Consider the following 72,089-nt stretch of genomic DNA (forward strand, 5'->3'; position numbering starts at 1 on the left):
CAAACCGTTGTACTTTTTATATATATGTTGCTTTGTTTTCTCAATGTGCTCCTAACTGCTAATACACAGACTGGTAAATAGGGGTGCTAAATCATGTTGATTTAATTAATAAATGAAAAAAATCGTAAAGAACATTGTATGCAATTCTTCCATAATCAAGAATATTCTGACACATTCATTATTTCAGGCTTCATTTGGACTTTTATGTATTTCCTGGGTAATAGATTAGAACATGGTTCTTAGAAACATTACTGCATTATTATTGTGAAGTTCTGAAATTTACACAATATATAGAGTTTTAAAAAATTTTCAGTTAATTTAACAGTTCCTAGTAAACAGCTTTATGAATTAAACACCTTTGTGGAATATCTAGCTCTATCTCTCTGAACAATGTGTCAATGCTTTTTGTTTCAGATATTACTTTTATTATTTCTGTATACAACGAGTTTCAGAACTCAACATATTTCAAAAAGTATATATATTTTAATAAATATTTATATAAATATATATTTCAATACATATATATTGAGGTTTTTGTTTTTTCACACATATTTTGAATATTCAAGGCACTTGATCATATCAACGCAAAAATACTTACAACTTAACAGAAAAGTTCTCACCTTATTCTCTCTCCAACAGATTTGTGTGTCTGACTATTAAAAGGCTGCTTTAGATTTGTTTTGTGTTGTGAATTATTAGCATCTTGATGTTCTTTAAAATAATTAGCAGGGAAAATGTATTTAGATATATATTTACATAGAAAAATTATGTTAAAGACTACATATGTATATGCGCAGTGTGTGTGTGTATATATATATGCCACATATATATATGCCATAACAAAGTACCAGATACTTACTTATTCTGTGGCTTAAAACAACAATAATTTATTCTTTCAAAATTCTGGAGGCTAGCAGTCTGAAATCAGGATGTTGGTAGGGCCATGCACTCTTGGATGGCGCTAGAGGAGAACCCTCCTGGCTTCCTTCAGCTCCTCCTGGTGGCAAGCTTTCCTTGTAATGAGAAGGAATTGCAGCCAACAGGAGGAGCTGAAATATAAGATAGGCTGAAACACAAGATAGGCTCCTTGCCTTGCTGATGCACCACTCCAGTCATATGACCATCTTCTCCCGAAGTGTCTTCATGTCATGTCATTTTTACCTTTGTACATGTCTGTTTCTTTGTCTGAGTTTCCCCTTTTTAAAAGGACACTAATCATATTAAATTGGGGCTCACACTAATGGCCTCATTTTTACTTGATTTTCTCTGTGAAGACCCTATTTCCAAACAAGATTCTATTTTGAGATAGTGGGGTTTAGGACTTCACTATGTCATTTGGTGCCACACAATTCAAGCCCTAACAATACATTTATTTTAAAAATGAACCTTTGAGCAACTATGTCTTTCTCTCTTGTATAAGTGAAATTACTAATCAAGATCAAGATAATTTTCATCTTCTAACTATCTGTGATGATTAAAGAAATTTTCAGATGGGCCTAAATTTTTGAAAACATAGCTTCATTCACATTTCTTTTAAATATTAGTCATAGTTTTACTCTCTCATCAGGTTTTCCTTTAAAATAAGAACTGAACATAAGATTCACTTTCACACTGGATATTTGATAATTGGCTTATCAGATCAAATTATGTATACTTTGTAAGGAAGGGACATTTTTATGCTTAAATTTTCATTGCATATGGAGGATAGTCCATGCCTAGGTGACACTGGCCTTATGTTAATGTATTCAACTATAAACTTCTCAGATTAGGGTGTTCAAAGGACAACATCTGCTTGTCTAGTGGTCTTCCTCCCAGGGGAGGAATGGTTCCAGCAAGGGACACAGTATGGCATTGTTTCCATTAAAATGAATGGTCTTCCTCGCAGAAGCCCATAAGCTCACTCTAATCACAAGAAAAACATTAAATACATACTGAGGGACATTCTACAAAATTCCTAAACACTATTCTTAAAAACTGTCAAGGCCATCCAAGCAAAGAAAGTCTGAGAAATTGTCATAGCCAAGAGGAGGCTAAGGAGATATGACAGCTAGTGAAATGTGGCTTCCTGGATGGAGTCCTAAAACAGGGAAAGGACATTAGGTGAAAATTAAAGGCATTGGAATGAAATATGGACTTTGTTAATCCCATCAATATTGGTTTATTAGTTGTGACAAATGTACCATATTAATATAAGCTGTTGACAATAGAAGAAACAATAATATACTGGAATTCTCCATATTAGCTGTATGACTCTTCTATAAATCTAAAAGTATTCTAAGATTGGAAGTTTATTTTTTCAAAAAAAGAAAGGTGAAACTGACATTTGGCCATATTGGGCTCCTCATTTAATGAAAGCGTTATTATATTGGCTGCAGTAATTGACACTAATTATCAAAGAAAAATTATGTTGCTACTACACAAATGGGGATAAGAAAACATGTCTGAAATATAAGATAGGCTCTGAGGTAACTCTTTGTACTCCCATGTCCTGAATAACAATCAAAGGAAAACTACAGAAACACAAAATAATCAGCACTGAACTGCTAATGGCTTAGAGCCATCAGAAGTGGAGGATGATTTGGGTCATTCCAGCACACAGAAAGCCACAATCAGTCAAGGTGCTTGAAGACAAGAAAGAAAATAAAGCATGAAGAGTGGAAGAAAAAAGTTTGGACCAATTACATAAATGAATATTGTAATAGTTATGAGTATTTTTCCTTGTTTGGGTATGAGTGTATTCATATATAATTCAACAGTTTTGTCCTTTCTATACACCTATCATATCAGATAAGTGTGACTAGTAGCTAATCTTATCTTAGTATTCAGCCTAAGGCATATTAAAGGGATATATGACTCAGCTAGAAGCCAACCAAACCTCAACCAAAGGTAGATAATGTGACCATGTATCCTCTTTGGGGAGCAGTTAGAGTGCTCTCATTTATATGAGGAATGGTTGAAACATTGCAGATGGAAGCATGATTTTATTTACTTGAAGATTACATATGATAAAAAAGAGGTGTGCACAAATGCCAAGTTGACAAGAGGTGGACTGTTGTGCCATTGTACTGTGTCAACTTAGCTAGGTTTCCCAACATTCCCTCAAAGTATATACTAGGTTAGAGACAGTCATGAAAAATTTAAAGGCAAAACTGAAGTAACGGTTATCATATGAACACTACTTTGGACTGCTAGAGGAGCTGTAGCTCACATACACCCTCACCGACTGACTAGCTCGCAGATTCCATAGCTTAGGGCAGGTGCTATGCAACTTTGCAAGGTTGACATTCTCTTCTGCAGATCATTTTCACTGTCAATGTTGGAGGCAGTCAGAGACAGACACAAGTTTCCCTTTGTTCTTGTGGGTTCTGATCTGTTCTCATAGGTTTGAATTTTTCTATGCTCTTTCCTGATGCACATCCAGCTTTTTTTACTGGACCCATGACACTGCCTACCCCAGGCTCACCAATACACCAAGACTTCTTCATCAGTTTCCATAATGTGTAAGGATTAACCTCTATAATAAATGCCTTATTTCACATTATTCATAGTAGTCTGCTTCTCCAATCAATTATTTATATATGTGGTTACAAAATACACAAAGAAATGTTGAGGAGGTAGGAGAAATTCTCGGTTGCTACAATTTTACAGTTGATGAGTGCACCAGAATAGGAAGCCAGATGCTATGTTCTGAAGGTTTGTGTCCCCTCTCCCAAATTTGTACATTGAAATCCTAACCTTCAAGGTGATAGTATTAGAAAGTGGGGGCTTTGGAAGGGGATTAGACCATGGGGCTGGAGCCCTCATGAATGGCATTATTACCCTTAGAAGAGAGGCTAAAGAAAGACTCCTTGCAGAGTTTGAAGACGAACAAATGGTGCTGTCTATGGTCTGGGAAGTGGGTCCTCACCAGACACTACATCTGCTGGTGCTTTGATCTCAGACTTCAGAACAGTGGTAAATTTCTATTGCTTATAATCCATCCAATGTATGAGATTTTATTATAGAAGTCCAAACAGACTAGGACTTCAGAGAACAAACATTAAGGCCACTAATTGGAAAGAGAATTTGGAGACTAGCCTGGTTTCTTCTTGTCTACACCCCAACACTGAAGAAGCAGAGGTGAACAGGTGTAACAAATAAAGCTGCTAGCAGTGGCTGGAGATTCAAGGGAGTGTTCCAGGAAGATAGTAGCCCCTTGAAGAGACAATGCGCACTAAGAAGTGGAGGTCAAGGTGCCAACATAGACCCCAACAGGAAGCATGGTCTTCCCAAATCTGCAGAATGGTAAGAAATAAGATCCTGTAATCAATCACATCTCTACCCACAGACAAATGGCCATGGATTATAAAATTAAAAGAAAACTACAACAATCAAATCTTACTAATTACTTGAACAAATGCAGCATCCTGGTAGAAACATCAGCTTTTACTAATAGTTACCTAACACAGGACTAGTCAAGAACAATTCCAAAGCATTTAAAAAATTTAAGAAAATGTTTTTAGACACATTGGGCAGATTTTACTTCTTAGAAAGAAAAGTGTTATAAAATGGAAACAAACATGTTGAAACTGTAAACATTAATGGCAACAAGTTAAGAATGAGAGCAACATACTCTAGAGGATGCAGAATGCAGAATGGAGATACCTAGTCTATGTACAAGGGAAGTTGACTGAATTATCCATGAAAAGTTCATTCAGTACTTCAAATGTGGGAGGATAAAGTGATATCTTAAGTATTCTGAGGAAAATTTAATTGGGAACCCAACCTTCTGTCCAGACACAGTAGAATTTGTAGAAAAACACAAATAAAATATTTTTGAATATTTAAAGTCAGAAATACTTGCCAACTAGAGGATCTCTCTTGAAAAATTATTTATGGGTAAATAGTTTTAAGAAAATTTTAGGCTAAATAAATAGTACTACTTACAATGGCAGTAAAACTTAAGTATATGTTGAAGTAAACGTTGCCATAATTTAAAAAATATAAATATAAAATATCAGGAAATCTCCTAATGGGATATGGTGGGAATAGAAAATGCAGAGAAGGTGAAAATATGTTAAGGTCATTTTCTTATTCAGAAAAAAGATATAGATATTGTTTAACTCCAGAATTTACTTGAAAAAATACTTTTAAATAAAAGATGAAATGAAACAAGGAAAATTTGTTCAAATCAACAAAAGAAAACAAATGAGAATAAATAAAATAGAAAGTATATCTGGAAAACCTGAACTAAGATGACAGAGGAATAAGATCAGGTGAACATATGTAATGATAATTATGAATTGTAGATAATCTCAATAGTTGACACAAACAAGCAAACAAACAACCTGAACAATAGACTATTCACAAGGGATGATTTTTAGAGCGAAAGAATTAGGAAGTTTCAGAATATTGAAATAGAAATACCTGGTTGTACGAAGAAAAATAAAACATGTAACATTGATGTCCGATGAAATTCAAAACAAAAACTTTTCCAAGGTGGAGAGATTACATCTGATCAAAATGGCAAAGTCTGTGATAACTGAAGGAGGATGTTCATGAGGTCAGTAAATAAGGGTGATGCCATCGGGAGAAAGCTGAATAGACTTATGGAAAGAGGTGTCGAAGATACTGTTCTTATTACGGGAGTGACTGAAAACAAGATGAACCCTGTCCTTCCTTTCTGCATAGTGAAAAGCAAGCAACTTTCAACTTACAATTCTTGGAGAGCAGTGCCTTTTGAAGATAGTCCAATCTCAGGTAAGGCATAGAATGGTTCAAATATACCAAAAACATCGTTTAATGGAAGTGAGTTTGCAGGTTATCTTAGAAGGGATGATTTTGGATGAAACCACTCAATAACGTAGGAAAAAAAGTTGGGTATAGAAGTACAGAGTAGAATGGGGCACCAGTCCTAGAAAGGTTTGCTCTTGGATGTGGGCCATGCTGGCCTTAGAGAAATCATATTTAAGGGTGAGGATTTCCCAGAGTTATAGTTATAATAAGGCCTTTCCTGTCTCTCCAAGTGACCAGGCAGCAGCCCCTGAGATGGAGGTGAACAGAATGCCTTTGTGGAAAGGCTGTGATGACAAAGTGGTGCCTCCTTGGGGAACTGGGTTGGCAATCTGCGTCCTTTGGTGACTGGCACTCTCAAAATGACAGCAAGAGTGGGTTATTGCTCAAACAATGATCTTCACTCGCTAACTCTGCTTTAACAAATATTCTTGATATGTGCCAGTTTGTAGCAGTATCCTTTCTCTGTAGAGCTGCAAGGAAATGTAAGTGAGAAAAACTATGAGATTCCTCTTGTAAACATCAGCCTTTGGTGAAATAAACATAAAAAGGGAGAAATTAGTGCAAAAAGTTAAGGGTGACTTGTTCCTTGTGCACATAGGAGGGGATGTGGTTAAATACATACACCCACATGCACTGAAACATGTTGTTAAACTTTAAAAAATATGCTCACCACATCCTTTGAGAGTGCAGAGGTGGTTAAAAGCAAACATGGTTACATATATGGAGGTGGAAACAGGTGTCTGAGAGATGAGAAATTTCCCCTTAGGCAGCATCGTTATGGTTTCTCATCTAGTATAATAGTTATTAGCACAAGACCTGGATACAGACTGCAGGGTGAGAATCCTGGCCCTAACATGTATTAGATTTGGGATACTTGTATGCAAAATTAGCATACTGATGGTATCTAATTCATACGATGTTTGTGAGAATTAGCTCAGGCAATCTAAGGAATGTGCTTCATTGAGCTCAATGAATGAACAATCACCATTATGATGATTAGTCTTTTTTCCCCACTACTTGCTTATTTGCCAGAAGAGAAGAGAATACACAAATATATACCCAAACTATAAAATCTTGAAAAACAGTGAAATTTTAATAGGAACTCCAATAAAACAAATAACAGGTATGTAGGAGAGCTAATAGGAAGACAGGTAGATATAGATGATATACATACAGACATGTCTGTTAGGCATAGGGGCATTTGTAGTCTCATAGAAAGTTTGTCACCAGAGCACATTTATTTATAAATCCACTTCTTGTCATAGATTAAGTATATATGGATTAGCTTAATATACCCTCTTGTGTGACTGCCTAACAAACAATAATAATAGAGCTTTAAAAACAAATCCTTCTTGAGAATTTTACATTTATTCTGAAAAATTCAACCTTTAAAAAGTCTAGTTTTTTAAAAAAGTGTTTTAAATATTTTGCTTAAAGGTGTACTGAATATTTGGATTCTTTTCTTTACCTCTTCTGGAGGTAAATATAATATGGTTATGTTTCTACCAGAGGTTGTTTTTCTACCAGGCATTAGCATATTTACTTATTTTCTGGGATGACAAATACCAGGTATTTTTCCTTTCTCTCTGTCACTGTCTCTCTCTTGCCTCATTCTTCTTGCTCTGTTTATCCTTCCTCTTGCTCTGTTTATCCTTCTTCTCTGTTTATATATATAGAAATGTCTTAAAGATTATTGCATGTTTTTTCAACGAGAGGAAGGGATAAGTATCTTGACACTTAAAAGTGTAAAGTACAGATAATGTATTTTGACAGCAACAGCAGAGCCCACTTTCATTATTTTTTAAACTTTATTTCAAGTGTAACAAGCATAGAGAAAAGAGAAAAATCCTAACCAAACAGCTCAATGGATTGCTACAAACTGAACCTACTTATAGCCAAGACCAGGTCATTAAGTAGAACATTTTAGCATTCAGAACTCTCTTGTGTCTCCTCCCCATCACTAACATTTCACTCCCCTAAAATAAAATAACTATTATTAATTCTTAAAAGATAATTTTATCTGTTTATGAATTGATATAAATTGAATCATAAAATTGGAATTATTTTGTTACTGGCAACTTTTATAAAATATTTTGAGATTATTTAATTTGTTTTATGTAGTGATCATTTGTTCTTGCAAATACCATTAGTAAGTATTCCATTGCATTGTTGACTAACATTTGGATTGTTTCTCATGTTTGACTATTAAGAATAATTCAGCTATGATCATTTTTGTACCTATGTCTTGGTACACATATGCATACATATCTTTTCTGTTGAAAGTATATCTAGGAGTGGAATTGCTAGGGCACATCATATGTTTATGTTGAACTTGAACTTTATGATTGACTGACACACTCACCAATGTACACAGCCAGGAGAAGTGTAGAAGTTCCTTGTTCCGAAGCTTACCTTGCTCTAGGCATGGTGAATAACCTTTGCCTTTAATCATTCTGGAGCATGGGTAATCATAATCCTGCAGAATGCATTGATCAACTTTCTACTTAATTATTGCAGGGCATTTAGGTAATAATCTTTGGTGCACTGTCTGATTATGTTTCTTGCCTTTATTTCTGTTGGGTTGCCTGTCTTTTATTTATTCTCTGGCAGTATTTGATTATTCTGGATATGAGTCCTTTTTCAGTTATGTGTGCTGCAAATTTATTCTCCTGCTCTGTTGCTTACCTTTCAATCTGTTAAAGGTATTTTGGATGTAGGGCATTCTTATTTTACATAGTTAAATTATCAGTATTTTTATTTGTCATGTTAGTGTTCTTTGTTTCTTAAGAAATCATTCTCAGAAGTCCTAGCTAGAGCATCCAAATTGGAAAAGAAGATGTCAAATTATCCTTAATCTTACATTTGGAAGAACCTAAATACTCTACCAAAAAACTATTAGAACCGATAAACAAATTCAGCAATGTTACAGGATACAAAGTCAGCATGTGAAATTGGTAACATTTCTATATGCCAACAGTAAAAAGTCTAAAAAATGAATCATGAAAGTAATCCCATTTACAGTAGCCATAAATAAAATAAGCACTTAGGAATTAACTGAAGAAGTAAAAGGTCTCTACAGTGAAAACTATAAAACATTGATGAAGAAATGAAGAGGACACTCAAAAATGAACGGACATTTCATGCTCGTGAATTGAAAGAATCAATACTGTTAAAATGTTCATAGTACCCAAAGCAATCTACAGATTCAATGCAATCTCAATCAAAATACAAATGACATTCTTCACAGAAATAGAAAAAATAATCCTAAAACGTATATTGAAGTGCAAAAGACCCAGAGTAGCCAAAGCTATCCTGAGCAAAAAGAATACAACTGGAGGAATCACATTATATGTCTTCATATCATACTACACAGCTATAGTAACCAAAAAAGCATGGAGCTGACATTAAAACAGACACGAAGACCAATGGAACAGAATAGAGAACCCAGAAACAAATCCACACCCCTACAGTGAACTCTTTTTCAACAAAGGTGCCAAGAACATACGTTGTGGAAAGAACAGTCTCTTCAAAAAAGGTGCTGGGAAAACTGAATATCCATATGCAGAAGAATGAAACTAGATCCCTATCTCTTACCATATACAAAAATCAAATCAAAATAGATTATAAATTTAAATCTATGACCTCAAACTATGAAATTATTACAAGTAAATATTGGGGAAACTCCCCAGGAAATTGGACTGAGCAATGACTTCTTGATTAATACTTCGCAAACACAGGCAACCAAAGCAAAATGGACAAATGGGATTGCATCAAGTTAAAAAGCTTCTGTATAGCAAAGAAAACAATCAACTAAGTTCCCAGAATGAGAGAAGATATTTTCAAACCATCCATCTGAAAGGGATTAGTAATCAGAATATATAAGAAGCTGAAGCAACTCAATTGAAACAAATGAAATAATCTGATTTTAAAATGGGCAAAAGATCTGAATAGATATTTCTCAGAAGAAGACATATGAATGGCAAATATGTTATGAAAAGGTGCTCAACATCATTGGTCATCAGGGAAATGCAAATCAAAGCTACAATCAGATATCATCTTACTCCAGTTAAAATGGCTTTTTTTCCAAAAGACAGGCAATAACAAATGCTGGTAAGAATATGGAGAAAATGGAACCCTCATACACTGTTGGTAGCAAAGTAAATTATCACAACCACTATGGAGAACAGTTTGGAGGGTCCTCAAAAAGCTAAAATTGGTACTAACACATGATCCAGCAATCCCACTTCTAGGTATATACCCAAAATCAGTATATCAAAGAGAGATCTTCACTCCTATGTTTGTTGCAGCACTATTCACAATAGCCACGATTCAGAAACAACTTAAGTGTCCATCAACAGATGAATTGGATAAAAATAATGTATAACATGTACACAACAGAGTACAAATCAGCCATAAAAATAATAAGATCCTGTCATTTGCAACAACATGGATGGAACTGGAGGTGATTATGTTAAGTGAAATAAACCAGGCACAGAAAGAAAAACTTTGCATGTTCTCACTTATTTGTGGGAGCTAAAAATTAAAATAATTGAACTCTTGGAGATAGAGAATAGATGTATGGTTTCCAGAGCTGGGAAGGGTAGTTGGGGGTAATGGGCGAGGGAAGTGAGGATGAGTATTTTTTTTAATAGGTACAAAAATACAGTTAGATAGAATGAATAAGATCTAGTATTTTATATCACAACATGGTGACTACAGTCAACAGTAATTTATTGTACGTTTAAAAATAACTGTAATAGTATGATTGAGTTGTTTCTAACACAAAGTAATGATACATATTTGAGATGATGGATAGCCCATTTATCTTGTGATTGTATCAAAATATCTAATGTAGTATATAAATATATAATCCTACTATAATTAAATTTTTATGTCTCCACAAAAATTAAAAATTAAAAGAAGTCATTCTTTTTGTCAAGAACTCAAGTCCTAATATGTTATTTAAAAGCATGTTGTGTGTGTGTGTGTGTTTGTACAAATATTCTTTTCATTATAATGCCTTTGTCAGGGTTTTGTATCAAGTGTATGCTGAGAATAAACAATATTTGCAGAGTGTCTACTTTTTTTCTTATTTCTTGAAGAGATGTCTAAGATTCAAATGATTTATTTCTTAAATGTTTGGTCAGATCACTTACAAAGCCATATGGACCTTGAATTTCTTTGTGAGAAGATATTTAATAATATATTTTCTCTATTATACAATATTCAAATTTTTTTGTAAAGTTTTGTAAGTTTTCTTTAATGTCAATTTTACTTCAGTTTTCAAATATATTAGTATATATTTGTTAATAAAATCTTTTTCTCTTAATTTAATGTCCGTAGAATCTGTAATAAAGTCACTAATTCATTCCTGATATAGATTCTCTATACTCTACTTTTCTCTCAATTGGTCTTGACTCACTTTTGCCTGAGGATTCAATTTTTTTAATTTTTGCAATCAGACCTTGATGATGACCTTGAGCAGTAAGATAATTCCAATAATGGAATATTAGGCATAAATTAACAAGTATTTGGCTAGTTTATTACTCTTTTAAAGAATCAATATTTGTTTTTGTTGATGTCTTTTATCTATTTTATGCTTTGCTTTTTTATTTCTTCTGTTATTCTTATTTTCTTCTTTTTATATTATGTACATTCATTTGTTATTCATTTTCTCTCATAGAAGTATATTTAGCTCACTTTTCAGCCTTTTTGCTTCTTTAGTGTTTACATGAAAATATTATAAGACTATAAAATTTTTTAAGTATAGCTTTGCTGCCTTCTACAAATTTCCATAGCTTTATCTCAATTATAATTTAGTTCAAGGCATATTTCCAGTCCTCATTGTGATTCATCCTTGGAACAATAGAGTCTTTTGAATTCTATTTCTTAACTTTTAAATTTATGAATTTTTTTCTAGTCACTTACGCTCAGTTGAATTGCGTGGCAATTAGATACCTTGTTTAATATGATTTTAGTATTTTAAAATTGGTGATATTTAGTTGATAATATTATTCTATTTAACTTTTTTATTGCTCTGACTAGAAATTTGAATACAAGTTGAATTGAGTTTATTCTTTTGTCAAAGATTATCTACCTGTGTTTTTGTGAGTCTCTCTCTGCATACGTTTTGATTAGAATACGTTGAATGTATACATCAAGTTGGATAGATTGGAATCTTAATAATATTGAGTCTTCCTATCCATGAACATGAAATATCTTTCCATTTATTTAGATCTTTGATTTATTTCATAAGAGTTTTGTAATTTCTTGCATGTAGATCTGATATCTATGCTGTCAGACATCTACTTAAATGTTTCATTTTTGGGTGCTAATGCAAATGATAATGTGCTTTTAGTTTCAAATTCCAATCGTTCATTGCTTTTTCCCATGAAACTGCAATTAACTTTTGTATATTAATCTTGCATACTGTGACCTTGTGATAATTGCTTAATAATTTCGGTATTTTTGTCAATTGTTTGGTATTTTCTACACAGATAAATATCTTATGCCTGAAATAAGACAGTTTAATTTCTTTTTTCTCTTTCTGTTTAGCTTTTATTTGTTTTCTGTCTCGTTGGATTAGGTAGGACTTGCAGGAAGAGGTTAAATAAAAGTGGTAAGGGGGACATTCTAGTCTTGTACTCAGGAGCATGGGGTAAGCATCTTGTTCTGCACAATTAATTATGTTAACTTGAAGTTTTTTATATAAGTTATTTGTAAGTTGGAAAAGTTACTCTCTATTCTTAGTTTGCTGGAAGTGTATTTTTTCATTATTAATGGATTTGAGACTTTGTCAAATTCTTTTTCTGTATGCTCACATAAATTTATTTTTCAGCCTGGTAATGTGATGGATTGCACTAACTGATTTTTAAATGGTGAACTAGATTTGAATACCAGGAATAAATCCTACTGGGTGGTGGGTATAATTATTTTTGTAAATTCTTGGATTTAAATTGCTAATATTTTGTTGAGGAATTTGGCATCTATGTTCATAAGAGATATAGGGCTGTAGTTTTAATGTATTTATCTGGTATTACAGTAATACTAGTTTCATAAATAAATTAGTAAGTGTTCTTCTACTTCTATTTTCTTGAATAAATTGTAAAAGATTGGTGTTTATTTTTTAAATGTGTAGTTGAATTCTCTAATAAAACCATCTGAGCCTTGTGCTTTTCTTTTGGAAGGTTAATTATTGATTTATTTTTTAAGTAGATATAAGATCATTCGTATCATATATTTTCTCCTATGTGAGATTTGGCACTTAGTATCTTTCAAGGAACTGGTTCTATTAGTAAAAGTTATCAAATTTGTGAGCCTAGAGTTAGTTGTTTAAAATATTCCTTTATTATCTTTTTAATGTTCACGTGATCAGAAATGATGACCTCTCTTTCATTTCTGATAAGTGTATTTCATATCTTCTTTTTTTTTTCTTGACTAGATTGGCTACCAGCTTATCAATTTTATTGATATTTTCCAGGCACCAGCATTTGGTTTTAATTTTCTTTTTTGATTTCTCACTTTAAATTTGATTGCTTTTTCTCTAATTTTAATTTTAATTGCAATTGCTTTTCTGCATGCATTGGTCTTACACTGCTCTCTTCTTTCTGTAATTGCCAGGCAAGAACTTTGATCATTGATTTTTTTATCTCCTAAGATATGCATTCATATGCATCTTCTAAGATAGAAAATATTTTCTGTAAGCACTGCATTTGCTGTATCACATACATACTGAGAAGTTGTAATTTCATTTGGAGTTAGTTCAAAATGTATTGGTCTATCTAAAACTTCTTTCATGATTCATGATTCCCTGTTATTTAGACATTTTCTGTGTAATCTCCAAATATTTTGGGATTTTTGGGGGGCTATCCTTCTTTTATTTATTTTTAGTTTAATTTCATTATAGAGAACATACTTTATATGATTTCTATTTTTAAAATGTGTTTAATGTCTCAAAATATTGTCTATCTTGGTGAATGTTCCATGTGAGCTTGGGAAGAATGATTAATCTCTGTTGTTGGATGAATTATTTTATAAATGCAAATTAGGGTCAACTGATTAATGGTGCTGTTCAGTTCAACTATATCCTTACTGGTTTTCTATCTGCTGGATCTCTCAATTACTGTTGGAGGGATGTTTAAGTCTCCAAGTGTAATAGTGCATTTGTCTATTTATCTTTGAATTTCTATCCATTTTTGTCTCACTTATTTTGACATCCTTTTATTAAGTGCATATACATTTAAAATAGTTATATCTTCCTAAAGAACTGATCTCTTTACATTCTGTAATTTTCCTCTTTATCTTTGTTAATTCTTCTTGTTTTAAAGTCCGCTTTGCATAAAATTAATACAGCTACCCCAACTTGCTTTTGATAAGTGTTAGCATGGTAGATCTTTCTTCATCAATTCACTTTTAATCTGTTTGCTTCTTTCTATTTTAAAAAATGTAGACAAGATAGGGCTGGGTCTTGATTTTATATACAGTCTGACAATCTCCATCTTTTAATTGTTGTACTTAGACCATTAATTTAACATTATTATTTATATTTTTGAATTAATATCTCCATCTTTATAACTGTTTTGTATTCATTGAGCTTATTATTTTTCTTTTATGCCTTCATCTTTAAAAAATACTTTTTCTAGTTTTAATTGGTCAATTGATGGTTTTATATTATCTCCCCTCTTAGCAATATTATTTATAATTCTTCTAAGAAGTTTTTATAGAGTTGTCCTAGTGTTTGTAATACACATTTACAACTAATCTAAGTCCACTTTAAATAACACATACCACCTCATGGGTAGCACAGATAACTTTTAACAAAACATCCCAATTTTCTCCATTGGGTCTCTTATAACATTCACTTATTTATCTCTAGGTCAGTTAAGAATAAGAAAAATAAAGTATTTTTTACCTAATTTATTTCTCCTTTGATATTCTCCCTTCAGTTTTTAAAGCTTTATTCAATTATAACAGATATACAAAAACTTCACATACTTAATGCATACATGTGATGAGTGTGAATAAAGGTATATACCTAATATACCATCACTACCATCAAGGCACTAAACATATCCTTCACCTTTAAAACATTTTCTTGTGTTCTTTTGTGTGTGTGCATGTTGTTGGTGATGGTGGGAACACTTAACAGGAGATCTATTCTTTTAATATCTTTGAAAATACACAATACCATGTTGTTAACTATAGGTACTATGTTGTAAAGCAGATCTATAAAACAACTTTATCTTGCATATATTGAAACTTTATAACCACTGAACAAAAATTCCCCTTCCTCCCTCCTCTCTGCTCCTGGCAACTACAGTTCAATTCTCTGCTTCTATGAATTTGACTGCTTGAAATGCCTCATATAAGTAGATTCATACAGTATTTGTCCTTCTAGAATTGCTTATTTGACTTAGCATAACTTCCTCTAGGTTCGTCCATGTTGTTGCTAATGTCAGGATTTCCTTTTTTTAAAGAGTGAATAATATTCTATTTTATGTAAATACCTTGTTTTCTTTATCCAGTTATCTATTGATGGACATTTATCCAGAGAAGACATAAATGGTCACCAGGTGTATGAAAAGACGCTCCATATCACTAGTCATTAGGGAAATGCAGATTAAAACCACAATAAGATACCACCTCACATCTGTTAAGATGGGTATTATAAAAATAAAACTCACAAACACAGCAAGTACTGGTGAGGATGTGGAGAAACTGGAACTCTCACACAGTGTTGAAGGGAGTGTGAATTGGTGCAGCCACTATGAAAAACAAGATGGAGATTCCACAAAATATTAAAATTAGAACTGCCAGGTGGTCCAACCATCTTATTTCTGCGTATTTATTCCACGTAACTGAAATCAGGATTTTAAAGAGACGTCTGCTCCCCCATATTCGTTAAAGTACCTTTTACAATAGCCAAGATACGTTCTTCTTTGCTTTATGTAGATTTAAGTTTCTGACACGTACCATTTTACTCCTCTCTGAAGAACTTCTTTTAACATTTCTTGTTGGGCAGGGATACTGGTGACAAATTTCCACAATTTTCATTAGGTTGATAATGGACCAGGCAGAATGTAATCGGAAAAATAGCAACAACTTTATTTATTTGAAATAAGATCATTTAAAGCAAGAATTTGTAAAATATGTGATGGAAAATTGAGAAGCCAAATGAGGGCAAATGTTGCCACCAGAGAGAAAGCAGTGAGCCTCTGGGACCGCTGGACTAGAGGGGCAAAAGCTGAGGCTGGTCTTTGGAACTCAGAGGACTGTTAAACAGGGTGCGAATCCAAGGAGCATATGCTCCTCCTGACAGAGACACGGTTTGGATAAAGAGGGAGGGGAAGAGACACGCTAGTTTCTCCCTCCACCTACTCTCCATTTTTTCTATTGGACAATTACAAAAGTCCCTGGCAAAAGACCAGGGAAACATGCCCTTTCAGCAGCCAGGCGTCTGTTTTACAGAGCAGCGTGGGCAAAAACTGAGGAATCAATCTAAGGGCAAATGGCCTAGAGACACTTAAATATTATATTTGTTTATATTTAAGATACATTTACTCCTTCAGAAAAAAATCTTTGAACACAATACTATGCCAGATGCAATTAAGGTAGGTGCTGGGGAATAAAAGGACTAGGAAAATTATGCAAATGTTTGTAAGAGTGTTGGATTGTTACAAAAGTGGAGAGTCTGTATTGTGTGGCTCTTTATCAGGGGAATTAATTCTAGAATCTGGTCAGGGAGTTAAAATACTTTGCTCCTTCCCACCCTCCAAAGGAAATGAACTTTATACTTCCATGTGTAGGTTAGTTAGGGGAAAATGAGGAAAATTGGGTGAGGAAGAAAGTCCTAAGCAGAAGGAAAACCACATGTGAATGAAAGAAGGTCAGACAGTATAATCCATTAGGAGGTTAAAGTAATAAAATTATGGCTTAAGTCTCTTGAGAGAATGGGAGAGAATTTCCTAGAACATCAGTGGTATGCAGAGGCCAGGTTGCGCAACTCTTTGAAAGCTTTGTCAAAGGTTTGAATATTCTCTGATGAATAAAGCAAGGAAGAAAATAAAGTTATGACTGGATATAGATTTTTAAGGGATTTCTCTTACTGCAGGTGGTAAAGTGACCACAAGGCTTCTGAAAGCAATATAGAAAACATGGCAGTGGTTTGTGAAAGAGGGAGTGGTTCGTGAGAGAGGCAGTGGCTCAGAAGAGATGATGGGAGCCTGGACTTTGGAGACTGATGTAAGAAAAACAGTCTGAATGAATTCCAGAAATATTTATTCAGAAAAATAAACAAGAGTTAGTGATGTCTGCTTATTCAATTATTTAGCTATTCAACAATATTTGTTGAACAATGACTACGTGAAGTGTACAAGATAAGCTGAAGTGAACGAGATAAGCAGGAGTTTATAGAGTAGTTTAGATATGTTAAAATGTTACTATTATATATAATTATAAATATATATCGTTATTTTTGTGTTGCTATAAAGGCCAAATATATATTTTTTGGAAAGTGTTTCAATAGAGAATAGTAAAAGAGAGGAGATTAAGATTGTCATGTCATATTAATTAGAATTCAAATAGATGCACATATTTCTGGAAGAATTGCATTAAAATGATCATCAAAACCGTGAAAGTGAATAAAATGCCTCTGGAGAGAAAGGATTCCCGAGTAAGAGAAGAGGAGGCCCTAAAAAGATGAAAGTGAAAGAGGATAAATGGTTCCTCTCCTCCCCCAATGTTCCCACGCCTCACTAGCAAATCAAGACAAGATTTCAGAGAAATCTTTTCATTTTCCTGTCAATGAAAGAAATTTAGATCCTCATTTGCTATAATAATTTCTTCAATAACAAAAGAATGCTAGGACCATGGTCGAAAGGGTGGAGAGAACCAGTACATGATCAAGGGTGCCACCGAAAGTAGACCTAGTTCAGAGTGCAAATGCCTTATTATGGATTTCAGCCAGGTCTCTCTTGCTCTGGTGACTTCCACACCACCTTTTCTCTGCCCTAATCTTCCTGAATTGGCCCAAATTTGCTTTTTATGGTTCTGTGTTCACTCATGGAAATCTAATGATATATGTATCCTAAAAATTGTGTTGAAATGCTCTAATGTAACAAATATGATTCCTGGACCAGGAATCATAAGTTATTTTCCTTTACTTTGATGGCACTGAAAATGTTGCATTAGCCTCACTATATTAAAAAAAAGTTACTCAAAACATCAATATTGCTACGAAGCCTGGAGACGCACTGTTTGCCAAATATTAAATATCATCATGCATACACTGCTATGAAGGTAGAAAATATTTATTTAAAGGAAAATGTTTTAGATCTCCAATAAGAGAAATACAAAATATTGTGGAAAATTCAATATTTTTTTTTCTCAGCTGAAGCCATTGGGGGATTGTGGAAAGAAGAAAGGTTCAACTCCCTGCCTGGCAGCCCCCACTGATTGTGTGAACTATTGCAAGTTGCCGAACTTGTTTAACCTAAAGTAATGTCGATAAGAATCCACTTTCCTCATTTAATGTAGATGAGAATCAGCTTTTTCAACTATGTAATGCATAGCAGTGCTATGAGGATGAGGAAGATGAGACATAATATACTTAAACAATGATGGTGATTATTATTGTATGAATAGGAACTGTTATTTCAGGCATGGTAATTTTTAATATAAAATGATATTACAACTATAAAACCCGGTTGGCCAATGTTTTGTGAAATTTTCTATGCCATTAACAGTATCTTGACATATCAAGATTCGTTCATTTAAAAAGTCACATATTTGTGAGAGTATTAATCGAGGATATTGATTTAGCATAAGGTTGTGGAAAGAAAGCAAAATATAGCTGGTTTATAAAAAGATACATTTGAACATTCTGCCATTGCCTTTATCTAGTGAGCTTACCTCATTTAGACAATATAAGAATATGATCCAACTTTAAGCAATTAATATCAATGACTATCATATATTAAATATACAATTAGTAAAGAAATTTTACAATCAGAAACAACTGTATTTCTTTAATACCTAAAATAGACCTTATGAAGACTTTCTAGTTTCAAATGGCATGAATAAGAGCTATTTAAGGCTGGACTTTTATATGTAATAGGAAAGATGATGCTAGTTAGCTATAGACTTATTTTCTGTTAAAACGTGATCACAGTAACAACGCCCCTAGACTTCCAAAAACACACCTAGTGATATATCTAAATGCTGCAATAAAAAATAAAATTCATGTTTGAAAACATAAAATCAGACTTTTCATCTGTAAATATTAAGCAAAAAAGTGACGAGTTATACAATTACAAACATTGCCTTCAATATTATAAAAAGTAAAACATGAATGAATAATCTAGGATTCCTCATTCCAAGTTGTTGATTAAAATGTAATTCCATGTCCAGTAGTAAATCCACTGTAGAAATAAATGCGTCTTCAATAAATTCCTGCTGGACAATTCCAAATTTGATTGCTAAATTACTATCAGGAGAAATGACACATTTACAATGTGATTGCCACATATTATGGCAGATAAGTGAAAAACTTATCATAAATATGAAGTACTTAGAGCTACAAATATATTTTTATGTCTTAAACATAAGGTAATAATAGATAGTTATATTCATGCAAGTGATATTTTCTTTTTCTCTACTCTGATTAGTAAATTCCTCTAATAATTCTGAGTTTACCCAATGTCCTGTTAGCTGGATGGATTTGAATGATGCATTCTGGTAGGTCTTCTAGGTATTCCCAATAGGCTCAAATCAGTCTGTTTCTGCACAAGAAATGCTTGCCTAACTTTCATGTGGTAGATAATCATGAGCTTCAGATAAAGACAACAATTCTTAAAACTTAGCTGTGTTACTTACTAGCTTTTCCAAGTTCATACAATGTGTCATTCGTAAGCCACCATTTTTAAATATAAAATGATTTGATAGTAATTTTATCTCTGAAGATTAACTAAGATAGTATATGTGTATAGTCCTACAAAATATAAACTGTATTTTCTTCCTTCTTCTTTGTTAAAAATTTGCATCAGACATTGTGTGAAGCTCTGAGAATTCAAATGCACAACTCTAATACTTTTTTTCCCAATATTTTATTATGAATATTTTCAAATATACAGAAATAGTTGGGCAAGGAGCACCATATACTCCCTATCTAGATTCTACAATAAACATTTTGCTTTGGTTGCATTACTTATCTATACATCTGTCCATTTCTCAATCTATCTTATTTTGTATTCATTTCCAAATAAATTTTAGAAAATATGTTTCACCCCTAAACTCTTGAGCATGTATAACATTACCTAGAGTTCAAATACCTATTTACTATTTTTCTAAAATTTACCTCAATGAAATGTAAACATTTTAAATATATTTTTTGATAATTTTTGACAAATGTCTTTCTAAACCCCAAATCCTATTAAGGTATAGAATATTACTGTCACCCCAGGAGGCTTTCAAGCTTTCATGTAACCCTTCCCAGTCAATCTATGGCCACATCCCTCCTACAGGCAAACACTGTTCTGCATTTCTTTCACTATAGATTAAATTGCACAACTCTAATTCTCATGAAGCTCACATCCTATGAACATAAAGAACAGGTACATACCTGCTGTGTTATATGGATACCACATTATTAATCCATGTCATCTGTTGATGGACACTTAGATTGCCTACATACCTTGGTGACTGTGAAAAATACTCAGTGGAATATTATTCAGCCTTAAAAAAGAAGAAGAACCCAAGTCCCTGCTAGTTCATCCCCCTCACCCCTCTCTCCATTGAGTTTTGTGTTCCTCAGAGCTCACCTTAGTCTGTGGCTCATCCCTCTCTTCACTTTCACAGGACTTTACATTCCAAGGCTTTAATTATCCAGAAAATATTTAATAGATCTTAATTTCTATTTATACTGCAGACTTTTATTCCAAAATCTGGAGTTATATAGCTAATGCCCTATTTGACATTTGGATTTAAGGAGATCACAGGTATCACGACTAACATTTCTGGTAAGAGCCTTGATATTTCCTCCCAAATCAGGTTTTCCCTCATTCGTCACCATTTCAGTAAACGGCACCACCATCTACCGTGTGGCTTGATCTAGAAACTTGACCCTTCCTCATTTCTTCTCTTTCTATTAGCATCCAGATTACAACCACCAAGAAGATCAGATAACCTTGTCTCGAAATTATACCTGGAATATTTTCATTTATTACCTTATCTGCTGCTACAACTTAATCCAAATTAGTGTCATATCTTGCTTTCAGTATTTATGCAACTTTCTGTGTTTATTCTTTTATTGTTCCTCACAACTCCCAAATCCTCAAAATAACAAGAGTCATCTCTTGAAAATGTAAGCTATTCATATGGCTTTCCAATGAATTCAGAATAACATGCAAAATATATCACTTGGCATGCACAAATGTATGTACTCCATTCCTATTTTCCTCTGCAACTTTATTTTTCACCGCCTATTCATGTAATGAGTATTCTTTAGTTACCTAGGTCTTAACACAGCAAGCTTGTTCTAACTTTAGAACATTGGCCCTCTGGCCTCTACCTTTTCAAGTGTATGGCTCTTTCTCATTCATTCAGTTTTACAAACACTTCCTTAGGGAGACCTTCTAGAAATATCTGAGGTAGCTCTCAGTGCATGATTGGTAGATGAGGGTTCAGCATTCCTTTCAACTTTCTTCTAATGTCCATTTAAATAAGGCAGAGGGTCGGGCGTGGTGGCTCATGCCTGTAATCCCAGCACTCTGCGAGGCCAAGGTGGGTGGATCACCTGAGGTCACGAGTTTGAGATCAGCCTGGCCAACATGGTGAAACCCCATTTCTACTAAAAATACAAAATTAACCAGGTGTGGTGGCACATGCCTGTAGTCCCAGCTACTTGGGAGGCTGAGACAGGAGAATTGCTTGAACCTGGGAGATGGAAGTTGCATTGAGCAAAGATAGTAACACTGCACTCCAGCCTGGGCAAGACAGAGCAAGACTTCATCTCAAAAAAAAAAAAAAAAAAAAAAAAAAAAAAAAAAAAAAAACGCAGAGAAAAGAAAGCCAAAAATAGCGTTTTAGAAACTCTCTGTATCTAGGTGTGGCCATCAGATAAATCTTAGCTAATGGGATCAAAGTGGGAGGAGTGATTGCAACTTTCGGGTGGTATATATAAAAGAGAAAAGGTGCAGGCTAGTATTAGCACGTTCTGGTGTACCATTTTAGAAAATGTGGATGAGTAAATCCCTTAGGGATGATGGAGCTGTTTACTGCTGTTTTGTGAAACACACACACACACACACACATTCTTATATATATATACACATATATTCACACACACACACACACGTTCTTAATAAAACCAGTGTTATCTAGGGATCTCTAGAGTAGCATTTGATCCTACACCTTACTAATATAGCCCTGCCATTCTTTTCTGTCTCTGAGCTCTGTTTACTTCCCTCCCATTTTACAATTATTAGCTTTTTTGCTTGTCAAATATATATTATCACTGCTAGACAACATAAAGACAGGAACTTTTGTTGCTGTACTGATTACTGAATATCCAATGTCTATTCCAATAATTAGTTAACAATAGACCTGCAATACATATTTGTGAATGTATGGATGAATGGGAATGGAAGAATAATGTAATTGGGTAAGTACTTTGAAGCTATTATTTATACAATTCCTTCAGCTTAAAACTCCAGAAATCACCAAAGGAGAGTTAATTCTGATGAAATTGACTGGGCCAGGGTGTCTGCAGCTGAACATTAGGAGGTCCCCAAATGATTCCAAAACGCAGCCAAAGCAGAAAATGTCTATCATGGAAGATTCCCAGAAAAACACAATTCTTCATCAAAACTGATAAAACATTGACTACTGAGTTATTTGGGGATTTAGCATGCAACCATCTATCATATTTTGACAAGATAATTGATGCTATGCATGGGCAGTAGAACCATGTAGAAAGAAGTTTTGAATGTCGAATAGTTATCAAAGCAATAAGAATGTTGGGCAAAATTTAAAACACCACAAGTAAAAATTTATACTTAGTATATACATATTTTAGTTATATGTTAACATATACTAAGCCATTTATTCAAATATAATCATGGGATGGTTGAAATCATTCAATAGAAATGTATAATCTTAAATTCACTGAGATTACTCAATTTCTTTAATTTATGTAAAATAATGTGAAGTACATGGGCCTTGGAATTCTAATGATAAACCAAATCCAGACATTGCTTTTGGGGATTTCAAGGATAAAGTACATAAACATAATGTATGAGAATGCGTTGGCCCGTCAACAAAATATCCTGCTATTTTTACATAGCAAGAAAAAATCATCAATTCTCCAGTTGAATGGAAAAGTGAAATATATGTAACTCCACATATATGTAGCACAATTGTATACAATTGTATACATATAATTATTGTATTAACAAAGATACATAAAATTATTGACCATATAATAATAATTATATATAATTACATATATATATATAAAAAAAAACCATGCCTACTTAACATTTTTATCCAACTATGTGAAAACATTTACTATGTTGAGTTGTAGGGTGACAAGTCAAGGGTAATGTGTGGATCTGTAGTATCAAGATTAAATTTAATAAGTACTCTGCATGCAACCAAATAAACAAATGAAAACAAGTAGATAGAAGCTGACTGTGTGCCTTGATATCATGGATCCAGGCTATAGGATATAGACATAACATCAACTTTTTGTAAACCTTTCATTTTCAACACTTTGCAGATGAATTATCATATACATTTTGAAAGAAATCCCAATGGCACTCCTTAAAATATTTCTGGGTTTTCAAAAGTGAGGCTTTTGCAAAGATTCTCACCTCTCAGTATGTCTAATTACTCTCTTTGTGCATTGAGACCTACCAGGCTCTTTCAAGATTCAAAGCTAAAGTTAGAAACTCAATTTCAAATGATATCAAAGCCTGTTCTGATCAGCACTTTGGTTTTTAATATACAATGAAATGCTTGAAAATCTAGGCAAATTATCATGTTAAATCATAGGCACCTGTCAATGTTTCAGCCTTTTAAACACATTTTATTGCAAGTTATTGAGATTATAGCAGTTAACTGTGAATTTTCAGTTTTACATTTGTATGAAAATTAGAAACAAATTAAATACTAGAGACAAAATGTGTTGGTTTGTTTTTATGAGATATAAGTATTATTCGGTATCTTATACCCAGTAGTGTATCTGCATTTCATCACTTAAAGTATTTTTACTTTGATTCGTCTATAACACAAACACAAACACACTCACACACACAGTGAAACTATGAATGGTGATATGACTGATTAAAAAAATATCTGATTATGCCTTGGAATCAAATCTGTCATTTACTCAAAAGAATCTTGTTCTTGTACATAATTGCATTCATTTATGACTAGCAGAACGCCATTAACATATTTGTAGGTTCTTTTAATTTCAGAAAAAAAATATTGCATGGGACATACTATTACTAAAATTTCTTCTTTGCTAATCTGAAGTTCTAATTTAACAAGAATCCTGTATGTTATTTGCTAAATCTGACAAACCTACTAATGGTAGAGAAACTTTGGAAGCCACTAAGATATTCATCGATGGAATATTTTAATACAGCAAACACATATATAGAACTTAAAACATGTCAGACACCATTCCAATCACTTTGCACATTTCTCTAGTAAATTTCTTGCATCTTGAATCCTATTTTGGTGTGTGCTTCTCAGAAGATCCGAACTAACACAGAAAATCTCTTTGTCCAGCTTGTCTAGAATGTTGCTCGTAACGTTAGATATCCTTCTTATGCTATGAATTAATTACAGCTCTATAACCATGCCTTGAAAACTTTGGACAATATTGGAGGTTAGTGGTGTGTGTTATCCTTTTCCCCTCTCTTAATGATTTCTCCACCTGGGAAATAGACTGGAATTAGCAAAGCACATTTCCACCTGACTTGGGTATTATACTAGTGATTTTTGCCTTATGTATCATATGCCTCGATATTTATTGTCATGAGATTTTATGCGTTTCATCACTACCAATTATCCCAGATGTAAAATAAAAGAGTGTGGCAGAACACCTGGCAAAGTATAACAGCGATCATGTTTCCTTAACTCTGCTGGGGTATCCATAAACTTCAAACACTAGGGGGCAGTAAGGCAGTGTTATTCATTTCTACAGACTTGAAACAACTCTGGAAGAGATTTCCCAAGCAGGTGGTCAAGACAGCTATTTTGATGAGGTTTAATTTAATTATTATTTGACGCTATTTCATGTTGAAAACTACAAAAAATTTTTTACAAGCACCTTTCTAAATGGTTCTATCATTTGGAATTCTGTAATTTCATTTGTTATTAAAAAATAATGTATTGATTAATTTGAAGACGTGAGGAGGAATTCTTTAATTGTCAAAGAAAAAGTACTTGTTTGTTTTCAAAAAATCATCTTTTAAATGCCATGTAGAGTTATTCCAATAACATAGCATTCTGGAAAAGCAAACTAATTGGTACAGAGAACAGATTTGGTGCCCAGAGGATGAAAGTGGAAGGAAAGAAATTTCGGAGATAACGAAACGTCTGTATTCTAATTGTGGTGGTGAGTATACAACTATAGTTTTGTCTAAACCTACAGAATGTACACTAGAAAGGGTAATTTTACTGTATACATGTAAAAATAAATTAATAGATGCATATATGTTGTCTGTTGCCCAACAATTGTATATTTTGATATTTATTGAAATATTGCTACTAGATCATTGAAGAATTTACCAGCAATTAAAGCACAGTTAGCCTTGTATATATCAAAAAAGGGAATTTCATATCCAAGAAAGAAGATATAACAGTGCAATATAAACAGTCTATGAAATAATTAAATCATCATTTGTATAAGATGAGTTTATTTATAAAATAAAAGAAAGAAAACTTGAAAATAATTATACGAAAATCCTGGAAATGACAGTATAATATTTGAAGTAAGAAATAACTTTTCCTAACTGATTGCTGTGTGTTGAAATATTACTTCTAAGTTACTAAAGATTGTTTTAAATTGAATCCCACTTTCTAGCCCAAACAAAATATAACAATTACTGAACAAAAACAAAAACAAAACAAAAATCAGCTTGGTAAGCTTGTGGACTTGGTCAGAGTTCACTGCAAATCTAATTCATAGGGATTACACCATAAGACAGACAAGTGCAATTACCATGGATGCTCTTGCTGAAAGTATAAAGCATCTAAAAGAATCCACAGCTATGACATATAGAATGCAACAGCCTAGGATATTTCATGCCTCAAAAATAAGATGAAATAATTATGAAAAACACTGAAATAGGTCTAAATATTATTTGTATAGGAAACTATTATTAAAAGGAAAGAAATTGAAAAGTAGTCATACAGTAATCCCTAGATGTGAGAATTTAATATTTGAAATAAATATATTATATGAATCAACTAATAAACACTGTTAAATGGACACTCAGTGAATTGGAAAACTGATGTGAAGAAATCACACAATAAAACACTGAAATATAAAAAGAAAACATTAGAGATATTAAGTAAGTTGTAAGAGATATGAAAAGAAAATGGACACATGAGGGATGCCTGTCCATATGGATAAGACAGGGCTATAGATGCCCTCATCTTGCCACAGCTCTTCTAGGCCTCTTTAGGGTTAAGGCCTAGGGTTAAGAATTTCTGGTCTAACCAGTTGTCTAGCTTCACGTCCTGTTTCTATGGATTGTTTGTAACCAGCTTTTGCTGCAACTGTTTCTGCTGATTAATATCTTGCTAATCATATGTTATGGAAAGACGGTGTTTCTGTTTTAAGGCTCTGTTAGAAATTACTGATGCACACAGTATATTGTAAATTCTTACCTCTGTATATTGTAAATTCTTACCTCTCTATACCGTACTTCTGCAAACAGATATTATGTTAAAGAATTACTTCATCCCCATGTGACCATCACACCTCATAATCAAATGACCCTAAATCCCTCACTAATCTACCCTCGCCCTCACTAAACTTAATAATAAATGCTGGTATATCCAGTGCATCGTTGGCACTGTGGGACCAGAAGGCAGTGACCCCCCTGGACCCAGCTTTCACTATCTTGTGTGTGTCTATTATTTCTTGACCTGCTGATCCGCCTGGGAACAAAGAGAGACCTCCATTGCATTGTGGGCTGCTGGCCAGATCCCACAATACTATTCTACTGTTTAGTTTTATGAGATAAACTTTTTTAGATTTCATGTATGAGTGAGGTAATGCAGTATTTGTCCTTCTGTGCTTGGCTTATTTCACTTAACATAATGTCCTCCAGACTCACCTAACCTGTAAAAAGTGACAAGATTTCATTCTTTTTTTAAAGCTGAACAGTATTTCATTGTGTAAATATACCACATTTTCTTTATTCATTCATCCATTCATGGACACTTAGGTTAATTCCCTATCTTGGGTATTTTGAATAGTGTTGCAACAACACGAAAGTGTACACATCTCTTTGAAGAAGTGATATCAGTTCCTTTGGATATATACCCAGTAGTGGGATTACTGGATGTTACAGTAGTCATATTTTTACTTTCTGAGAAACATCTATACTGTTTTCCATAATGGCTACACAAGTTTGCATTCCCATCAATAGTGGGTAGGTTTCCTTTAATTCATATCTTCGCCAGCATTTGTTACCATTTTTCTTTTTGACAATAGCTTTTATACGTGGGATGAGATGATATTTAACTGATGTTTTGATTTATATTTTCCTAATGATTAGTGATACTGAGCATTTTTTTCATATACCTCTTGGCCAGTTGTATGTCTTCTTCTGAGAAATGTCTATTCAGATTATTTACCCATTTGTAAATTAGATTATATTTTTTATATTGAGTTGTTTGAGTTCCTTACATATTCTGAATATTATCCCCTTGTCAGCTGTGTAGTTTGCAAATTTTTTTTTTTTATTCTGTAGGTCGTCTCTTTACTCTGTTGCTTGGTTCTTTGGCTGTGCAGTAACATTTCTGTTTAATGTATTTTCATTTGTCTATTTTTTATTTTGTTTCCTGGGCTTTTGAGTTCTTATTTAAAAAATTCTTTGCCAAGACCAATGCCATGAAGCCTTTCCTCTAGGTTTCTAGGTTTTCTTCTGGTAGTTTTATAGTTTGGAGTCTTACATTTAGGAATTTAATTAATTTTAAGTTAGTTTTTGTCACTGGTGAGAGATAATGGTCTAGTTCCACTCTTTTTTATGTGGATATCCAGTTTCCCCCAGAACCACTTATTGAAAAGACTAACATTTCCCTATGTGTGTTCTTGGTGCCTTTTTTGAAATGCTGTTGTCTGTGAATGTGTGGATTTATTTCTGGATTCTCTATTCTGTTCCATAAGTCTGTGTGTCTGTTTTTATGCCAATACCATGAAGTTTTAGTTGAAATAGTTTTGTAGTATATTTTGAAGTCAGGTAGTTTGATGCCTCCAACTTTGTGCTTTTTGATCAGGATGGCTTTGGTTATTTGTGGGACTTTCGTTATTCCATGCAAATTTTAAGATTTTTTTTCTGTATATATAAAAATAAAAATATATAAAAATTAGCTTTGGTAATTTGATAGGGTTTGCATTGAATCTGTAGGTAACTTTAGATCACATGGACATTTTAACAATATTAATTCTTCCAATGCATAAACACGAAATATGTTAATATTTATTTGTGTTTTCTTCAATTTGTTTTATCAACATTTTATAGTTTTCATTGTAGAGATGTTCTCATTGGTTAAATTATTCCAGGATATTTTGTATTTTTGTAACTATTATAAATGGGGTTGCTTTCTTGATTTCTTATTCAGGTAGTTCATGTTGGCATATAGAAATGCTAATAATTTCCGTATATTGATTTTGTATCCTGTGAGTTTATTGACTTTATTTATTAATTCTAACATTGTTTTGGTGGTGTCATTAGGCTTTTCTGTATATTCAATCATGCTCTCTGCAAATAGAGACAATTTTACCTCCTCCTTTCCAATATAAATATCCCTAATTTATTTCTCTTACCTCATTGCTCTGGCTAGGACTTCCAGTAGTATGTAGAATAGTAGCAGTGGACATCCTTGTCTTGTTTCAGGATTTAGAAGAAAAGTTTTCACCTGTTTCCCATTCAGTATGATGTTAACTGTGGGTTTGCCATATATGGCCTTTGTTGTGTTGAGGTAAATTCCTTCTATATCTAATTTGTTGAAAGTTTTTCTAATAAAAGGATGTTAAATTTTATCAAACATTATTCCTACATCTATTGAAATTATAATATGGGTTTTTTCTTCATTCTGTTGATGAAATGTATCTCATTTATTGATTTGCATATGTTGAAGTATCTTCGGAATGCTGGAATAAGTCCCACTTGATTATGGTTAAATAATATTTTTGATGTGCTGTTTTATTTGCTTTGCTGTATGTTTTGGTGTCAGGATAATGCACATCTTGAAGAATGAGCTTGAAAGAATTTTCTCCCATTTCATTTTTTTGGAATAGTTTGAGAAGAATTGACATTGGTTCTTCTTTAAATGTTTGGTAGAATTCAGCAGTGAAGACATCAGGTCTTGGGCATTTCTTTGATGGGAGATTTTTAAATTTTTATCTCAATTCTATTATGTGATATTGGTCTTTTCAGGTTTTCTACTTCTCTGATATTCAATATGTGTCCAGGAATTTATCCATTTTTCTAGGTAATCTGGTTTGTTGGGTTATAGTTGCTCATAATGTTTTCTAATAGCAAAAATATGGAACAGTTTACAAATTTGTATGTTATCCTTGCATAGGGGCCATGCTATTCGTCTCTGTATCAGTCCAATTTAATATATGTGCCGCTAAAGGAAGCAAGCATCATACATACATTTTAGATGATAGAAACCTAAAAGAAATGGAAAACTCCAAAATTATCCAAGAAAAAGCTTATTCATTAACTTCAAAGATTAAAAATAAGATCGATTGCTGACTTCTCAAAAATGATTAAAGCCAGGACAAAATACATTTAAAGTGATAAAAGAAAATATTGGCTAACCTAGAATTCTAAACCTTTTTAAAAAGTATAAAAATGAAGACAAATATTGTGTAAAATAATGGATTACATCCTTTATAAAAGGCAAAGACAGACTGAATACCTAGTTTATCTTAAAAGATTAAAAAATGTGAGAACTGAATGTAATATGAAATCCTGTTCTGGATACTTCACAAAAATAAATGTGAAAATCCAACAAAAAGCTATAGCAGTCATGAATTCATATGTATCTGCAGTTAGAATGCAAAACATATAAAGCAAAATTCAACATATTTCAAGCCACAATAATAGTGCACTATCTCATTTCTTTCAGAAAATTTTGTAACAGTAAATGAAAAACAGATTACATGATATTTTGAATATTATGTTACATTATTTGAATTATTGTAACTGTGTTATTTGAACACAGTTAAAATAAGCAATCTCCATTGCATTTGCTAGAAGGGATTCCTCTGGCTACTATATCCCTCCTTCATATATTTTCATTTTCCGAGGCAGAGAGACATATAAGTTTAAGAGATTGGGAGGGAAAACCGAGCAGCCTTCCTCACCTTTTAAGGATCTATCTGCATTTAGAGATTCTACACTCTGCTCCATTGCCCTCCTTTATGCCATACTGGTTGAGTGAAGCCCTCACAGTAAAGCAGCATTGCCAGTGATTCTACCTGTGTAAGTCTGCCTAATTCAGGAGTCATATACTAGTAAGCCATTGCCAAGGACAACTAAGTCACATTTCTCATGGTCAATTTAACAATTATAAACTAGCTTTTTGTCTCTACTTGCCTGTCTGTAGTGACTACCTCTTAACTGGCTGAAATTATGGTAGTGGGAAAAAGAAGTGCTATTGTGTATGGGATCCTTATGATCCCTTTTCACATTTAGAATTATATCATGCTACATAATAATTTAAAATTCATTTTTAAGCAGACAAAACTCATGCGCTATAATAGAAGTATTAAAATTTCAATGAATTTACTTAATATTGAATATACCATTGGATCAATGAATTTGAAAATACCAATAAAATGATTGCAAAACCATAGTAAAAGAAAAATTTCACTGATGAGTAAATCAAAATTATTTTGAAAAAACTTCCACAAATCTTATGTGTTAAAGAAGAAATTAAAATAGATTATGCAATATTTAAAGCACAACAATAATACTGCAGATTAAAATGTATGAAGATCAAGATACCTGAGTAGAGTTATTCAATGCTTCTCTTTTACTCAAAAAAGGACCAAAAACAGGAAATACATAACTGCACTTCAAGTAGAGTGGCTAAAAGCAGAGTAAATTGCAGAACACAAGAATTCAGCAAGAAAGTGACAAGATTCTCTGGAGTACACTAACTTAGGGTAACAGCATAGAGAGGGAAGTGAAGCACCCAGCCAGGATTGTCCCAGAGCTAGGATGAGCTACCCATTTTGGGAAAAATGTAAGCAAGAGACCCCCAGCAGTCCTGATTGCAACTCTGAATGCCTCCAATACTAGCTTCATGAGAGACTCATAGTCCTCATAGGCCAAGCTCAGGATAAGGAGCTGCCTAGAGTTCAGATGGCTGTATTGCTCCAGAGAGGGAACTCATGCTGGGTCTGTCTCACTCCTTAGGATCTAATCTGCTGTGGTACATCATTTTGAAAGCAGAGTCACTGCTGAAGAACATTCTCTCCTAGGGCTTATTAGCCCCTGCATCTCCACATCCCTAGAGTCCTACTGTTTTCTCATTATGCCTACAAAAATGGATGTAATACCATGACTCCAGCTTGAACCAGCAATTGTGACCCTTCCTGAGCCCATGCAGCATCATTTGCCCCAAGGAGAAGTACCATGCCTGCCTACTTACCTGGGGAGCCAACAACCACTAATGGTGTCAACCACAATCCCTCAATTGGTACAGTAGCTAAGCACTGTGTGTGCTCCCTCAGAGACTGAGGAGAGACCCATAGGTGTTAACTGCTGCTGGTAACCCTAACCCTGTGACTGGTAGCACCAAAGCTGTTGAGGGTGGTGTATATGCTCCCCTGGGTCTGATGACAGGCCCACCTGGTGGTTGCTGGTGGCAGTGACCAATCCCTTGCTATTGATAGAGCTGTGGAATGCTACATGTAACCTATTCCCCTAGAAACTAATGACTATCCCTCTTGTTGACTAGTGCTGCTGATGACCCCAACTCAGCAAAGACACACTAATGCCTTCACAAATGCTCACAGTCTAGGCCACTGAGGAACCTGACGACACTGATGACTGGATTACAACCAGTAAAATCACAGAGACCACACTACTGCACCTCCTAAGCACTCTACCCAACTGCAACAATAGTCACATCTATAGAAAAATGTCTTCACTTATGAAAGCTATTCTGTAAAATTGAAAAGGCAATTGTGTGGCAAGGTGTGTAGATATCAACATAGGACCACAGAAATATAAAAAGCAAGAAGGTATGACACCTCCAAAAGAAAACAGTAACTCTGTAGTAAACAACCCCAAAGGAAAGGAAGTAAATGAAATGCCTGCAAAGGAATTCAAAATAATGATACTAAGGAAATTCAGGAAGATACAAGAGAATAAAGAGAGAAAATCCAACAAAATCAGGATAACAATTTATATTATGAATGATAAATTCAACAAAAAGATAAATATCATAAAAAAGAATCACACAGAAATCTTGGAGCTGAAAATTTAATGAATGAAATAAAAAAGGATCAAAAGGATCAACAATAAAGTGGATCAAGCAAAAGAAAGACATTCTAAACATGAAGACATGTCTTACGAAATGACAAAGTCAGTTTAAACAAAACAAAACTAAACTAAAAAGAAAAGTAAAAAGAAAAAACTAAAAAGAAAAACTAAGCTAAAACTAAAAAGAAAAAATGGTAAAGAAAGTCTATAGGATGTATGGGACACCATTATGATAAGAAATATTCATATTTTGGGTATTCCAGAAAAAGAAGACATGGGAAAAGGCATAGAAAACCTATGTAATAAAATAATAGCTGAAAAATTCCCACATCTTGGGAGAAAGATGGACATTCAGATCAAGGTAGATGAAAGATTTCTAAACAAATTCAACCTAAAGTACCCTCTAAGACACATTATTGTCAAAATGTCAAAAGTCAAAGACAAAGAAAGAATCTTTAAGTAGCAAGAGATAAGCAACAAGAGATACAAGGAAATCCTCATTAGCGTAATATTTCACAGGGAAACACTTGTAGGCCAGGAGAAAATGAAATTATATATTCATAGTACTAAAAGAAAAGCAAAATTCTGCCATTCAAGAATACTAGACCCAACAAAGGTGTTCTTCAGAAATGAAGAAATAAAGGCTTTCCCAGAAAAGCAAAAACTGAGGGAATTTATTACCACTGGGCTGGCAGAAGAAATGCTTAAAAAGTCTTACATCTGGAAGCAAATGGGCAGTAACTACCATCATAAAAGCACACAAAAGTATAAAATGCACTGATAGAGCAGAAATAGAAATGAGAACGAGATGAGAATCAAACCTTACCATCATAACACAAAATCACAGAACTGCAAAGATGAACAATAAGAAAGGAGAAAAATAACAAAAAATAAACAAAAAAATCAGAAAACAATTAACAAAATGACAGGAATAAGTCCACAGCTATTAATAATAGTCTTGAATGTAAGTGGATTAAATTCCCTAAATATAAGCTATAAACCAGTAGAGTGGATTAAAAAAGCAAGACCCAACTCCATGCTGCCTACCAGAAACTCACCCCATCTTTAAAAACATACATAGGCTGAAAGTAATGGGATAAAAAAGATATTTGATATGGTTTGAATTTGTCCTTGCCCAAATCGCATGTCAAATTTTAACCCCCAGTGTTGGAGGAGGGGCCTTATGGGACGTGATTGGGTCATGGGGGCAGATTTTCCCCTTACTGTTCTCATGGTAATGAGTTCTTATGAGACCTGGGTGTTTAAAAGTGTGTAGCACCTCCCCATTTCTTCTCTTCTTCCTGTTCTGGCCATGTAACATGTGCCTCCTTGCTCTTTGCCTACTGTTACGATTGTAAGTCTCCTGAGGCCTCCCAAACAATGCTCCCTGTACAGCATATGGAACTGTGAGCAAATTAAACCTCTTTTCTTTACAAAGAGTATTTCTTTATAGCAGTGTGACAATAGACAAATGTAATATTTCATGCCAATGGAAAGGCAAAATGAGCAGGAGTAGCTATTAGATAAAATAGGCCTTAAGTCAAAAAGCATTAAAAAAGACAAAGAAGGTCATTAAAGAGATGATTTTAGCAGGAGTACATAATACTTGTAAATATATATGCACCCAGCACTGGAACACACAACAAAAAAGGCAAATATTATTATATCTGAAAAGAGTGATAGATTGTAGCACAGAAATATTTGGGGACTTCAACACTTTATTCATAGCATCAGTCAGTTCATTTAGAAAGAAAGTCAACATGTAAACATCAGTTGAAACTACACTATACTATAGACCAAATGGACCAAACATTTCCTTTAATAGCTGCAGAAAACACATTCTTCCCATCAGCACATGAAACATTCTCCAGGATAGATGATATATTACACCATTACCCAACTTTCAAATAATTTGGAAAATCTGAAATAATATCAAGTACCTTTTCTGGCCAGAATGAAATAAAAGTAGAAATTAGTAACAAGGGAAACCTAAGAAAGTGTGTAAATACATAGAAACTAAACAACATGCTCCTGAATGACAAATGGGTCAATAAAAAAATTAAGAAGAAAATTTTTAAAAAATTGAAACACATTAAAATAGAAAGACAATACACAAAATCTTACGGGATATAGAAAAAGCAGTACTAAGAGGGAAATTTATACCAATGAACACCTACAACAGAAAATAGAAAGATTTCAAATAAGCTAACAATATGTCTCAATTACCTAGAATGAACTAAATTCAACATCACTAGAAGGAAATAAATAATAAAGATAAGACAGATATCTCCCAAATGGAGACTAGAAAAAATACAAAAGATCAATAAAATGAAAAGTTGGTTCCTTGAAAAGATAAAAACAATTGGCAAACCATTATCTAGTGTAATAGTTCATTCTTGCATTGGCACAATGACATACCTCAGACTGGGTAATTTATACAGAAAAGAGGTTTAATTGGCTTATAGTTCTGTAGGCTGAGGCCTGATGCTGGTGTCTGCTTGGGTACTCGAGAGGTGCAGGAAACTTACAATGATGGCAGAGGGTAAAAGGGAAGCTGGCACACACATGGTGGCAACAGGAACAAGAAAGAGAGAGTGAGGGGGAAGGTGGCACACACTTTTAAATGGCCAGATCTCATGAGAACTCACTGTCTTGAGGACCGTGCCAACAGGGATATTGCTAAACCATTCATGAGAAATCCACCCCCATGATCCAATCACCTTCCAGCAGGCTCCACCTCCAACACTGGAAATTACAACTGGACAAGAGATTTGGTGGGATAACAGATCCAAATCATATCAGGTAAGATAACTACAAAAAAGAGGAGCCGAATAAACAAAAACAGAAAAAACAGAGACATTACATCTGATAACACAGAAATACAAAGGATCATTGGTAACTATTATGAACAACTATATGCAAACAAATTAGAAAACAAAGAAGAAATAGATAAGTTCCTAGATACATGAAAACTACCAAAATTGAGCTCAGAAGAAATAGAATATCTGAACAGAGCAGTAATGAGTAAAAGATTGAATTGGCAATATAAGGTCTCCCATCAAAAAAAGCCAAGAAATGGATGGGTTCATTGCTGAATTTTACTAAGCTTTTAAATAAGAACTAACATCAATTCTTTTCAAACTATTTCAAAAAGTTAAATGGGAGAAAATTCTAAGTGTATTCTATGAAGCCAGCATTATTCTGATGACACAACCAGAGAAGCGCACAAGAGAAGAAGACAACTGCAGGCAAAAATTCCTTATGAACACAGATGCAAAAATCCTCCACAAAATACTAGCAAACCAAATCCAACAGCACAATAAAAAATGTATACACTGTGATTAATAGGGACATATCCTAGGGAGCCAAGGATGGTTCATAATATGAAAATCAAAAAAATGAGCTACATTACATCAGCAGAATGAAAGACAAAACCATTACAATCATCTTAACAGACACAGAAAAAGTGTTTGATAAAATTTAACATCTTTCTATGATAAACACTCTCAACAAATTATGTATAGAAGAAATCTTCCTCAACACAGTAAAGGCCATATATGAAAAACTCACAGCTAATATCACACTGAATGTGAACAAGCTGAAAGACTCTAAGAACTGGAATAAGAAGAGGATGCCCATTTTTTACCACTCGTTCCACATAGTACTGGAACTATGTTGCCGGAGCAACTAGGCAAGAGAAAAAAATAAAGGGCATCCAGATTGGAAAGGAGGAAGTTAAATTGTTCCTGTTTGCAAATGACTTGATTTATTTATAGAAAATCCTAAAGGTTCCAGCCGAAAACTCTTACAATTGATAAACAAATTCAGTAAACTGGCAGGATACAAAATCAGCTTACAAAAATACGTAGCATTTCTGTACACAAATAACAAATTATCTGAAAAACAAATCAAAAGAAGCAATCCCATTCACAAGAACTACAAAAAAATCTAACAGTAAATTTAACCAAAGAGGTAAAAGATCACTACCATGAAAACTGCAAAGTAGTGATGAAAAAATAGAATTGGGGAGCACACACATAAATTGGGAAGACATCCTATATTCATAGATTGGAAGAATTAATTTGTTAAAATAAGCATACTACCCAAAGTTATCTATTTGAAAACTACCGCTTTCAAATTACCAATGCCATTTTTGTCACAGAAATAGAAAAAGAATCCTAAAATTTTTATGGAACCACATAAGTCTCCAAATAGCCAAAGCAATCTTAAGCTCTGCTCCCCCCCCCCCCCCACCAGAAAATACAAAGCTGGAAGGAGGGATCACAATACTTGACTTCAAAATATACCAGAAAGCTATTTTAACTGGAAGAGTATAAGACTGGCATAAAAACAGATAATAGACCAATGGAACAGAACAGACAGCCCAGAAACAAATCCGTATATATGGAACCAACTGATTATCAACGAATGCTCAAAAAACAAACACTGGGGAAAAGGCTGTCTCTTCAATAAATGGTGGTGGGAAAATTGGATATTCATATGCAGAATAATTAAACTAGAAACCTTCTCTCCCTGTATATAAAAGTGAACCCGAAATGCATTGGTTATTTAAATGTAAATAATTAAAACTGAATTATTTACACTTAAATATTTAGCTATGAAACTAAGAGAAGAAAGCAGGGGACATGCCTCAGGACATTGGTCTCAGCAAGTATTTTACGGATAAGACCTTGAAAGCACAGACAACAAAGAAAAAAATAGACAAATTGGGATATATAAAACTAAAAAGCTTTCACACACAGAAGGAAACAACAGAATATAAAGACAACCTGCAAAATGAGAGAAAACATTTACAAACTTTTGATCCAACATGGATTCATATTTAGAGCATACAAGGAACTCAAACTACTCAGCAGCAAAAACAAAATAATTTCATTAAAAATTGGGCAATTGATCTGAATAGACATTTCTTAACCCATTAATGCCAGAAGTTACAATTTTGTGTGTGTGTGAAAAATTAGACCTTGGCGATGACCTTGAGCAGTAGGATATAAATAACTCCCGCTAGCTTAGCGTTCCAATAATGAAACACTAGGCATTAAAAGAAGATTTAGAAATGACCATTGAGTATATAAGGAAATGCTCAGCTTCACTAATCATCAGGGAAATGCAAATAAAAATGACAATAAGATCATCTCACCCCAGGTAAAATGGCTATTACCAAAAAGATTAAAAAGTAACAAATACTAGTGCGGTGTGGAGAAAAGGAAACTCTTACACACTGTTGGTAAGAACATAAATTAGGTCAGCTATTATGAAAACTATGTGGAAGGTCCTCAAAATGTTAAAAAGATAACTCCCATGTGGTTCATCAGTCTCACTACTCAGTACATATCCAAAGCAAATGAAACAAGTACATCAAACAGATATGTGCAGTCTCATGTTTATTGCAGCACTACTCCCAACAGCCAGGATTTGAAAGCAGCCTGTGTCCATCAAGAAATGAATGGATAAAGAAAATGTAGTATACAAACACGATGGAAATTCTTAAGCCATAAGAAAATTATGAAATTCCGTCATTTTTGGTAATATAGGTGAGTCTGGAGGACATGTTAAGTGGAATAAGCCAGGAACAGAAAAGACAAATACTGCATTTTCTTACTTACGTGTGGAATCTAAATAGTTAATCTCACAGGAGTAGAACATAGACCAGTGGTTACCAGAGGCTGGAAAGGGGACTGGGGGATAGGGAGAGTTGGCTTAACAGGTATAAAATTAGAGCTAGATAAGATAAATAATTTCTAGTGTTCTATAGCATTGTAGGGTAAGTATAATTAATAATTTGTTGTATATTTTCAAATAGCTAGAAGAGAGGATTTTTATTCCCAAAACAAAGAAATAATAAATGTTTGAGGTGATGGATACAATAATTACCCTGATTTGATCATTATACATTGTATACTTGTATTGAAATGTCACTCTGTACCACACAAATATGTACAGTTATATATGAATTAAGAAGAATAAAATGTGTGGTTGCAGAAGCTGGATTCATCTATTACTCTATAATGGATAGCTTTCTACTTAGATCAAACCATATTTTTGTACTTTTGATCATTTCCTTCATTTTTTTCTTGTAGAAAAAGTGATAGCAATTTATATGAAGAGGAATAACTTTAGAGTTGATTGGTGCCAGTTGTAGATCACTAATCAGCTGCTTCAAATAGGAAACCAGTTCAGTCTAATGTTTAATTTTTTCCATCCAGTTTATGAAATCAAAGTAAAACTGTTGAAATGTATCCTCCTGAAGGTTAAATATAAAAAATTCTGAGTATTATTCTATAATAAATTTAAAATGTCAACACTGAAGAGAAACGATTAATTTTCTGGTGACATTATGAATACAAATGTTGACAAAAACGGTTTTCTAAAGTTGGAGATCTGCTTACATTTGGATGTGGTGCACACATCATTCATAATTACATTCATACTGTCAGAAAGCAAAATGTGTTTATCGCAAAAAATTATAATTGCCAAAATGTGTAAATGCTTGTTCGTAGGTACAGAATACTAAATTACAAAATCTTATGATAATGCTGATGTTGAATATAAAAAATACTTCAGAATGGCATTATGTGTTTTCCCTCTTTGTTGCTTGTCATCAATCTGATGCTGAAATAAGTCTGAGCCTTTGATATCTATTTTGTAAACCAATGTAAGTTTTTTTTTTATTATACTTTAAGTTTTAGGGTACATACATATGTAACCAATGTAAGTTTTTTATCACACTGAACTCTTTATAAACAAATACTCTAAATTTTGGCTGTACATTGTTCACAACTAGTTGGAATTTGTTTGTTCTCTTTTGTTTATCAAGGTAATATGTATATTAATTTTAAGTGTCCAGATTGGTGAATTTTGGTAATTGTGTGAAATCATTTAGCCACCGTGATTGAAGTAGAGCAATTCATCACCACAAAATGCTTCCTCATACCTGTATGTATTCCATAATCTTTCTTCACCCTCACTCCAGGCAACCTTTGGTTTGCTGTCAGTCATAGTTTTACATGTTATAGAATTTCATATAAGTGGACTTATAGAGTATGGAGTCTTTTATGATTGACTTATTTCTCTTAATGTAATGTTTTTGAGATGAATCTGTGTTACTGTCTATATTGTCTATATTAATATTTCTTGTCTTTTTATTGCTGAGTTTTCCACAGTATGAATTTACCACACTTTGTCTATTCATTTAATAGTGATGGCCACTTGTGTTGTTGCCAGTGGGGCTAATGTGAATAATGCTACTATGAACATTTATGTACTTGTTTTTGTTTGAATGTATATTTTCAATTCTCTTGGGTAAATACCTGGAAGTAGAATTTCTGGATTATATAGTAATGAATCTAACTTTATAATGTAATGCCACACTCATCACCAGTTACTGTACCATTTTGCATTCCTACAAGCAATGTGTATGAGTTCTGAATGCATCAAATCCTTGTCAACACTTGGTAGTGTCAGTCTTTATGACTTTATCTATTCTAGTATGTAGTGATAACTCACTGTGATTTTAATTGACATTTTTCTGCTAATAAAGTTGAACACCTTTTGCTAAAACTTGTAAAAAATGATAAAATTTTTCATCCACATTAAAATAACATTTAAACCTAAGTGCTAAGTGAACTTTTTAAAATATAAGCAAAAAAAAAAAAAAAAAAAAAAAAACAGAAAAGAAAAGAAAAAAAGAAAAAAGTTTGAAAATAAGTATCTGAAAATAGGGAAAATAAATCATAATAACCTAAAAAAAAGTAAAAGAATGGGTATAATGAAGAGGAGAAATTACTATAATAGATCAGGCTGGGAAACATAGTGAGACCCCATCTCTCCAGAAAAAAGTAAAATTAGCCAGGTGTGGTGGTGTGCACCTGTCACAGCTACTCCAGGAGGCTGAGTTGGGAGGATCATTTGAGCCTGGGAGATTGAGGCTGTGGTGAGCCATGATCATGACACTGCACTCAAGCCTGGATGGCAGAGCAAGACCCTCTCTCAAAAAAAAAAAAAAAAAAAAAAGAAGAAGAAGAAAGAAACAGAGGAAATAATATAATAATATAGAAAGTGGTAAACCTCTAAAATCATGAAAAGAATAATGCAAGAGACCAACTTTAGGAAGATGTAACAAGTTAAAATGAAAGAGAAAAATAACACAGTGAAGTGACAGGAAGACTGACACATGCAGGAAGTGAAAATGATATGAGCGCTATATGCATTACACTTTAAATTTTAAAAATGAGAAAATTTCTAAAATATTATAATTAAAAATTACTCAAATTACCCAGAATTAAGACAACATGATTAGACCAGTAAACATAAGAAATTTGATTGCTACTCAAGTCTCATCACTCTTAAGACGGGAGACCTGGATAATTTACAGGAAAGTTTAACCGAAACATGAAGAAAACATATCATTTAAAATCTCTTACAGAAATTAGAAAAAACAATAATCCTCCCTAACTCAATTTCTATAGCTAGTATATTATCAATATCAAAACCACACAATTAAAATTCCATTAAGATGAGCACTATAAGGCAGCAATATCTTTGCTTATTTATATGAAAATTCTAACTATGTGAGATGATGGAAATGCTAGTTAGCTTGATTGCCTGTGATGATCATTTCACAATATATACGTATACAAATCTATCAAGTTGTATACCTTAATTTACACATTTTTTGTCAAATATACCTCAATAAAGCTGCAAAAATCTAAGTAAATTATGAATGAACTTAATATAACATTTAACCCAATACAATGATTATTGTGGTTTATTATAGCCATGGAAGTTTGTTTTAGTGTTAGATAGTCATAATAGCATCAGGCTAAAGTAGAAAAACAAAATGATTATCTCTGCAGAGCCATAAAAACGTATTTCATGAATGCGTATTTAAGAAAATTTGGCTAAGTAGAACAGAATGAAATGCCATTAAATTGATTTTAAAATCTTAGCGAACTAGTAACAGAATGAAACTCCATTAGTAAGTTTCTCTCAAAATCCTACAGCAAGCAATGTGCCCATTTATGAAAATTATTCAAATCTTTAGACATAAAGTCAAAGGTGGCTATAAGTGTGTATTAGTTCATTCTCACACTGCCATAAAGACACATGTGAGACTGGGTAATCTATGAAGAAAAAAGGTTTGACTCACAGTTCCACAGGCTGTACAGGAAGCACGGCTGCCGAGGCCTTAGGAAATTTATAATTATGGCAGAAGGCGAAGGAAAAACAGTCACTGTCTTCACATGGCCAGTGGGAGACAGACAGTGATGGGGGAAGTACTCCACACTTTTAAACAACCAGATCTCGTGAGAACCCACTATCATGAGAACAGCAAGGAGGAAATCTGCCCCCATGATCAAATCACCTCCCAGTAGTTCCCTCCCCCAACACTGGGAATTACAATTTGACATGAGATTTGGGTGGGGACACAAAGCCAAACTATATCAAAGTCCTTTCAATTCCATTGGCTTATTCAAAGACTATTTTATTATTAAGAAGAATGCACCTATATTGTCTTGTTTTCCACTAACTGATTAGAGCTCAGAGACTGAAATTATGTGTGCACTCATAGATTACTGTCTATAGAAAAGGCCATCCCCAAAGTAAAAATTTTCTGCTGGTAGGGCATTGACTAGCTTTGTTTCTATGTGTAAATTCATTTTAGGCTTACTTCATTTTATATATATGAATTTACTTATGATCCTAACCTACCATTTGGCAGGTTTTGTCACTGATTAATGAATTGAATAAAATGTTGACACATGTCCTTTTACATTTGTGTTTTAATTTTAAAAAATTGTACCTTATCAGTACTTAAAATAGAAATTTTAGAGACATTTACACTTAAGTTGAGAATAGCACATACATGCTAGCTTCACCTTTATTATACAAGATTAAACTGTAAATTTATAGTTCTGTTCATTTATAAACATTTATATAAAATAAATAAATGAACAATTAGATAAAAGATTTGATATATAGGTGTTCATTTTGAAATATACTGGGCCCACTATCCTCCTGGCACAAATAAAAACATTCTATTAGTCCAATGGCTATTTATTATGTCTTCATAATATGCAAACCACAACCATGGAGTTTCATCCAAAGTGTATTCCTCTATTAGCAGTGACTTTAAAAAATGGAATAGCTTACGTATTTTATAATATCTTGAAACCATGGATAATTTAAGTTGAAAAAATTTACATCTTTAATAGAAATTTTGTCATCTCAATTCATTTTACAGATATTTATCAAATGGTCTTTCAGCATCAGGCACTTGCTATTAGGACGATGGCCAACTGTAAGTACCTCCTTTAAAAGGAACATAGTCTGATCCAGCTGGTTGTTTAGGGAAAGCTGACAGATTGATTACAACTACAAGAAGATTTGAAAACCACTAAGTGTCTGTGTTCCAACAACTTGACTTCTAATGCTTCTTATTCAAAAAAATGGTAAAACCACCAACACAAATGCCCAGACCTGAAACCTAGAGCTCATGTTGACATTCCCTTCATGATCCTTTCAAGACATCAACATTTCCCACATTTTACCACTTCTCTATCAACCTTGTAGAAGGCTCCATCAATTCTAGCCAGGAAAACCAAATGGATTTTCTCAAGAAGCTGAACACACAGCCATTGGAAGATCTTTTAAAAGTAAATTTCTTGTGCTATTATCTAACTGAAATACTAATCCCAATAAAACAAAATAAGCAAAAAAAAACCTCTAGAATGTGTCAATGTGTACAATGGTAATAATAAATTAAAACATCTAGTTTTCTCATAATGATATCTATCTTATTCTGCTCAAGGTGTAGACCATGCACTACTCCTTGTCCTTGAAATATTCATTAATGGTCCAAACTAGACAGGTATACAGAAGTTAAGAGTAATATTTTAGAAATTGTATAGCAATTTGATACTGTTGTGATTATTTCTCTTATTTTACAAAAGCATCTTGCTGGAGAGAGCAAAAAAGATTTTTTTTTAAAACAAAACAGTATTTCACCAAATATATTTTAAGAAGCATAATCTAGCTTATAAAGCTACCAAAATTTTGTTAGACGATAGCAAAAATTGCCAGTTTAATATGTTTTACAAGCTAGACATTCAATAAATATTTATTTTGACTCATATTCTCATATTATATGTAGAAATATTAACAGCCTTGAGTGTTCTATCTTTGGAAATAGTCAGGGAAACACTTCATAACCACCAGTCCAGTAAGAATTCAAAGTATATTGGAGATAGGCTTATATAATCTTACATGTCTTCCAGTTTTACCATTGTACATACCAAACGATAATGTCTAAGCAGTATTTTCATTTATTTTTCTTATATTTCTTTCCAAGTAATAAAATTTGCTTCAATTTATGTACATAACAACTGCATATTTAAGCTTTGGTGGTAGCATACAAATTGGGTTTATTTGCCAAAAAGGGCATATGTGGTTTATCAACATTTCTATGAGTTCTTATTACGATGAACCAATTGTTTTCACCTTTCTAATGAGAAAACTCACATGTGAATTTGTTAGGTTAGCTTGATTTGTAACATAGACATCTGTTAACCAGGAACAAAAATCTGTCTGGGTCAGGAACCCAATTATTTTCACACTTTCTTCTTCAGAACTGCCAAACAATGAATATTTTTGATTTCTAATAAGAAAATAGACATTTAACCAATGTTTATTTAGTTTGTAATAAGTTTCACCTTTGCCTTGTTTTCCAGCTTATATCTTCCCATTTCATTCTACTAATTTGAATTGCCATTGTTGCTTCAAGCTTGAATGCATTTACTTTTTCTTACTGTTGGAAAATGAATCCAGCTAGTCCTGGCACTGTGTACTAGGAACGATAATGCAATACATAATCAGGGTATTGCTTTTTATTGCCCCAAAGGGATTTATTTCCTTATTAAAAATTAAAGGTAGCAATACGATGTTTCCTTTTAAGTAAAAATATTTTTATCTCAGATCTCAGTCACACTGAGTACATATGGCCATTATTTATTATAAATCAGTTACCATATAGTAATTGAAATAAGAGTGAGGTTAAGAAGTCTAAATTCATGTCACACGTTCCAAGGAGAGTCAAATTTTAGATGCAAAGTGAAGATTTTTTATATGGACTTATAATGTATATCTGTGAATTAGTCAAGAAACTTTCATGGCATTCCTTGCGTGCACAGTACTGTGGAAGGCACACTGGAAGGTATAAAGTTACTAAAGGTGTTACCAGCCATTCAATTTGTAAAATGAGAAATATTTTTATTCAAATGAAAATGGATTTTGCAGGGAGTCTCCTAGGTCCATGCACAGAAGATATATGGTATCAGACTCGGTAAAAGAGAGAAATCAAGGTGGGAATGGTTAAGTAACTTTTTGCAGCAGATAAGACTTTGAAGAAAGAGTAAAATTTATAAAGAATTTTTAGTCAAATGAAACATTTGGTATGACTCTGTCAGTAAAAGGAATGCCTAACTTCTAATGGGATAATATCAAGTATCCTTGAGGATATAGATACACATATAGATGTCTGAAGATTTTTTCATTCAACCACCTACCTTTCCTGTATAGACTCTGCATTCCTTAAGTGAAACACAACATAGACAAGTAAAAATATGACAATAAAAGGTACCACATTTAGCCCTGAAAAGTATCCAACTTAACTTCAAATTTTGATGGTATAATTTGTCCAAACAATAACATACCCTTCTAGCATGTTTTCTAGAAGTTTGCAGCAATGTCTTATTTGATCCACCCCAAATCTTGAGGTTTGATGTTGTTACATATATTTTGAACTTTCCTTCTTATCACTTATTTTATGTAGGTGGGAAGATTATCAGGTTTTTTTCACATGTATGGTGTGAAAAGTGGGCATTGAGAGTAGGTTTTTAAATAGTTTCAAAATACTAAGTATTTTTAAAAACAGCTTTATTAAGATATAATTGACATAAAATCTGCCCATTTAAAGGATATAATTCAATGATAGCAATCCAGCATAATCTAATTTTCAAACATTTTCATTGCCCCTAAAGAAATCCTGTACCCTCTAGCAGTTGCTTTCCCTTTGTGGCTGACCATTCTAGCCCTAAGCAATCACCAGTCTCCTTTCTATATACATAGACTTTTCTGTTCTGAACATTTTATATGAGTGAAATAATATAAGCACGATCTTTTATGACTGACTTGTTTTGCTTAGCATGATATTTTTAAGGTTCATCCATGTCATAGCATGTGTCAGCACTTCATTCCTTGTTATGACTGAATATCTTATGATGTATCCAAGGTGTGGATGCATCACATCTTGTTTATCCTCTTTCATCAGTTAATGAACATTTGGATTGTTTCCACTTTTTGGCTATTATGAATAATGCTGTGGGTTAACCCTGAGGACATTACACTAATTGAAAGAAGCCAGTCACAGAAAGACAAATACTGCATGAGTTCATTTACATGAAGTACTATGACAGTCAAACTCACAAAGTCACTGTGGAATAGTGGTTGTCAGGGGGTGGAGGAGAGGAAGAAATGGGGAGTTAATAATAAATGGGTATGAAGTTTCAGTTAAGCAAGATGAATAAGCTCTAAAGACCTGCTGTATAATATGGTACCTACAGTCAACAGTAATGTATTATATAATTAAAAATTTAACACGGTATATCTCTTGTTATATGTTCTTACCAAAGTAAAATATCTTTTAGAAAGAAAACAGGTCTATACAAACACTTTTACATGAATGATCATTACTGCTTAGGTGTTTTGTTTTTGTTTTTTTTTGATACAATATGCTGAAATAGTGACCGAGTCAATATAAATGGTACTGTAGGGTTGAGGGAAATTTTTAAAGAAAAGGTTAACAGGAAAATCCTTGAATGAATCCAGAGAAATTTTCTTTTGTGTATCCTTGCCTCTGAGAATCTGTTTCTTCAATGAGAAATAATGGTGTAGGGAGCCCACTTAGCGCAGCCAACAGCCTGTCAGTCTCATAATCTTAAATAATGGTGAAAAACAGATAATTTTTAAAATAATTAAATAATATGGAAAACAGATTCTAGAGGATCCACTAACGTATATCATTAAATATTAGCCCAGAGGTTAGACATTTATTTTTCATCTAGAATAATGTCGTGTCACTTTTATAAGTGAAAATATTATTCAATGACTTAGTATGTATTGAGTTATGATGAACAGGATTGTTAGAACTTCTTATCATTTGAAATTAGCAGAAGAGTACTACTTTTTAAATCTTTCTCACAAAAAATAATATCCAGATGAATATAAGCTCACAGTGTCTACTTACATTAATAAAATCCATTAAAAAGTCCCTAAATTTTTCATGTTTTTTGTTAGATTTTTAAATTATGAGCATGTAAGAATATTTATCTGTTTCGAATCTTTCCAAGGGTAAGACCAGATAATAAAATTAAAGTTTTCCAAATGTGAGGGAGGTATTGAAACCTGTATATTAATATAATTTACAAAAAGAGCATCAGAGCTAAGGAAAGGGTCTGATAATAGCGGTCTGGTGAGACAAATGTAATGAAATTGGTCAACTCTCCTAAACTATGGTGCTGGCTCTTTCAATAAAAAGTACCGTTATTTGCTCTGAAATCATAAAATTGTATTTGAATTAACTAACTTAAAAATTGTCTTATTTCTCATGGTTTTGGTTATTGTCTGGATTCCTTCTAACTCTAAATTTTTATAATGTAATGTCATACAGTTCATGTATAAATACTAAGACTAGGTGTAATATTTAATATGCCTAATACATCTATATATGTTGTATAACACGTAGTTTAGTAATTAAAGAATTTAACCACATAATTTTGCTTTGGGTTCTATTTATGAGTTGTTCTGCATGAAATACATTCTGGTTAAAAGAAAGGTAACACATGCGGATTTGATTATGCCTCATCTGTCAGTAATCAAATGCCTGCATTGGCAATGCCAACATTTTTGAATGACTCCAGGGCACATGTTTCCACAAAACTGAAGACCTGTGTTCCCAATTTGCATCTGATATACCAGTCAGGAACCTAATTATGAGCAGCACACATAGTTTGTGCTTTTATGCTGTAAGTATTCCAATCATCAGGCTAATGAAGGTGAATAAGTACATAAAGAGGGAGATGCATTTTGTTTGTCTTTGGAAATCACTTTATAAGATTTTGGCAGCAGATTTGCCTACCACTTCATTTTTTGGATAATGTTTAACATACTTTACATTTTCTTTCTATTTATTGACATAAGGAGGCCAAGAAGTACTCTGAGAGGCTAAAAGAATCCAAATTTGGATTCAAATTTTGCTACAGAAAATGGGAAGTGGGAAAAATGCAGACAAGTAATTGGAGAAGCGAGAATTTACTCCCTGTGTATTAATATAATGCATGATCTGTCAGAGATTCATCTTCTAGTTTTGTAGATGAGCCAAAAATTCTTTTTGAATTCTCATACACTCCTCAGCTTTGCATTCTGCTTGATTTTTCTCCCTGCAAATAATTCAATAATTTTAATATTTAATATAAAGCTTTCAGAATGGTTTCATTGGCATTCCAGTCACTTATGGGCAAGGTATTAGGGTAAATCTTTCATTCTCCAGAGAGCACTGCATGCAATTGCTGCTGTTAGAAATTTAGTTCCTTTGAAAGCTATCACTTGGTGTTGCAATAATATTTTAGAAATACAGTCTTTTAAATGTGGTCTTCTTTACTGCCAGGCAAACATGGCTCCAAGAGTATTATTTATCAGGGTCATGACTCCAACTAATAGAATTGTGGTTCTTGTCTTTTTCAGAAACTATAATAATATTGCTTTTAATGTTTATAGTATTAATCTTACTTTGTAATATTTTAACGCTGTTTTGGCTTATAACGAAGTTACAGAAAAATAAACTATATTTGGGGCCTGATGGCTTCAATTCAAGTCTGTTCCCCACTACTTAAAAACTATGTAACTTTTGGTAAGGTATTTGGGTTCTCAGAATGAATGTTAAACTGTTTATCAAATGAGATTAAAATGACCTTTGATAATCTCTTATGACTGTAAACTAGATCACAATAGATAATGAATGTGCAATTCTACTCAAACTTATAAGCTATATTACAAATTTAACTTCACTTCCAATTAACACATATGAAGTTTACAGAATGTGTAATAATAGAGTTATAATTAAATCCATAGTTCCCACTCTAAAGTAACGTGTTCATTAGAATTCATCGATCATATTATATAATCTTGATAATTTTATAGATGCTTTAGGGGATTCAATATAAAACACCCATATTTGTGCAAGTGCATGAGTGTATGTGTGCACACAACACACACGCTCTACAACTGCCACAAGAAATTTATAATCCAGCTGCAAGTGAAAAATCAACATTCACATAAGATCTCTACAGAATCCCATATATTTAAATGTTAACTTGTGTAGTGCACCTAGATCATATGCAGTATGAAATTTCAAGGTAGAGGAAAGTTCTATGGGTAGTAGTGTCTCAGGTAATTTTATAGAAATTTTTGAGTAATAGAGTAGTTTAGGTTTGTAATTCAACCTGGGCCTTTCTGTACATACCTCCCACCAATCTCTTCCTTGTTTTCTGATCTCCAAACTCTGGAATCTCAAGGTTACTCTTGCCTGGGGCACCTTCTGTCTGCCTCAACCACTCTTTCTCAAGAGAGTCACATTACTCACTTCCTCACATTATGCAGGTCTCTGTTCCTATGCCTGTTGTGTACAAGACCTTTCTAGACCACCTTAAATAAAATATCTGCTCCGTCCTGACCAAGCCCACTCTCTGGTTTTTACCCTACACTGTCTTGGCACTGATCACTCAGTATGTGCTACATACTCCAGGCATTCGAGGTAGTGCTATGACCTGCAGATCAAGTTACTGAGACACAGAATAATTAAGTGAACTCTCAAGGTGACATATTTGACATCAGAGCCAAAATTTGAGCCCCTTCAGACAGATTCCAGATTTTTATAATTTATCCAGCTTTTCTAGCTGATGTTAATGGACACACGCCTTGCCGGACATGCTCTCATCCAGACAGACATTTCCAATTTCCCATTACATTTATGTAAGTGAAATAGCTTCTGAGTTAACAATTCTAATTCTTTAAAACTAATGTTTGGGAATACCTCCAAATTTTATCTCACATTTCAACTTTTATGTGCCTCCCTGTATTGAATTGCTCAAACCTGTCACTTCAGAAGAGTAAGAAAAAAAATGTGACACTTGAAAGAAGGAACTGTGGAGCCAGCAGCAAGGGTGAAAAGTTTTGCTGTTCAGCTTAGGGAGGGCATCCTGGGAAATTCATTTTCTTTCTGGGCCAAAATTTCATCTCTGAAAGAATATCTAGTCCACTGAATTGTCATGAGGGTATGGTAAATTGATACATTTAATTACTTAGTCTGGTTTTTTCATAAGCACTATGTACTTGCTGGTGTAAAAATAAGAGTACATTGCTTCGTACCGTATATATTTGACATATTTTAAAAATTATGTTTATTTGGGGATAATTTTAGATTTACATAAAAGTGGCAAAAATAGTAAAGAGATTCTCTGTGTATCCATGACCCAGTTTCCCTTAGTGTTAACATCTCATATAAACATCGTTCTTTCACTGGAGATTGGCAGTTAGAGATCAATATCTGTGTGTCATCACTCTGGTTTCTTTTGAAGTTTCATTTCATCTAAGCTTTCTCCCAGTGGACCAAGTTAGGAAATACATGTATATATACTAATAACTATATGCAGCATATCCATGTTGATTTCTATATTTATCTGTATGCATATATGTATATCTATCTATCCACCTCATCTATCCATTTCAAAATTAACGTTAGTTCACACCAATATCTCTTAATCTAAGTTTTAAAAGAGACACTATCTATATACTTCTGTGACTTTAATAGAAGTGAAATTAATATTTTCATTTAAAATATTATTTGCTCTAAATTTTGCTGCTTTGTATACTTGACTATGTGGTTTTTAAAATCTCCCTGCACTATGAACAATATAAAATCTCCCTGTATTATGAACAATAGTATGAGGTTTCCTAAAAGAAATAAAAATAAAATTACCACAGGATTAAAAAATCCCCACTACTGCGTATATCCAAAGAAATGAAATCGGCATGTCAAAGAAATATCTCCACTCCCATGTTATTGCAGCTCTATTCACAATAGTCAAGGTGTAAAATCAGTTTAAGCATTCATCAGTGAATGAATAGATAAAAGGAAATGTGGTGTGTATACACAATGTAATACAATTCAGCCATAAAAAAGAATAAAATCCTGTTATTTGTGTGACCTGAATGAACCTAGAGGACATTATGTTAAGTGAAATAAACCAAGCACAGAAGGACAAATACTACTCATAGGTAGAATCTGAAAAAGCTGATCTTATGGAAATAGGCTGGGGAAGGTGTGGGAGGGTGAGATTATGGTGACAGGTTGGTTAATGGTACAAAGTTATAGTTAGGTAGAAGGAATATGTTCCGCTGTTCTATTGCACAGTAGGGTGATTATAATTAACAATAATACATTGTATATTTCAAAAGATCTAGAAGAGAGAATTTGGAATGTTCTCACCTAAGAGACAGGTGTTTGAGGTGATGGATATGCTAATTATCCTGATTTGATTATTATATAATATACACATATATTGAAACATCACACTGTGTCCCATAAATATCAACAAATATGCAATTAATAACACAAAAAAAATTTTAAATCCAAATTTAATTAAAATAATGCCTTTCTCACTTTTTTTTTTTTTGAGACAGGGTCCCTCTGTCACCCAGGCTGGAGTCCAGTGGTGCAATCTTGGCTCACTACAACCTTGAACTCCTGGGCTCAAGCAAAAAATCCTCGCACTTCAGCCTCCCAAGTAACCAGGGTTACAAGAACATGCCACCATGACTGGATAATTTGAAAATGTTTCTTATTTATTTTATTTTGTTTTGTAGAGACAGGGCTTAGCTATGTTGACCAGGTCGGTCTCAAACTCCTGACCTAAAGGGATCCTCCCACCTTGGCCTCCCAAAGTGCTAGGATTACAGGGGTGACACACCACACATGGCCACTTTTATCATTTTTAATAGCAACATTTGTTTACAAAGTGAGTTGGAAAGTGCTATACTAAAATATATATGCTGAATAAAAATACACATTTACAGACATACATATACATATACATTGACTCTTGACAACATGGATGTCAATTCTGTATGTCTATTTATTTAACTTTCATTTTAAGTTCAGGGGTACATGTGCAGGTTTGTTATATAGGTAAACCCATGGATTAGGGGTTTATTGCACAGATTATTTCATCACTCAGGTATTAAGATTAGCATCCATTAGTTATTTTTCCTGATCCTCCCCCTCCTTCCACCCTCCATCCTCCACCCTCCAATAGATGCCTTTAATAGAAAGCCACTGTGTGTTGCTCCTCTCTATGTGTCCATGTGTTCTCATCATTTAGCTCCCACTTATAAGTGAGAAGATGCAATATTTGGTTTTCTGTTCCTGTGTTAGTTTGCTAAGAATCATGGCCTCCAGCTCCATCTGTGTTCCTACAAACGACATGATCGTGTTCTTTTTTATGGCTGCATAGTATTCCATGGTATGTATGTACCACATTTTATTTATCCAGTCTACCATTGATGCAATGTAGATTGATTCCATGTCTTTGCTATTGTGAATAGTGCTGCAATGAACATATGCATGCATGTGTCTTTATGATAGAATGATTTATATTTCTTTGGGTATCTACTAAGGAATGAAATTGCTAGGTCGAATGGTAGTTTTGTCTTTAGGTCTTCGAGGAATTGCCACACTGTTTTCCACAGTGGTTGAACTGACTGACACTCCCACCAACAGTATATAAATGTTCCTTTTTCCCCACAACCTCTCCAGCAGTGGCAGGACAGAGTGCACACATTACACGTGTGCTGGTGGGGCAAGGAAGGCAAAGCCTACCCAGCTGCTAGCAAAAAGATGTGGGAGGTTGCTGTAGGCCTGGGTGAAGCTACAGTGTGAGGAGGAAGTGGATGGGCTAACGTATGGCTGTGGGGGCTGCCCTGCTACAGCTCTATGCTGGTCAGGCATGTCTGCCAGTATAGGGGTTATGATTCAGTCCCCCAGGGTATCTGAGACTACCCTGGAAGCAAGCAGAAACAGGTTAAGGACCCAGGAGAGGCCAGCAGACCAAGGAATGCTCAGATCAGACCAGCCCTGTCTGATGGGCAAGACTGCCCTGCAGAGTTTAGGTCTGATAGTTCCCCTAGGGCTAAAGTCTCCTGTGCGAGCAAGTTGAGGCTAGGGAGATAAGCTTCCCTGGTTGTGCTCTGCTATAGAGACTCCCACAACAAACACTTTTTTCTTTGCCTCAGCCAGTGTGCTACCATCACCACTTTTCTAAGGACCTCTCCCTGCCAACTGGAGTGTCTGTGGTGGTTGAGGGGTCTCCTCCAGCCAGGATTCCAGAGGCTAGTGTCAGGAGCCAGTTGCTCCTTGCCAGTTCAACTCACAGGTTCACCAGGAGTCACTGGAAGCAAGGAAGGAGTCGGGATGTGGATAGCCCTGGGCAGGGTTCCCGCCTTCCTCCCTCTTCAGCCCAGCTTCTGTGTCTTTCCTCCATCAGCTCTCAGTGCCTTCCCTCTGAAGTTCTGTTATAAGTGCACCAGCCATCTTGATCTGTTATTGGCAGCTATTCCACCTAATATGTTGTATTTTTAATTGAGCCTCCAAGAGGGTGCAAAACCAGATATAGATGAGGTCAGTCCCCTGTATAGATGAGGAAGCTGAGGTTGTGTGTCCATTTACATGCAGATTTTTTTCTGCCTCTGCCACACTTGAGACAGCAAGACAAACTCTCCTTTTCTTCCACCTTCTCAGCCTACTCAGTGTGAAGATGATGAGGGTGAAGACCTTTATAATGGATCACCTCCACTTGATGAATAGTAAATATATTTTCTCTTCTGATTTTCTTAACATTTGAAAAATCTGGCTTACTGTATTATAGGAATACACTATATAATACAGATAGCATACAAAATAAGTGTTGATCAATTTCATTCTATCAGTAAAGCTTTTGGCCAACAGTAGGCTATTAGTAGTTATGTTTTTGGTGACTCAAAATTTATATGCAAATTTTCAACTGCATGGCTGGAGGGGGTGGTCAATGCCTCTAACCTCTACATCTTTCTGTAATAAAGAATACAGAATGTCAAATATTGGTCTGATTTTCTTTCATGGATCATGAGTATTATAAGACTCTTTCATAAGAAGGTCATGAGCATGATAAACTTATTTTGGTGTAGCATACAAATTACTTAGAAAACTGAGCCCTTTTTAGAAAACTTTCATTACTTTACTGACATTAATAGTACTGAGAATACTGGGGCCCTAACATCCGTATCCCCAGTTTGAAGCAATGGCTCCATACAGGGAGAGATAAGACAAGAAGACCTCAGGCTCTTGCCCACCTTTCACTAAACCAAGAATATCCCTCAGAGAGAAGCTTGCCATTGTCTGTGGTTTAGAGATTTTGCCTGGGGGGAGAAGGAAACCGTAAAACAGATAGTTCTTAATCTTTTCCCCAAAGAACTGACTTTATTTCCAACAAATCTTGGGGAAGTTCAACCTTAATGTACTCTCAAAAATAATGAAATTTGTGGGACAAGATAAATAGGAAGAGATTCCAGATAGAGGCTAAACTGTAGGCTGGTTAGATTACAGAGGAGAAATAAAACACCATGGAGGAGCCCTCCTGATGTCAGAAAAAAATGTCAAACACTGACCTCAGAATGTTTTTTTTCAAAGGAGTCAGACTTTGAATAGATTACTTTGTAGAGCAATTTGTGCCCCAGGACATTTTTGAAAACAATGGAGCAACCAGCTGGCAATTAGTAAAGTTTAATAGCTGGATGTGTCAGAGAAAGTGGAAGAAAGCCTTACAAAAGCCACTGTCATGCAAGGTGACTGCGAGTGTTCCCAAAGCTGAGTTTCCCTGAGGAGTAACATTAAGAGCTTAACAATTTGAGGGAAAAATAGACTTCACCAAAATAATTAGACCAGTCACTAAACACATAAACAAGCCAATAATGATAACATACATTGAGTGAAAGCAGAAGTAACCAGAGTTGCCATATTATCAAAGATAGCCAGTTTCCAACAGAAATTTTGAGGCATGCAAAAACACCGGAAAGCATGACTTACTCACTAGAAAAAAGCAAGCAACAGAAACAGCCTGTCAAGGCGACCAGATGTCATATTTATCAGAAAAAGAATTTAAAGGGGCTATTATAATCATGTTCACAAAATTAAAAAAGAAAACTATTATTAAAGAAAGTTCTGATTACAATGATTCATGAAATTGATAATATTAATAAAGAGACAAATGTTGTAAAACAGAACTAAAAGGAAATTTTACAGTTAAAAAGTACAATAACTGAAATGAATAATTCTCCAAAACAATTCAAAAAGATATTTCAACTTGCAAAGAAAGAATAATAAAACTCAAAGGCATGTCAATGGCGATTATGCTAAATGAAGAATATAGAGAAAAATGAATCAAGAAAAATAAAAGAACCTAAGATAAATATAGCCATGGTTGAACACACCATCAGAAGTGTAATGGGACTTCCAGAGAAAGAAAGAAGAATGAAAAAAGCAGAATAATATTCAAAGAAGTAATACCTGAAAATATTCCAAATTTATTGGAAAACAGTAAGCTATACACCTAGAAACTCAACAAACTCCTAGTAGGATCTATGTAAAGACATTCACAAAGAGATACATTACAGTAAAAATATTGAAAGTCAAATACAAGGAGAAAATCTTAAAAGCAGGAAAAGTGACACATTACTTACAAAGGAGCTTGCAATAGACTGAATGCTTATGATTCTCAAAAGTTTATATGTTGAAATCCTAACTACCGAGGTGATGGTATTGAGTGATGGGGTCTTTGGAAGTTTGGAAATTTGGCACTGAATCTGCCAGTATCTTGATCTTAGACAATTTTTTACAATTCTTACAACCATAAGGGTATATACCCCAGACAACGAAGCTGATTCAGTATCTCAGTATTGTAAGTATAATTGAGAGTATAATTCTTACAATTGTAAGAACTGTAAACAATAAATTCCTGTTGTGTATATTACTCAGTATTTTGTTACAGCAACCTGAAATAAGATAGAGCTCAAATAATTTTTATAGCTGACATTACTACAGGAGTTATTATGAAATCATTTTTAGGCAGCTAGAAAGGGGGAAAGTTCTCAGTGGAATTTTCCTTTAATAAAAAGCAGCCTCTAAACTATTTATTCTCTAACAGAAAGCAGCCTGAGAAGTCAGGCATAGATATGCAAACTAGGAGCTTTTATATGTAAATGACAGCAGCTGTACCTGGAAGCCATGTACATTCAGTATGGCCTCTCCTGCCCTCTTTTCCTTGTCACCCCTTTTATGGGTGTCATGGCAGCCTCCAGGTAAAACCACGTGTACGAGTATCAAGGCCACGGCCAGGTGGAAGCCACGTTTGCATAATAAAAGACTAGGATGGGAGGGCCAGTCTTTTCCTGGGCTATGTGAATGGCACACCTGGTCAGACCAATCCCCTGAGCCCTAGGTAAATCAATCACTTCCTCCTCAAGCCTCCGTACAAAACCGATTGTGTTCACTGCAAACAAGACACCCTCTTTTGGGCAACCTGCTTTCTCAGCATGAAGAAGCTTTTTATCTCCCTTTTCTTCTTTTTCTATTAAACTTTCCACTCCTAAACCCACTCCTCATGTGTGTCTATCTTCTGAATTCTTTCTTAACTAAGACCCAGAGCCAGGGTATATACCCCAGACAACAGAGCCATTTCAACATCTCAGTATAAACAATTCAGTTCAGAGTAGTATTTTCAAAGTGCTCAAAAATCAAAAACAAAAACAAAGTAAAAAAACTTTCAACCAAGGATCATACATCCATCGAAGTTCATTTTTCAAAAAGAAAGGTAAAATAAAAACTTTTCAGGATAAACATCAGCTAAGAGACTTTTTTTGCTAGAAGACCTACCTTAAAAGAGCTGCTAAAACAGTTCTTCAACCTAAGAGCATTTAACTTCAGTCATTTATTTGAATCCACATCAGTAAGAGTAATTACATGATTATATATCAGTATGAATGCATATTTTTCCCCTTGTTTCTCATAATCGATTTAAAAAACAATTGCATATGCAATTTAAAAATTGTTAAAGCATATGCAATTGCCCTTCAAATTAGTTAAGAGAAGCAAGGAGAAAATATTATATATAAAAGTATAGTTGTGACTACAAGATAGAGAAATGTTTAAGCCAGGCACAGAAGGAAAAACTTCATATATTCACAATTATTTGTAGGGGCTAAAAATCAAAATAATGGAACTCATGGATATAGAGAGTAGAAGGATGGTTACCAGAGGCTGAGAAAGTAGTGGGGAACAGTGGGGAAGGAGTTGGGAATGATTAATGAGTACAAAAAAGTAGTTAGAAAAAGTAAATTAGCCCTAGTATTTGCTAGCACAACAGGGAGACTATAGTTGAAAATTAATTATACATTTAAAAATAATTGAAAGGATATAATTGGATTATTGTAATACAAAGGACAAACGCTTCAGGTAATAGATACCCCATTTACCCTGATGTGATTATTATGAATTGCATGCCCTTATCAAAATATCTCATGCAAGCCCTAAATATATACACCTGCTATAGCCACCCAAAAATAAAAAAATAAAAAGTTAAAAAACATTTAAATGTTATATATATATACTAATAACATCACGGAGGAGGTAGAACAAAGCTGTATCATTACAGGTAGTTAAGTAATAATTTAATGTTGATTCTGATAAATTAGGTTATATATGGTAAACTACAGAGTAACTTCAAACTTTTAACTCAAAAATATAGTGAAAATATAAATGAATTAAAATGCTTAGATATCCATTTAATGAAAGATGAGTCAGGGAAAGAGGGATAGAGGAACAAAAAATGCATGAGATATATAGGTAAACAAAAAGCAAAATGACAGACAAATCCAGGTATATCAATAATAATAATAACAAATGTGAAAGGATGATACAATCTAATCAAAAGATAGAGATAAGATTGGATTAAAATATGTTCTATACAGGAGACACAGATGTATATATTAATAAAACAGAAAATAAAAATTGAAATAATCAATAAAGCTAAACGTTTCTCTGAAGAGAACAACAAAATCATCAAATCTTTAGCCAGATTAGTCAAGAAAAAGAAAAAGAAAAAGACTTAATTTGATAGACTCAAATTCAAAGATACAACTAGGATAAAAGTAAAAGTATAGAAAATGATACATCGTGAAACTAGAAACCAAAATAAGCTAGAGTGGCTATATAGATATCAGAGAAAATAGACTTTAGAACAACAAAAAAGTTACTAACTACAAGGAGAGACATTTCGGAATAATAAAATTGTCAATCTACCAGGATTATAAACATAAATTTATCTAATAAAATAAAATAAAAATAGCAGACAATAAAAAATAGAGTATAAACTAATAAAATAGAGAATAAAAAATAACAGAAAATCAACAGAGCCAAAAATGTTTCTCTAAACAACAAAATTGTCAAATTGTTAGCTAGATTAATAAAAATAAAGAAGAGAGAGAATACTTAATTTACTAGAATCAGAAATGAGAGCAGGCACATTACTACCAATCTTACAGAAAGAAAAAGGATTATGAAAGAATACTATGAACAACCGTATACCCCAAAATTATATAACTTAAATGAAATGGACAAACTCCTAGAAGGGTACAAATGAATGACTAAAACTTACTCAAAAGGAAACACATTATGAACAGAACTATAACATGCAAAGAGTTTGAAGTATTAATTAACAAAATACCCATAAAGGACAGGTCAGTCCCAGAAGTTTACTACTGGATCCCACCAAACATTAAAAAAAAAAAAATACAAATTCTCCACAAACTCTTTCAAAAGATAGAAGAGGATGAACCCTTTCCAATTATTTTTATGAGGCCAGTTTATCCTGATACCAAAACCAAATAAAGATATCACAAGAAAAGAAACATACAGACCAATATCTCTTATGAATATGTTTTCTAAAATCCTTAACGAAATAAAACTAAATCAAATACAGCAACACATAAAAATAATTATATACCATGACCAAATGGGATGTTTCCAGAGATGCAAGGTTAATTCAACATGTGAAATTCAACGAATGTAAAACATCATTTGTTAGAGTAGGTAGATAGCTAGACATGAACATGGGGGAGGCTCCTGAGAAAGGAAAAGCCTGGGAAGGTTCACTACCCACTCCCTAGAGGGCCCAACCAAAATTTGCATATTATTAGCATCACTAATGCTGGAGTGGGTGGGTCTAAGTCAAATGTGGTTAGGAAGAAGAGGAAGTACTTAGGCAGAAAGAAACATCCCAGAACACCTCTTAAGGTGCCACAATTATCATTCACTGTGCCATTACAATGTCAGAATATTGCAAGCTACATGCACATTCCTAAGAGCAACCTGGTATCATAAGTACAGATTAGGGCAAATAAGGAAATTCCAAAGAGATATGCAGGCACAATAGGTAAAGATTTGACCACTATACAACCTTCCTGGGGTGGCGGTAATTATTAGGGCTGCTGTCAGACAAGACTCATATTGAATTACCAGTTGTATTAGTCTGTTCTCACATTGCTATAAAGACGTACCCGAGACTGGGTAACTTATAAAGAAAAGAGGTTTAATTGACTCACAGTTCTGCATGGCTGGGGGGGCATCCAGAATCTTACAATCATGGCAGAAGGGGAAGCAGGCACATCTTACATGGTGGCAGGTGAGAAAGAGCAAGCAAGAACAGGGAAAATTGCCTTATAAAACCATCAGATCTTGCAAGAGCTCATTCATTATCACAAGAACAGCATGGGGAAAACCACTGCCATGATCCAGTCACCTTTCATCTGGTCCCTCCCTTGACACGTGGGAATTATGGAGATTACAATTTGAGATGAGATTTTGGTGGGGACACAGAGTCAAACCTTATCACCAGCCCAAGTATGCACATTAACCAACAGTAAGGGAGGATCCTACAATCCTATGGGTGGGGAGTAAGGTGGAACTTAAGGCAGGAGTGGGAACACTAGACAAAAGAAAAAGACAGAGACTTGAGGCAGAGGTGGGGATTGCACAGAACCTTCAGAGCTGTTTTCCCTGCATGATCAACCCACTGCTCCATTGGGGCATCCCTCTTTATTAAATTTTTTTTCCTACAATAAGCTCTCTACACTGTATTTCATTTCAATAAAGTTCTCTGCTATGTTTGTACTGTCTCTTGGTCAAAATTGTTCTTCCAAGTTAGACAAGAACTCGGACACCTGCTCTTTCTGGTAACAATATCAATAGAGTAAAAATAAATCACATGATTATTTACTTAGATGCAGAAAAAGAATTTAATGAAACACAACATCCTCTCATGACATAAACAATTAGGAAAATTAAGATAGAACTTTTTCAGCCTGATAAAGGATGATATGGTTTGGCTGTGTCCTCACTCAAATCTCATCTTAAATTCCCACGTGTTGTGGGAGGGACCCGTTTGGAGGTAATTGAATTATGGGGGTAGGTGTTTCCTGTGCTGTTCTTGTGATAATGAATAAGTCTCACAAGATCTGATGGTTTTATAAGGGGGAGTTTCCCTGTAGAAGCTCTCTCTTTGCCTGCTGCCATCCATGTAAGAAATGACTTGCTCCTCCTTGCCTTCTGCCATGATTGTGAGGACTCTCCAGCCACATGGAACTTAAGTCCATTAAACTTCTTTCTTTTGTAAATTGCCCAGTCTCGGATATGTCTTTACCAGAAATGTAAAAACAGACTAATACAAAGGATATCTATAAAAAGCCCATAGCTAATAATATCAGACTTAATGGTAAAAAACTTAATGATTTTCTTCTAAGATCAGGAACAAGATATAGATGTCTGTTCTTGCCATTCCTTTTTAAAATTACACTTAAAGTTCTAGGAGACATGTGCAGAACGTGCAGCTTTGTTACATAGGTATACAGGTGCCATGGTGGTTTGCTGCACCCATCAACTCATCATCTACATTAGGAATTTATCCTAAGGCTGTACCTCCCCTAGACCCCCACCCCCCGACAGGCCCCAGTGTGTGATATTCCCCTCCCTGTGTCCACATGCTCTCATTGTTCAACTCCTTCTTATGAGTGAGAACTTGCAGTGTTTGGTTTTCTGTTCCTGTGTTAGTTTGCTGAGAGTGATGGTTTCCAGCTTCATCCATGTCCCTGCAAAGGACTTGAGCTCATCCTTTTTTATGGCTGCATAGTATTTCATGGCGTAAATGTGCCATAGTTTCTTTATTCATTCTATCATTGATGGGCATTTGGGTTGGTTCCAAGTTTTTGCCATCCTGAATAGTGCTGTAGCACTGTTCTTGCCATTTCTATTCAACATCATAGTGGCAATTCCAGTCTGAGCATTTAGATGGAAAAGAAAAAAAGAGAAAAAAAGAACTAAAAGGCATCTAGATGTATGACATAAACTTGTAAATAAATAGTAATATGAAATTCAAGTAAACAACTATTGGAATAAGTGAAAATTATTTCAATAACTACTTTAGTCATTTTAAGATAACTCATTTTTCTTGGAAATAAGTGAATTGAGTAAGGTAAAAGGATATAAGATCAAGATACAAAAACCAATTGCATTTCTATACACATTCAATGAGTAATCTGAAAATAAAATTTTCAAAAACTTTCATTTATGATGGCATTAAAAATATTAGAACACTTACAAATAAACTTAACAAAAGAGTGCAGAATTTGTACTCTGAAAACTACAAAACATTGTTGAAAGAAATTAAAGGAGATCTAAATAATTAGAAAAACATCTCATGTTCATGGATCAGAAGATTAACATTGTTAAGAGGGCAACACTCCTCAAACTGCCCTACAAATTCAGTATCTCTGTTTAATTCTTTGTAGAAATTGATAACCTGGAATTGAAGGAGACCCAGAATAGTCAAAACAATCTTGAAAAACAAAAGTTGGAGGACTCACACCTCTCTATTTTAAAGCTTACTTAAAATCAATGTTAATAAGATAGTATAACACTGGAATAAGTATAGACATGTAGAGCAATAAAACAATTAGGTGCTGGGCGCAGTGGCTCAGGCCTGTAATCCCAGCACATTGGGAGGCCAAGGCGGGCGGATCACAAGTTCAGGAGATCGAGACCATCCTGGCTAACACGGTGAAACCCCGTCTCTACTAAAAATACAAAAAAATTAGCCAGGCGTGTTGGCACGCAACTGTAATCCCAGCTACTCGGGAGGCTGAGGCAGGAGAATGGCGTGAACCCGGGAGGCGGAGCTCGCAGTGAGCCTAGATCGTGCCACTGCACTCCAGCCTGGGCAACAGAGCAAGACTCTGTCTCAAAAAACAAAACAAAACAAAACAAACGAACAAACAAAAACAATTAGGAGTCCAAAAATGAACTCATGTATCTGGTTAACTAATTTTTGACAAAGGTGCAATTACCATCCAAGTGGGAAAGAATACTCTTTTCACCAATGATGCTGTGATAATTGCATAGATACATGCAAAGAATAAAGGTAGAGCCTTACTTCATACCTTATAGGAAAAAAATCAAAATGAATAGAAACCTTAACATAAGTGTTGACAGCTGATGTGATACTTTGGTTCTTGTCTTCTTGGTTTAAAAGAATTTAAACACGAGACACAGCAAAGGAGGTGTAGCATAGAATAATTTATTGCAAAAAAATAAATAATATTTTGAAAGTTAGGTGCAGAATAGACAGTACACCATGAGAGAAAATTCAGGATGGGCTGCTTGTAAGGATGAGACAACAAAGACTGGCAGTAGGGAGACTCCCTTTATGGAAGCCTTACCTGATTATTCATGAGGAGGTGGAAAGAGGTTACTAGTAAGCATGTTCTGGGTGGTCCTCTGGGTTCCCATGTGCGGTAGCTGTACATGCTTGTTCCTATGTCACATGTCTCATTAGCATCTTAAATCTCCACCCAAGCGTGTGTTTTCTACTATTGTTATGAACAAAGTGTCAGTTTGAGGACAGGTAAAATCAAAATGTGCATGCTCTCTAGAAGGTAGCTTAGCTTGACTGAGCTCAATTACAGAGCAGATGCTGAGGCTTATTGTGTTGACTGTATGGTTACCATGGTTGCTGCATCCCAAGAACATGGTCACTTCCTGGACTATTCATCCTGCCTCATAAGTGCTAAAACTATAAAACTTTTAAAAGAAAACATAGAGATAAAACTTCATGGCCTTAGATTTGACAAGAGATTCTTAGATATGACACCAAATGCACGAGCAAAAATAATAAGTAAAAGGAAAAAATATATTTAAATTAGACTTCATCAAAATTAATAATCATTGCATTCTGAGGATATCATCAGGAAAGTAAAAAGACAATCCATAGAATGCAAGAAAAATTACATATTTGATGAGACTTTTATTCAGAATATATAAAGATCTCTTTAAATTCAATATTAAAAAGACAAACTGTGGTAGGAGTTATTAAGAAATTATTTTAGGCAGATGGAGAAGAAAAGAGGTCCTTGGAAAGCTGTTTCTTTTAAAGCAGCTTTAGAAAAGTTTCCTGTCTAGCAGGAAAGCCTCCACTCTTAGAGCCTGGCTGGCAGCTTTTGATATGCAAATGCTAGCCATTAGAAACTGGGTCCACCAAACATGGTGATTCCCGCCCTCTTCTTCCTTGCCCCCACATCTGCCTGGCAGCAAGGTCGCCCTCACATATCCCCATGTGTGTAGAACATCATGGCACCCTGCATTTGCATATTAAAAGGCTAGGATGGGAGGGCCAGTTTTTTCATGGGCTAGGTGAATAACATGCCTGGTCAAACCAATCCCCTGAGCCCTATGCAAATTAGACACCGCCTCCTCCAGCCTCCTCATATAACCGGCTGGTATCTGTGCACTTGGGGTCTCCTCTCTCGACTTTGGACCCCTTCCTCCCTCTGTCTCTGTACAGGGGAGCTTGTTTCATCTTTCTTCTCCCTTCTTTCTTGCCTGTTAAACTCTCCGCTCCTTAAAACCACTCCACGTGTCTCCATGTCATTTTTAATCTAATTCGGCACAAGGACCAAGAACCCTGGTGTTCCTCCATTCATTGGAGCCATATCAAAACAACCCAAAGAAAAAATTCACAAAGTATCTGAACTGACATTTCCCCAAATAAGATATCTGAATGAGTGATAAAACTATGTAAAGATGTTCATCATCATTGATCAGGGAAATAAAAATTAAAACCACTATGAGATACTACTTCACACCCGCTTGAATGGCTAGAATTTAAAAAGCCAGACAATAAGTATTGGTAAGGAAATGCAGCAATTGAAATCCTTAGTCAATTAAGGATTGCAGCCATTTTGTAACACAGTCTGACAGTCTCAAACAATTAAACATAGAGTTACTACATAAAACAGCAAGTACGCTTCAAGGTAAATGCCCCAAATAATTGAAAACATATGTCCTTGCAACAACTTATACATGAATGTTTATAACAGCATTTTTCATAAAAGCTAAGTGGGGAAATAACCCGTGTCCATCAAGTGATGAATGGATAAGCAAAATATGAATATACCTGTGAGAAATACAAATTAAGTTATAAGCCTACAACTGACTGAATGGACCCCATTTTGGCCAAGGGGACGCTGAGTTCACTGCCATAATGAGATGGGAAGTTCACCTTATTATACCTCCTCCCTCACTAAGCATCATTAGTCTTTCTTCCCTAAGTGCTAAATAGAAACCAGCCCTTTCAAAAGACTCCACACTGATAGTTTATGTCAACGAAAAGAGTCAAACTCAAAAATATTTGAAGATATTTATTCTGAGCCAAATATGAATGATCGTGGCCCATGACACAGCCCTCAGGAGGTCCTGAGAACACGTGCCCAAAGTGGTCGAAGTGCAGCTTGGTTTTATATATTTTAGGGAAGCATAAGGAATCAATCAAATATGTTTGAGAAATACATTGGTTTAGCCCACTTTCTGATGGGATTATTTATCTTCTCCTTGCTGGTTTGTTTGAGTTCCTTGAAGATTCTGGATATCAGTCATTTGTCAGATGCATAGTTAGTGAAGATTTTCTTCCATTCTGTGGGTTGTCTGTTTACACTGCTGACTATTTATTTTGCTGTGCAGCACCTTCTTAGTTTAATTAAGTCTTATATATTTATCTTTGCTTTTGTCACATTTGATTTTGGGTTCTTGGTCATGAAGTCTTTTCCTAAGCCAATGTTTAGAAGGGTTTTTTCAATGCTGTCTTCTAGAATTTTATGGTTTCAGGCCTTAGATTTAAGTCTTTGATATATCTTGAGTTGATTTTTATATAAGGTGAGAGATGAGGATCCAGTTTCATTTTTTTACCTGTGGCTTACCAATTATCCCAGCACCATTTGTTGAATAGTACGTACTTTCCCCACTTGATGTGTTTGTTTGCTTTGTCAAAGATCAGTTTGCTGTTAAGTATTTGGCTTAATTTCTGGGTTCTCTATTCTGTTCCATTGGTCTATGTTCCTTTTTTTTTTTTTTTTCTTGAGACGGAGTCCCACTCTGTCGCCCAGGCTCGAGTGCAGTGGCGCAATCTCGACTCAATGAAACCTTCACCTCCCGTGTTCAAGCAATTCTCATGCCTCAGCTTCCTGAGTAGATGGAATTACAGGCGCCCCCCACCACATCAGGCTAATTTTTGTATTTTTAGTAGGGACAGGGTTTCACCATGTTGATCAAGCTGGTCTCGAACTCCTGACATCGTGATCCCCCTACCTTGGACTCCCAAAGTGCTGGGATTACAGGCCTGAGCCACTGCGCCTGGCCTATGTGCCTATTTTTTAAACCTGTACCATCCTGTTTTGGAGACTACAGCCATATAATATAGTTTGAAGTCAGGTAATGGAATGCCTCCAGATTTGTCCTTTTTGCTTTTTTAAGGAAAATGTGTAAATATATTACTAAACCTCCTGAGAACCTCTTTGGAAAAAAACAGCCATAGATGTGTCTGTAACTTATGTTTTTCCTGGGTACATCCTCAGACTCACTCAAGAAAACTCAATGAGTTGGGAATGATGCCTCAGTCACTCATTTTGATTGCCACACGCAATGCGATATTATTTGGCCGTGCAAAGGAAGGAAGTATTAATATCTACAATAACATGGATAAACCTTGAAAATGCTATGCTAAATAAAAGAAGCTAGTCAAAAAAGACCACATATTTCATTCCAGTGCAATGCTTAGAACAGGAAACTATATAGAGACAGAAAGTAGATTAGTAATTGCTAGGGGCTGGTGCATATATGTGGTGATAGGGGATAATAGCTGAAGTGCACAAGGTTTCTTTTTGCAATGAGGAAAATATTCTAACATTAACTGTGGCGGTATTTTTCCTTATCTGTGACTATACTAAAAAGATCCTTAACATTTAAATGTACATTTTATATGTTGAAAATTATCTCAATAATGCTATTTAAAAATAAGAAGTTACCCCTAAAATGAATTTAAATACTGATACATATGATCAGATCAGGTGAATCAGATTTTGCAATCTGACAGAGAAACATGGCTGTTGAGTTACAGAAAGGACTGAAGAAATTGATGTGAAGTGAGCAAAAGAGAAAATACTTAGGAAATAAGGGTTTTAAAATATGTATTCATAATTTAGGAAAGTGATTAATGTAACGTTTCCCAATAGTAGTGACACATTTTTATACTAGAAAGCAGGAGATAGTAAAAGGGAATATGGCATGGTGGATTCTCTGAGTCCCTAACCAACAGGCAGGGGATGGCTGGAAGTCTGTTTATGCGTAGGCCTTCCACAGCCAGGGGTTCAAGAAAGAAATTTTATCTTCAGGTAGAAAAAGAAGAAAAGACAAAGCTAGGGAATTTTTTTTGCAGGAAATACTTAGTTTTGCAGTGTATTAAAATGAGAAATGAAAAGTCAGTCCTCAGGCTAAAATCGAGTTATGCTAATCAAGGGTTTTGTCAGGTGAGAAAAAACCTTAACATTTACTGAGCGCTCACTTTGCTTCCTATTGTGCTTACAGAAGAGAAAGGTCAGGCACAGCGATATCAGGTTCCAGAAACTTGCCATCACAATTTGGTAATGATAGAGGAAAGAGGGCAAGGAATTAAACAATGTGAGATCTTCTTGTTATAATTAGACGTAAACTAATTAAGATTTACTAGAGGCTAGGGGAAGACTATTAGGGAGAGAAAGGGATTAGTCAAAGTGGCTTGCTTATAAACCCACTTAAAATATTAGGAATGTATTTTTTTTTAAGAAATCACTTTTAAATCATTTATTTCTCATCTCACTATTAAAATGGTGTCTCTTAATCACTTAATTATAGCTATGTAATTTTTGTATATTTTAGTACTTAAAAACCCTATTGACAATCATGAATTGTCCTCAATAATATACAAATGTTTAAATAATTATGAAATTAAATTTTTGAATCACATTATTGTTGGGAGGAATATATTCATATGATTGATGTATTATCTGGTGGAAAATAGAATTATTAGAGAATAAGATTTAGTATGGAATTAAAAGTTGTTTTTATTATTTTAATGCAAATAAAATAGTGCTCTGGAACCTGAAAATAACCAGTAACTAATGAGGTTTTTTCATTTACAGCTATTTAACATAATATTTTCCACAAAGATTGAGTCAACTAAATGGATCCAGAAGAATCAAATATTACCGCTTTAATAATTATTTAGCAGTGTAGTTTAGGTCCCACAAAGATCAGTTGATATTCAAATAAAATCATGACCTGATCTTCCTGATTGTTAGTGTGATTTATTTTTTCTCACTTACTTAAAGCAAGATAATTCCTCTTGAAAAAAGTCAAGTAATAATTTTGTGTTACAATTCTCACCTAATTTAGGTATTCAGAATTTTGCAAAGATGGTTAGAAAAATGAAAAGTAAAGTTTGCTTCATTTTCAATTGCTTTAATGTCCTAAAGTGTCATATAAAAAGCATGTGATTATTTTCTGTGTGTTGTATAAGATAATGATACTTGTGATCTAATATTGTAAAATTTTTTTAGATGTTTTACCTTTCGGTACCTGAATGATCTTAACTGTTTCTCTAATTATCTGGGTGACATAAGACAATTTGATCTTAATTAGGGATTAGAGCTTTCTTCTTATTCATATCAGTTGTAAACATTATAATCATAAAATTGGTATAGTGGGGAAGGAAAAATAAAAACTCATTGGTATGATTTAAGGAAAGTAATTTATTCTGGGTTGGTTAAGGTTAGTGTAAAAAAAGAGACATAGGATACATAGTAATGTAGATACATGAATATGCAGGGCTAAAAATATTGCTTTGGTATAATTTAAAATAGTGTATTTGAAACATATTTTCTGTTAACAAGAAGAAAAGAGAAGATTAAAATACATTCCATAGGATATATGATGTAGGCTATTTTATTAAAAATATTGTATCTGAAGGCAGTTATATCTCTGTCCTGTAAAACTGACTTTCCATGTTTTTACATATTTACATGGATAAGTTTAAAAACAACATAAGACTTCATTGGCGTTTGCATCCTTTCTTTGCATTGTCTAATATATCCATGCTAATTCTGGTTGGGGTATTGGCAATATAGTATTATTTTTCATTCTTTCTAATTTTTGGATTCTTTAAAAACTAATCACATATAAAATATTATACTTTATTAAAATCTGTTGGGTACAAACTGCACAAAATTTTATATTTGTTCACTGCTCTCTGCCCTATCTCCATTGACATGTGCTCCTTTACAAGTATTATATTGAGTAGCATTTTACTTAGTTCAAATGTACAAAAAAGCACAGAATGAATCGTCAGTACATGAACACAACCATGTATCCTCCACTCAAGTTGCCTAAGGTTAGATCCCCCAGAAACAGAGATGGGCACAGGGATGTGAGTACCCATGGTTATGGGTGAAGTGCTCTTTGGGCAAATCTGTGAGCAAAAGGGTGAAGCTTGAGAGGGAGTTAAATACAGACATACCCTCAAGAAAAGTTTAGGCATGGCTGCATCAATAGGAAAAGGCCCCTGGAACATCAACTGCAGCAGTGTTTTCCTCTTTGAAGCAGGGTAACTGGCCATGAATAACGTGAAAAGGCTTCTTGGTAGGATGGCTCCTTTCATGTAAAGGTTGGTTTCTGGAGAAGAGGTGAAGCGGGCAGCAATAGGAAGTCAATATTTCCAGCAATTGAGTAACGAGTGGGCCAGGATCCGGGCAGGGCCCTACAATGTCCTCTCCAGAGGTAAATAAGCAGGTGAAAAAGCAAGCACAGCTCCACACTGTTTTCCATAGTGGCTGTACTAGTTTACGTTCCTACCAGCAGTGTAGAAGTGTTCCCTTTTCAACCACATCCACACCAACATCTATTATTTTTGTATTTTTAAATTATGGCCATTCTTGCAGGTGTAAGGTGGTATTGCAGAATTATTTGAGGGAGCTGTATTGGGCTTCCTTATATTATATGATCTCAGGCCACAACTCAGTGAAAGACCTGTCTTCTAATCCCAGAAGCCTGATTATTGTTTATAGTCAGTTTCCCTCAGATAGCTGAGAAAGAAGTCAAAACCTCTCTGCTTGGAGTCCTGCAGGTCAGAATGTGTTGGAATAACTTTCTGTTACTGATATCCAGTCTACTGAAAAGAGAGATTGGGCAGAGACTTCCCAGAGGTAACCTATCACATGTATTAGCATACTATTTTAATTATTTTTTATTACCCAGTTGGGTCACCACATCAACAGAAACAGTCCAGTAATCTGGACATTTTCCTTTGTCTTAGAGAAAACATTTTTCTAAACTTTATTTTATTTATTTATTTATTTATTTATTTTTGAGATGGAGTCTCACTCTGTTGCCCAGGCTGGAGTGCAATGGTGCGATCTCAGCTCACTGCAACCTCCGCCTCCCGGGTTCATGCGATTCTCCTGCCTCAGCCTCCTGAGTAGCTGGGATTACAGGCGTGTGCCACCAGGCCCAGCTAATTTTTGTATTTTTAGTAGAGACGGGGTTTCACCATGTTAGTCAGGCTGGTCTTGAACTCCTGACCTCGTGATCCGCCCACCTCGGCCTCCCAAAGTGCTGGGATTACAGGCATGAGCCACTGCGCCTAGCTGAGAAAACATTTTTCAACTTCTGGTGGTATTCCTCCAAGATTGCACTCTTAAACATGGTAATTAAAAAATAAATACATATAATCTATGTATGATGACAGTAATTAAAATTTGATCGATTATTTCATTTTTTAGTGTTGCCTAGTCCAGTCTTAACTCTCAAGAAAAGTTAACCAGTGCATGTTGTTATGACTGCATGAAGGTTATTTCAAGTTTTCAGTTGGATTTAATTTGGTGACCAACTTCCAGCCCTGCTTACTTAAGTGCTTTCTCTTATTTCATGAAGTTAGTTATTAACGCAGAGAAAACATCATTGAGTCCTGAATATGGTGCATTTATAGACCTTGCCAACTTGCTTGACAACAGCCACCATGCCTGGAATAATTAGGACCATCAACCTCTGTACCATTGCCCATAAATCTCATCAACCTTTGCATAAATTCCACTTCAGTACCCTTCTTTGTCATAGTCATAAGAATGTAAGAATGACAGTCACTTCATTTATTCATTTCTACATTATGCCTACATTCTAGCTTACCAGCCAAGACATATTCTTCCTGTTGAGCGAAAAATGGTCATCTACTATTTTACTAATGAAATGCATTTCTTTTTAGCCATTAAAATATTACAATAAATATAAATATATTAATGAATGCAGATATTTTACAAGGCATATTTCCAACCTGCAAAGATAGAGCTAAAGGTGCAGCTATAAAAATACCTCAATACATTCTTACAATTTTATAAGATTAATATTTCTCCTGATAAGTCTTAACAATTAACATTATGTTGAAAGAGATGCAGTATAAAAGTCCCACTGAAAACACTAAATGTTGTTCATGTGTAAATGTGTTTGATTTTACTCTTGAAAACCAATTACAAATACGTAGACATACATATATAAAGAGGCAGAACTTACAATAACTTAATTCCATCATACATAATAAGATACAACTAAGACTAATAATTTTGTTCATAAATATTTCTCATATTTATGGCTGCCTTTTTTATTATATTACAAGAAAACTAGCCTCCCCTGCATTATATCGAAAAATAAAACAACTCTGCAAAGAAAACGAAGCAAAAATTTCCCATAATTGGAAACAATTATTCTTTAAATTACTCTATAAAAGTAAATAAATGTTACATACCTGCTAAACTGATATTTACAAATAACTTTGAATTGCAAACCTAAAAATATCATGACACAAAATTTCTATGTATGATTTTTTATTATTTGTTATTTAATGAATGGTAAAATTATTTTATTATTTTTGATTCCATATATTCCTGATATAGCTATAGAAACATATACATTATACTCATAACCAACAAATCTTAATAAAATAATGTATTTGTATTTATATTATAGTTTCCTGAATTTAAAAAAAAGCAGGGGATTAATAAGCCACTTTCTTATTTCCCAAACATCTGTTTTCCACAGATTGACTCAACAGGAGCATGATATAGCATATATTTTATTTTCTTCTGTCATTGGATAGGCAAGAAAATTACTGTGAAATGACTGTGGCTTTCCTATCTTCTTCTCACATAGGCCAGAGCTCATCTGCAGGTCTCTGACCTCACTGGGAACTCCTGGTACAGAGCATAGAGAAATGCCTCTGGCCCCGATAGAGAGTTCGACCCTGGCAAAATCCCTGCCTCAGCCAACTGAGCTTGCAGACCTGTGGGTTACTGGGCACAGATTGCCTGTCTTGAGCTGCATTATCCCCTACACTCCTTCTGCTTAATGTCTCTGGAAGTCCTGATCCTTTGGGTCATGCCTGACATAAGACCTTAAATCCTGTAACTGAAATATGCAGTGAAATTTTCTGGGGATATACAGCTGAAAGCAAAATAAATAACATTTAAAATAACCAGAAAATAATGTTGACCTTCTTTTTTGATTGACACAAGATAAATGCCCAACTGTCATGATGAGTAAAATAGGTATTTAACTTCAGAAATAGTATATCTTTCTTATCTATATAGTTTGATAATTTTGATCATTAGGTCTATCTCTGTTCCTTTCTATATAACAATCTAGAGTCATTTTTTTCTTAATGTACAATCAGAGGGAAAGCTTTACGATCCAAGTAGCAATAGTAGGCATTGTCTTAACATCTTTAGTCATGTTTGGTTACATTTATTGTCCAAAAGAATAGGATGCAATGTGTAATTAGTGACAAGGAAATGTGGCAACTTTATATTATGGCATTCTTCTCACAGGCATTTAATAGTTGTTAAAAGTCTCCAAAGCGATTGGTCTCCAATGTAATTAGTTCTTAAGAA

The 72,089-nt window shown here is 34.2% G+C and overlaps 1 non-coding gene across 1 annotated transcript; it reads right to left on the reverse strand.

The window, feature by feature from the left end:
• Positions 1-29,556: 29,556 nt before the first annotated feature.
• Positions 29,557-29,660, reverse strand: LOC112209295 (U6 spliceosomal RNA). Its single transcript, XR_002944044.1, has one exon. It is a non-coding gene; the product is annotated as a U6 spliceosomal RNA (small nuclear RNA).
• Positions 29,661-72,089: the final 42,429 nt, after the last annotated feature.

Source organism: Pan troglodytes, chromosome 4, assembly GCF_028858775.2.
Source record: "Pan troglodytes isolate AG18354 chromosome 4, NHGRI_mPanTro3-v2.0_pri, whole genome shotgun sequence".
Taxonomy (NCBI): Eukaryota; Metazoa; Chordata; class Mammalia; order Primates; family Hominidae; genus Pan; species Pan troglodytes.